We start from the raw sequence: 72,089 nt of genomic DNA on the forward strand, positions 1-72,089 counted from the left end.
TATCAATCTTGGATCTTTTTCAATAATTAAATAAATTCAATTTATTTGATTAGGTAATTCCTAAATATGAATAGTAAATTAATAAATTTAATTTTTTAATTTATCATATTTATATTCTCATATGCAAATAATAAATTTTAGTTATTTAATTATCCCATATTTATCTTTTCAAACTACTAATTTGGAAAAATATGAGGATAATCAATTTTGTTTATTTATTAAATCCCCATATTATCTTTCTTGATTTGATTCTAGATTTCTTTCCGGATTTCTTTCGCTTTTTCTTTGTCTCCTAATAGAAACTTTGCTATGTGTTTGATCCTAGCCATTGATTCTTCCTGTTTTCAAATTAATCCCGTTCATCAATTTAAAATCCTCTTTCCTATAAATTGAGCTCTCATTGCTCATTTTTGACATCCACAGAATAATTATATGTTGTCAAATTAACTTCAAATCTTCGAATCTTCTCGCCGTTGCTTTCAACACATTTGCAATTTGGAGTTTGAGAGCCACATACCATTTGATACGAGAAGAAAGAAGGGGCAGCAAGGCCTTCATCGAATGGAGTAAAATGTATTTGATTTTCTCTAGTTTATTTTATTTCATTTGATGACCTTGTTGTGAATGTCCCTGACTTTACATGGTTTTGTGTATTTTCTTGCTACATTTTTTGTGAACTCGAAGTGAATGAACTCTTACTAATATTTGTTTTTGAGTGATTACAAATCATGCGTCTTCTTGGTGCTTTACAAAATTTCTAACGTGTTTGGCAGATTTGATACTTTGTTTGCAGATTTATTTAAAGGTTTTGACGTGTTGTTTGCAGGTTTAATTGAAGGTTGCAGGTTGTCTGAAAATTCAATCCATTTTGCATTCTAAAGGCAAATACTTAGGAATCTATCTGTCAAATACACTTGAATTCACATTTATTTTAATTTGTATTCATTTGTTCGAATCTGAAATCATTTATTTAAATTTGTCAAAACACTTCCAATGCCTTGGCTGTGCATATTGACCAGAGTGGAATTTTAAATAAATCCATTTTAAGCGTATCTTGCAATCATGCATTTCATATCTTTACACATTAATTTACTATCTTTCTTTCTTTATTTTAAGTTTTAGGCTTTTAAACTTTTAGTTCCCACGTATCTCCTCTTTTTAGTCTAGTTTAAAATCTTAAATAGTATGGAGTTTAGATTTTACTTTATTAATTTAGTTTTTTAAGTTTATTTACTAGTTTAGATTTTTTTTAAGTTTGTTAATTAGTTAGATTTTTGTTCATTAGTTTAGACTTTTTTTAGTCTGTTAATTAGTTAGATTTTTGTTTATTTGTTTAGATTTTTTTTTAATTTGTTAATTAGTTTTATTTTTGTTTATTAGTTTAGATTTTAAATTTTGTTATTTAGATTAGATTTTTCTTTTTGTTAATTAGATTAGATTTTGTTATTTATTAACTATAATTAATTTTTGTTAGATTGTTAATTAGATTGGATTTAAATTATTTTATTTTTAAGATTAGATTTTAATTTTTTGTTATATGTTTAGATTTGTGACAGTGTGTTTTGAATTATTTTTTGTGAGCTAATCTTTATGGCTTTGTGTGGTTGTGCAGGTTCCCTCGTGAGGCATTCATCTATTCTCGATCGTCAAAGACATACTCTTGAAACTATTAATGTGTTTGTTGCAGGACGCTGCCAAAGAATGTCATCAAAACTGAGTGTTTGTGTTTTTTAGAATAGTTGCACACTTTATTTTCTAAAGGTCAATGAATACCATGTTTGTCTTGTCCTATTTCATTTTGCTTGTGCTTTTTACCCTTAGAAGTGGGCCTGCCTCCCGATTTGCTTGGCACTTCGCATAGGCATTGGTGAGAGGGAATGACCCAAAGTGGTGACAGGTTGAGGCCAAGCTCTTCCAAACCACTCTAAATAATTGTATTTGCAACAAAAGTTGTAAGCAATGGGTGCTCAAATGACATAGAAACGATTAAATTCACCGGATCTATGCCCACCTGAATGGATGCCCTGACTAAAAACCTTTGTGCTTAGAGACCAAAAACCTTCTAGTCATTGGTATAAGAGGTTAGACCTCTGATGTCATCTCACACTTTTACGACTCTTAGTAGAGATACAAAGTTCAACATGGGGAGTTTTCATGGGAACCGATGCTTGACTGCCCCAAAAAAGTGAGTGTCGTGGAGTGGAGCCATTGGGTCAAGCATCTAAGTCTCTGCTTTGAGTAGGCACAGCTGGGAAACCAAGTGAGATCCAATGACTATTGTCCTTGCCAGCCATAGGATTTGTTGTTGAAGGTGAATGATTGTCTTGGGTGAAAGTCAAACAAACATCTTGTCTTTTATGCTTGTAAAAGGTTGAATTAAAAACAATTGTCACAAGTACTCATAAACAACCTTGTTTTCAAAGTTCAAACAACATTCAACAAGTCAAAAAAAAGTTTCAATTGTCCAAACAAAGTTCAAAACCAATTTTTGTCCAAGTATTCATCCATCAATTTGCAAAGATTTTATAAACATGGTTTTTCAAAACATTGGACAACCTAGTTTCAATATTCATGCCACTTAAGACTAGGCTTTGCATGGTCCAAACTTAGATCTTAGGACATATTGTCGCTTTCCTTCATTTTAGTTCATTTCATTGCAAGTATCCTCATTTTGTACTTTAGGTTTAGAATCATTTCCCTCAGTTTTCATTGCATTGCCATACCATATCTAGGTTTTCATTTAGGTTATATTATTTCATTGCATCCTTCTCTTGCATTAGATCATATCATGGCATAGTCTAAACCCTAGGTTTGTCTTAGGTTCACATTGTCATATACTTGCATTCATATCCTTGGCTCATAGATCATTTTGTCATATCATATCACATCTTTTGATCATTTTCATATCATACCATATCCTTAGTTCATATCACATTCTTGGTTCATATCATACCCTAGGTCTTTGTCATTATCATTGCCTTCTTGCATATAGTCTTGAAAATTAGATTTTCCAAACTTCAAAAATCAAAACTTTAGACTAAATCCTAAGTCATTATTGGGGAGGCTTGACCTTGTCCAACATTTGTCCTCTTATCAATATCCTTTTGTCAAATCTAGCTTAGTATCCACATGTATAGGTGAGACATTGTCAAATTTTCCTATTATCATTTGGCCTTTTGTCCTTTTAAGGTCTAGACTTCATTTCAATTTCCCAAGGGTCACATCTTTAGGGTTGCATTTTCAAAGGTTTCTGCAAACCTCAAAAAAAACAAAAACATAGGTTTCATTATCATTACTTAAGACTGCATATCATTTCCAAAAAAAATCCTAAAACAATAAAAACATAGGTTGCATTACCATTACTTAAGACTGCATATCATTTCCAAAAAATTCCTAAAATAACAAAAACATAGGTTGCACTTTTACCCTAAGTTCCATTATAATTTGCTAAGGTTGCATTTAGTTACATCTAATTGTCATTTCAAAATTCAGAAAGACCAAAAAACATTTAGTTGCATTGTCAATCATCTAGGTTTCCTTAGTTACATACATTTTATAGTGACATGTTGGTCAAAAAAGGGTCTAAGTCCAAGAAATCACATGAATCAATGTATCAAGTCATATCCTTTCCAATGGATAACACAAAAAACACGCAAATGCAACAATATCAGACTCAATCACTCGATCCAAATGTGGGTTCATCAAGCAATGCACCACCACAATATGAGATAGTGCAATTGGGACCACCTTCATATTATCAAAGCATATTTGTGTCAATGAAATCAAGATTGAAAGTGTTCCACCAACACTATTAGGGAGTGCACCATTTTATTTCAATCAATTAAACCTGCAACATGACACACAACCTCCAATGTCATATGAGGAACAAAACCTTATACAAGGATTTTGATCAAACCAAGACCTTCAACAAGAAATGGATCCAAATAACCCATCAGATTCCTCGTTAGGTTTTGATGATTCAAATGATGTCGATATGTTTGTTACCAATCCAAAAATGAAAAAGAAAATGAACAAGTTTTTCAATAAAGTGTTTAGATTATTTCATAACAAGTATAGAAGCATGCTTGAAGCTTCTACAACCTCGAACGATCAAAATAATTTACAAACACAACATGAATTTGGTAATCTTTTGAGTTTTGAACCTCATCTAGATGAAACAAATGCACAATAGGAAGTACCAACCACACCACTTGAGAAGAGTGTTACTAAATCCTTCAGTGTGAGTGTTCCACTGAAATCAACCTTTGACAGAATTAATAATCCATTATACGACACTACATCATTTCCACAAGATCAAATGGTGCTAGCGAAATCATTGAAAACCACAACGTATCCAAAGACATCACAAGTTCTTCAAAGTGGATCACAATCACAAATGCAAGAGCATTTTACGTCTGGAATGCCAAACATTATTGGTGTCCAAACCAATCCAATGATATAACAAAGTTATTATGTGCAATCAAGTTCAGTACATGCAACAAATACACATTCACAAATGACACAAAGTTTATCGACAGGACCTGCAATTATGGAAACAAAAATAAAAAATATTGCAACAATTGAAAAATGCACAACAGGCACCATCGAATATGAAAACACATAATCCACAACAATAATATTATACTCAACAACAAACAATGGTGCCTTCTTTTCCTTTACAAGTAAATAAAAACTTGCAACAACAACTATCATTTAAAAAAAATCACAGCAAGTAAATGCAAGTGCTATTCCGCATGTAAAAGTGAAACAACCTAAAGCACATAAGAAAAGCTTTTTGAAATTAATGGGGTTTACATCAGGACAGTAACAAATGGCACAAAATCAACAAATCCTGATTCAAACTCAATAACATCAATATCAACAACAATATGTGCAACAAGGGAAAGAAAGCTATTATATGCCACAACAACAACAACAATAGGCAAATGCACATTACCAACCACAAATGCAATTTCAACAACCCAAAGTGCAGTATCAACCATAGATGCAGATGGAAATTCCATCTCAATGGGCACAACAAAATACTTAGTACCAAAGCATGGCAGTGCATCAACTACACGAGCAATATCAAAATGAATATGTGCTAGAGAAACCAAAGACAATGATTTTCGAATGTCAACAACCATTTGGAAGTACTATATATCAAAAATAATGACATCCAAGGATGAATGATGAACCTCAAAATCCTTCACAATCAAATGTGTTTCTGCAACAAATTGAAAATATGCAATGACAAATATAGGAGTTACAAACCAAAAGTACAAAGAAGTTATATACAAAATGGGACTTATGTCCTAATCTATTTGACAAAAATTTGTACGTCTCCTTTCCCTAAGCACTTTGAAGCACCAAATCTTGAGAAATACAAGGGAAAGGGTGATCCAAAAGATCACATCTGAGATTTCTATGTAGCATGCACTAAGGTGACTTATGATGCAACATATTTGATGTGTCTTTTCCCATGCATTCTCACGAGATAAGCTATGGATTGGTATGCATATTTGCCGAGGAATATAAAATCTTGGAATGAATTGGTCGAGATATTAAGTTGTCATTTTGCATTCAACATCGACAATTAGATAACCATGTCGGATTTATGCAACACAAAAAAAAAACCAGGAGAACCATTGATGACTTTCTTACAAAGATGACAAAAACCAGGAGAACCATTGATGATTTATCCAAAACTTGATACCATAATGGATGTATGAGCTTAAATTGAAAGGTCCTAGTACTATTGCGAAGCTCATAAAAAAAAAATGGACATTGAGGATGATCTTATTGCTAAGAGGTTTATTAAGGTGTGTTAGTCCCAACCGGTGCTGAGAGGGGAGGGGTGAATCAACACTTTACCGGTTTTAACCAATTAAAGATTTTAACTCAAGTTTGTACTAACTTATCATTCATCAATATAAACATTTACTGCAGAAGAATATGCATGTATGAAAAGATATACAGTGACACTAAGATTTATCTCGTGGAAACCCAAATGGGATAAAACCACAGTGTGAGTAGGAACTCACAAAATTTGTACTCTTCTGGAGTACGCCCGCTAAGAAGCCATACCAGTTAGGAGATTACAAAGACACTTGTTAGGTGCCACTCGGTTAAGGGATTTTGTCTAAGGCCTATTAGAGCCTTTACCCTGTTAAAGGTAGCCTTGTTAAAGGTCTTAGGATCATCAATTAAGATGACACCCTGCTAAGGGATTTTTACAATGGGACCTATTAAAGTCCACCCTAATAAGGGATTTTAGTTGCAATGGTTAGAAAGAAACCAAAGGATGATCTGCTGGAGTAGCTACCAATAGCTTGATCAAGTCACATTGAAAAAACAAACTCTATCTGCACCAGTTGTATCTTCTCTGTAAAACATCGATTCCCTGCTTATACATTCAGCTCTGCACTCTGTCGGTTCTCTATCCTTCGACTTTGCACTCTGTCGGTCCTCTGACTTTCGGCTCTGCACTATGCTCTGCTCCCCCTGTGTTCACACTTTCTCACATAACTTTCACATTGACAACCTCATCAAGTATGAATTATGTGAATTTATTACCCTTTTAATCTATCACCAACTTTCCCTCCAAAACATCCTATTCAAAATTATGTTACCGCACCATAAATTACTCTCCACAAATCATTTCGGAAATCTCTATTAAAATAGTTGTTCATGTCGATAAGTCCGCCGATTGACTGGAGAAGACTGCTAGTTTATCTGGATGTTAACTGAATGTTACCAGTCCATCGGTTACAGGCTCTACCGGTGTACCGATCAAAACTACCTAGCCGATTACCTTTTGTATACCGATCTATTCATTGCTTAGCCGGTTGACCTCTTTTATGTCGGTCTACTCACTACTTGCCAGTTGATCTCCTATGTGTCGGTCTACACACTACTTAACCTATTAAACTTTGCATACTGGTCAACTTACTGTCGATAGACTATGAAAATTGGGAGATGATATTGCCAACAATGACAACCATATCATTCACCAATCATATAAAAATGCACCAGACTGCCAACAAACTCCCCCTTTGACATTGGTGGCAAACACTACAAAACTGTTTCGGTTATGGCCCCTGTTTCTGACCCCTATAACTCACACTGTACAAGACTCCAAAATTCCCCCTTTTTCCATCAATGGAAAAGACTATACAAAAGAATTTTTTTTAAAGTAAAGCAAAAAGGTCCTTGAAATTTTCTTGAGCAACTTTTAATGAGGATTCCCATGAAGATTTTACCTATTTCATGGTTGGGAAGTTCCCATGCATAACTGCAATAAAAACCTCCATATCATCAACTCTCTTGCAGTCAAGTTCACTTATGAGGCGATCTGCTTCTTTAATGTTCATTTGCATGAATTCAATAATTGGTGCCAGATAGCATTATAGCTCTAACAAACTAAGACCTCGTTTGTCCTCTTCATCTTTCAACCTTTTTATTTCCTAATTGAGTTGTTTGACCTTGCCAGTGAAAATTGATGTTGAACTGGTGAGAGGATCAAAAGAACTTATCAAATCTTGAATTTATTTTTGAGTCTGATTTCACTTGTCTTCTAGATCTCTAATGAAATCGATAAAATCTGAAGATTTGACCAGTAATTGACTTGCTTCCTGAAGGATATTTTTGACTTCTTCTGTAAGGGTGGAGAGGGCAACTTTTCCAACTGTTATTTGTTCCATTAAATTTTCTCCTCACTTTGATTCATATTGCCTTACTGCAACCTTCTCTAGATCAGTTGCCTCTAAACTGATTGATGTAACAAGAGTACTCAACTGATCAATGATGGGGGCAGTATTGTCAACAACAATGTCAGGAATTAGGTCAGAAAGAATTGTTTTGGCAGAATTAAGAATTCTTGCCTTCTTTTTCCTTGCTCTTAACTTAGCCTTTTCATCTTGCATTTTTCAATTTTTCTAAAACCTTCATCAGCTGCTTGGGAGTCATTTTCTTTATATCAATGACCGATTCTCCCTCTTCTTCCTCCTTTGTTTCATCTTCCTTTTCTACAGTCTCAACTTCTGAACTAGTTGTTGTGATGATTCTTACCTTCTTCTCACTTTTATTTTCTAAATCTAACTTCCTCTTTGCTGAAGGAGTATCCATCATTTCTTTCTTATCCTCTCCTTTCTTCTCTTTCTCTTTTCCTTCCTCTATTTTCTTCTCTTCCTCTTTTCCTTCTTCTGATAGAATAGGATCTTGTGCCAATGAAGTCCTATGAGGTGTATCCTCATAAGGAATGTCTTCAACTACCACTTCATCTTGACTAGAAAGCTTAGTTTGATCAGCTTCCTTCACCGGTGAAGTGTGAACCAGTTTCTCAACATCCTTTGTCATATTGGGAATGTCTGACACAACATTTCCTATAATCTCATTAACTAAGAAGACATCAAAACCTTTAGAAGAGTCTTTTTCCTTACCTTTTTCTTTTTCAAGGACAGATGCACCTTGGTCCCATTTTGTTTCCTTTTCTATTTCTTCTTCAGCTTCCTTTTGTTGATTCATGATCTTCTTTCACAAGGCAACACCTTCTTCGTGCACTGCTTCAACTTCACCTACGACCACTCTCCCAGTTTTGTTTCTTATCTTGAAATGTTGAATACATGCTTCAGCCACTAGTGAAGTTTGATCAAGGTCTAAATCATGTTGCACTTCCATGAGTGCTTTTATTCGATGTTCTTTCTTAACAGACAGAGTTGTTTTCATCTTCCTTCAATTTGATCTTGCAAATCTGATGGGATTATTCCATATAATTCACTAGGTGTCCTACAAAACTTATGCAAGTTCCAGATTAGGCTTCTTCAATTTTCCTTTTACCTTCTTCATTACTAAGGGACTATGTTCTCCCAACACTAGACAAACCTCCAAATTCTTTGATCCCATGGACCAATTCATCAATTGTTGGAGCTTTGTTTCTTCCACTCCTTCTAACCTCTTTAATTTCTACATCTGATTGGGTGTTAGTGATATCACCCCCTTTCTCATCCTTTTTGATCTTTCTATCAACCTTTACTTCATTATTGTTCTTTCTGGAATATGTCATTCCTACCGGTCTTTCTTTACTTGGGGGAGTACCTAAATTCTTTTCTTTTGTATAAGTTGTAGGCTTGGTTTCTACAGTCCCCTTGGGTTTTGTCTTTGTCACTTTCTTCTTTTCACCTGTCAATCCTTCATCTCTATTAGGGTTGACCCCAGATTGTACACTAGCACTGATGGAGGCAGTGGCACTAGATGATTCACCTCCATATTTCTTGTCAAGAGTATCAATCATTCTTCTCACTTTTATTTTCATGATTGGCACCTGAAGTTCCTGTTTTATTTTAGAGCTTGTCTCCTCACAGGTTCCAAATCTCTTTACCTTCGAGCCTACCGGTTTGGATAGTAGCATATTGACATGAATTTTAACAATATTTGTTGCAACCTCATAGCCCATAGGTGGAACCCAAAAGGTTATGGGTTGAACTGCTTGAATGATGCAACAATCTGTGTCTACAAGAAAACAAATGTTGTCTTTATATTTTTGTACTATTCTGGTTGGAATTATTTCCCTCTTGTGCATCCTAATTTGGAATTCCTTAAAGTATCCCCACATTGTTTCACCAAACTTATCTCCTATATCCCTAATCATTTCACCGATCTGAACCGTGATAGGTTTCTCTTCAGACCATACTACCTTACCCTTATCGGGGAAAAAGTTTTGCACATAGAAAAATATACATACCAAAAGTGAGCCATATTTGAAGGATTGTTTCTTGTCCTTTTTAATTATTTCCATGTTCACCATAAATTAACTTTTAATCATCTCACAAATATCATAGGTTGCATCCTCCTTGATAATTCGATAGCTAGCATGTATGGCACCACTTGGCACACTATTCATCCGACTTGATTGATAAACCTTGTAACCCAACACTGCAGAGGCAAATCTTACTTTAGCATCCTCAATATGGGTGATTTTCATTGCTCTACTATCACATCGGGATTTGGTTAACTGGATGACTTCAGATGATGAAATCGTTTTTAGGGTTAATGCTTCACCGTTTTCACTTAACCCTGTCACTCTTCGAATCACCTCCTTTGTAATCTTGATCGGTGCTTGAGCTTCTAGCCATAAAAATTGATCATGAACTCTGCTCAGTACATACCTAACCCAGTCCTCATGAAACTGATCAAGAAAATCAACAACATTAGCCAAACCCTTGGCCTTCAGAGATAAAAATTATGTCTTCAATTGATCACTAACACAGAACCCTTTAAACTCACTTTGAATGAACTTGTCTCCAAGTTATTCGAGCTTGCAATGAATGTAGGAGCGAATGTCTTCTACCAAAAATACACTAGAGGGAATAGATGATAAGGCACTAGCCATGTAAATCTCATTGGCTTTCATCGGATGCACCTTGAACTCGGGTTGGGGTTCTTTGATAGCTTCAACCAACACAGGAGTCGATATCGGCGCTACCATGATGACCTTCAAACAATCTTTTCTCAGACAAAGTTGAATACCTTCTCCTTAGAGATACCAAACACCACTATCACTCTACTTGAACTTTCCACACAAATATTACTTAGCAAGAATCCAATCGCCTTTGATCGCACAGGAGCTCGATTGATTTCACAAGAAAATAGGATAAATGAAAATGTGTTGACATTTCCTTATTTATCCATTGAGATTTATCAACATTATAATACAATGGTTAGTTTTGAAACTTACAACTTATGGTACACCGATTTGCTTTTACCGATTGTTTGTTACCGATACTGATACACAAACAATTAACTCACAAGGCATTTCTCAAACAAGAACTTTTGTCTAACTTTTATGCATCTCAGCTATGCAGATAGACATAACTTTATATTGGTAAAGGGGATACAAAAATAATCTTACCATATGTGCTCCCCCTGGGCATTAGTATGCCTAGTTAGAAGAGGAACTGTCATCACCGATGGATGACGAATTTATTTCAGATCTCCTTCTTTTCTTTCTTCCTTCTTGATTCATGTTTTTTTCATTTCATTTCTCACTTCTTCAATTGTATTCTTTCCTTTTAGGTCATTTTTCTCTTTCTTCTTGTTAAACCGGTTCTTGTCTTCAGACCGGTTATAGGATCGGTTCTTGCACTCTCTGGTTAAGTGACCAATCTTATGGCAATTGAAACATGCCATACCAATTGTCCTCCATGGTCCTGAATTAATTCTCTGGCCCATTCTTATTCTGCAATTTTATGCAACATGACCAAAATTACCACACATGGAACATGTGGCATTGAACTAATTTCTCCTTTTATTAGGATTGACTAGTTTGAACAGTGATCTTGATACATTTGACTTGAACCTACATTCTTCAGATTTGTGTCCAAACTTATTGCATGTGAAGAAATGTCCATTAAATATTTTTCTATTTGACATACTGCTAGATTGATATCTACACTCATAAGTAGTTTGGCCATACTTATGATAATTATGGTAGTAACCATCAAAGGTGAAAATCTTCTTTTGACTAACCGGTTTATTTCTACAGTCGTTAGTCTTATGACTCAATTTACCGCAATGATTACAAGAGGATTTGGAAAACTTCATACCTTTCACTTCTGAATGGTTTCTTTTATCATCCTTCATTTTTTTGGATTTAGATGATTCTCCAGTTTCCATAGGACCTGTGCTAGGGTAACCAAGACCGATTGTTTCCTTTGTTCTTCTCTGAGCCTTCAGCTGTTTATCTACCTTCTCAGAGATTTCATTGAATTTCCTTGGCTTGTCATTTCTCTCATTTTTAGTTTTCAACTCACTATTGAGTTGTTCAATCTCTTTCATCATCTTCTCCCTTTCTTCCATGTTTTCATGCAGATGCTTATGTATATATTCATTCTCCTAAGTGAGAATTCAGATTTCTTCATCTTTCTCAATCATGATTGCATCATTTTCTCTCAGAGCATCTTCAGCAAGCCTCCTGGCTCTTTCAGCCTTTGACAGATCTTCTTCTGCCTCCCTTTTTCTCTCATCGGCACTTCTGCTGGCTTCCAGTATCTCAGTCATTCTCAAGGCTTGACCTTCATGTTCTCTTTTGAGATGTGTGATTTCTTCAATCAGATTCTTCTTCTTTTCCATGAGTTCTGAGACTACTTCTTCAGTTTCTTTAGATCCACTCTGTTCAAAGAGTTGATCTATGATGTCCTAACTCTCATTTAGCTATTGAGCTAATTCCTTCCTTTTTGCAAGAGATTTTCTTAGTCTCTCTTTTAGCTGAGCAATAATTTCATCTGCTTCATCAATCTACTTCTGATATTGGTACTCTTCCATGATCTTTATCCTCAAGCTATCAAGCTTCACTTGAAAGGAACGAAGCTTTGATACCAATTGTTAGTCCCAATCGGTGTTGAGAGGGGAGGGGTGAATCAACACTTTACCGGTTTTAACCAATTAAAGCTTTTAATTCATGTTTGTACTAAATTATCATTCATCAATATAAACATTTACTGCAGAAGAATATGCATGCATGAAAAGATACAACAATGACACTAAGATTTATCTTGTGGAAACCCAAATGGGAGAAAACCATGGTGTGAGTAGGAACTCACAAAATTTGTACTCTTTTGGAGTACGCCCGATAAGGATCCATCCCTATTAGGAGATTACAAAGACACTTGTTAGGTGCCACTCGGTTAAGGGATTTTGTCTAGGGCCTGTCAGATTCTTTGCCCTGTTAAAGGTAGCCTTATTAAAGGTCTTAGGATCATTAATTAAGATGACACCCTGTTAAGGGATTTTTACAATGGGACTTGTTAAAGTCCACCCTAATAAGGGAGTTTAGTTGCAATGGTTAGAAAGCAATTGAAGGATGATCTGCTAGAGTAGCTACGAATAGCTTGATCAGATCACACTGAAAAAAACAAACTCTATTTGCACCTGTTGTATCTTCTATGTACAACACCGATTTCCTGCTTATACATTTAGCTCTGCACTCTGCCGGTTCTCTATCCTTCAGCTTTGCACTCTGTCGGTCCTCTGACCTTCGGCTCTACACTATGGTCTTCTCCCTCTGTGTTCACAGTTTCTCACATAAATTTCACATTGACAACCTCATCAAGTCTGAATTATGTGAATTTATTACCCTTTTAATATGTCGCCAACTTTCCCTCAAAAACATCCTATTCAAAATTATGTTACTGCGCCATAAATTACTTTCCAAAAATCATTCCTGAAATCTCCATCAAAACAGTCGTTCATGCCGATAAGTCTGCTAGTTGACTGGAGAAGACTTCCGGTTTATTTGGATGTTAACTAAATGTTACCAGTCTGTCGGTTACAGACTCTACCGGTGTATCGATCAAAATCTACCTAGCCGATTACCTTTTGTATACCGATCTGTTCATTGCTTAGCTGGTTGACCTCTTCTGTGCCAGTTTACTCATTGCTTGTCGATTGATGTCCTATGTGCCGGTCTACTCACTTCTTGTCGGTTGATCTCCTATGTGCCGGCCTACTCACTGCTTGTCGGTTGATCTCCCGTGTGTCGGTCTACTTCCTTCTTACCCTGTCTACACACTGCTTAATTGGTTAAACTCTGTATACCGGTCAACTTACTGCCGATAGACTGTGAAAATTTGGGAGATGATGTTGCCAACAATGACAATTATATCATTCACCGGTCATACAAAAATGCACCAGAATGCCAACAAGATGAACAAAGACAACAACAATCTAACCAACTCAGGTGATAGGAATAAGTATGGTCCAAAAATAAGAAGGTCACTAATGATGGTGTAATTGTTGCAAGAACCGTAAGCACTAGTCAACCTACAAAATGCTCGATATGAGAGATCTCAAAGAGAAAACTTAAATAATCCTATCCTCTGAGACTTTAATCACTAGATGCCTATTTATTATAGTGAGTTGCAATGCCCAGGTATGGTTGTACTCACTTGGGTCGTTCTCACAAGGTAATTACTTTTTCCCACTATGACAGGCCCGCTAAAGGTACACAAATCTCAAATTTAAAAAAAGCCTCAAGGGTTTGTATTTCTTATTGTCTGTGCAGACAAGAGCATACTCTCCTACCTCTTAGAATTTTCTTAAAACACAAAAGACAGATTTGTTCATTAACTAGGTGGCAATTTAGGTGCCTAAAAAAATGAATTTAAAGAATACATGATGTTTACTCGAATCTCCTCAGGCAACCTGCAAAGAAAATAAATCAGTAGTCATATTGTCTTTTTCGACAAGCACTTTCTTTGACAAGCATTCTGCAAAAACTGATTAGGCTGTCAAAATTCCTCAGATAGACAGACAACAAGTTAGGGTTAGCGTTAGTATGATCAAAATTCAATGAAGAACCTGAAGAATGCAGCCTGTTTTTAATACAAAAATATAGAATATCATACGACAATTCTCACTGAGTCGTGCGATAATTTGTACGAGACCGTATGATACCTACACTTTGTCATTTAGGCCCATGGGAAAACTCGTACGAAATTTCACAGTAACTGTACAGACCAAAATCCGAAAAATGAATCTGAAAAATAAGAAAAAGTTAGTCTTCAAGGCCAAAAGATGTAGTCTTCTACCCCATGGTGGGCACCAGAAATGTGTGTGTGAAAAGTGGATAAGGATCTGCAAGTTGTAAGACACAACACTTCAATTAAGTTATTACATGTATGGTTAGATAGATATAAGCATGAATATGAAAACCATAAAAAATCGACCAATTGCCTTCTAAAAGATGCGAGTATAGACTTGCTCTCAGATTTGCATAAGCAATACCAATGACTAGACTACACCAAGACGAAGGATTTAATCTATATGAGCATGAGAATAAGCTAAATGGATGCAATATTATGCTAGATGGATGAATATTAAGCTATATGAATTCAAACAATCATAATTGAACTAAATATGCAAAAAGGCTAAACTAAGATGCAATAATCTCAAAAAGCACAATATCTTCAATGACACTAGAGCAAAAACTACATAATAACAATAAATCTCTAGGGTGTTTTGAATGAGAGATGAAGGCTAAATTTATAGAGAATCAAAAGAGAGACCAACGGTCAAGATCGATTAGCAACGAGTGGTTGAGATTCCTCAAGAAAAATCACAATTTAGAATAAATGAAATAATTGAGAGATCAGGTTCAGTTAATCATGAGATACATTCCAATTATAGCATGATTGAAATGCATTCAGATTATAAGTTCGATTTTGCATTGGAGATAAAATTCAATTAATTCCATGCACTTGAGATAAAAATAGGTGATTTCATGTGATATCTTTGATGTATTCAAGAAAAAAGTTTTTTCAATGCAACGGAACTTCTTTTCTCAAAAGCTTTGAGTTCCAATTTTAGAGAATGATTAATAAATCATTTTAATTGCTTTTCTGATTTCAAGTTATCTCAATTTAGAAGAAGAAATAAAATCTCAAGTTTGATTTCTCTTCAATTCAATTCTTTTGTTCTATTTTCAATTTAACTCTTGCTTTGTGGTTAATTCCTCTTTTGTAATAAATTAATTCCTTTTTTTATGATTAAATTGCAAATTTATTAATTAATTAAATATGCTAGGATATTTAATAAATTAAATAGGATAATTGATCAAAATAATTTACTTAGAATGATTTAATTAATATAAAATAATTCATTTGCCACGTGACATTTGATGATTAAAGAATTAATTATTTGAGTGCTCAAGATTGATTTAATTGCCTTTGGTTAGGACCTTGGTGATGTTGTTGAGATTAGGGGCCCATGGTTTAGATGACCATTTTTAAGGTATTACAGAAACCAATCTTCTAAGCAAGCAGGATAGCATCTGATCTCCAAACCAAAACCAACTGACCAAATATGAGTATGAGTATCATGAACAAGCCAATTCCATCAAATGGCCAACAACATCAACACATAATCAATTCCAGCAAATGGCCAACAACATCAACACAGTACCTCAGAGCCTTTCTCGCCACCATCTCATCCGCTATTGTCAAATCTCTAAAAAACACTACAAGCCTCTAAGATCTCTAGTTTTCTCCCCATTTCTCTCTAGCGCATAGCCAAAGTGAAAAGTAAATTTTCAAATTTGCTAATATAGGGCCTTCTAAACCCTTATTTTTCACTATCCTTTCCCCTTTGGGACCATTTTCCTCATCATTTCTTCCTATAAACTCCTTTTTAGGTCTTGTCTTCGCTTGCAGGCTCTGTTTTGCATAGTCTCTCTTCTTGTCAGTTGGGGCACAATTTCTTTTGAGACACCACCTAGTCCTCCATTTCCCATGCACCCTCTTGAGGGGGCATCACTAATTTGTCCTTCATTCATTGCCCCTATGTCATCATCATTTTTCTCTGGGGCATCTTGTTGCTCCTATCTCTTCCAGTTGTCAGTGTCTCACTTTCTTTGCACCAGTGTTATTCTAGCACCACCGCAAAGAGGGGCAAAATGTAAACACTTAAATTTGCCACCATAAAGGGGCAAAATGTAGACACTTAAATTTGATTAATTAATTTAATCCTTGTCTTCAGACATGTAGTGCCACAGTTAAAACACTTCGTTGGTGAAGCGGCCACCAAGGTTCAAATCCTTGGATTTGAACAAGTGAAGTGTGGGGATGAGGTCTCCCATTTGTGGCCTCACTGGTTCATAGCTCCAGGTCAAAAGCGTTTACCCCTTAATGAAAAAAATTTAATTAATTTAATCCTTTGACCTCGTGTATTAATTAAATAATTAAATATTGCATCCCCTTTAAATTAATTAATTAATGTTTCATGTAAACATTTAATTAATTAATCTCCTTTTTCCTTTCTTCTATTAAATAAAATAACTATTTTATTTACTTTTATTTAATTCACATTTCCCCTTTTCCCCCAAATCATTTCATTTGAATTAAATAATTGAAATAATTCGTTTAGTCACTTGTCTCCTAATCTTAACCTCCCATCCAACCCTTCCTCTAGCCTAACTCACCATCCAACCCTCTTCCTCTAACTAACCTTATCCTTCTAACCCTCCCTTGTCACATGTGTGCACATTCCTACTTTCCTAAAAATTAGGAAAAGCAACTAATTTTGGGTGGCTATCTCCCAAAATAGACATGTTTCCTTTGTTATACTTGTCATTCCTTGCATTGACACTTGCCCTTCTAAATGACACTTGTCACCCCTTGAATTGCCACTTGTCCTCAAGTGAGACAAGTGGCACATCCTCAAGAATCTCCCTCCTCCTATCAAATCCTATTTAATCCCCTCATTTCCATTCACAGTGGATCCACTTTCATGCAATCATGTCATTTTGACTACTCACATCCACTCACTTGGAATCCATGTTTTAGCCTAATTTGCATATTCCACCATCATAAAGCATCTTGGAGCACCCTTGGAAGCATAGATTGAGCACACATCAAATCAAAGGACAAGCAAATCAAGAAAACTTAAGAGTTTGCAATTTCACTGTTTATCATTTGCTTTCTTGATTTCCTTTTTAGTGTCCTTATCTTGAGTGTTTGGTTAAATTTGTGTATGCTTAGGTTGTTATATGTTGATTTTAATCTTGTTTATTTGTGCTCACATTTTTACTCACACACTTTCAAACCAATTTCTAATATAATTTTATATTGAGTTGAAATTTTCCAAACCAAAGGCCATGGAGACTCAATTTTCTTTAAACATGTAGTTGCTTATTCAAAAGGACACTTAAACCCATGTTCAATATGTTTGGAATCTGGAGACTTATCCTATGGATGAGACAAAATAGATAGCCTAGTGAAATGACACCATTAATCTCACTAACCATTTCCTCTACATTTATGGATGTTGGCTTTACCCATTTCCACTAAGCCACTATTACAAAACCACCACCTTAGAGCTTAGTCAAGCCAATGCTACCTTGGAAGCTCAAAATATCAAATTAGAAGCTCAATTTAAAGTGATTGTGCTCTATCACTAGAAACAAGTTGTAGATGACCTTGTCACTCAGGGTTCATAAATCAAAGCTCCACTTCATCTGCTCAATATTTGAGACAAGGCCTCCAAAGAATTTTTATAGGCTCTATGATTTTACCATAAATCTTGAGCCATTAAGAAAATAAAGGAGGAGAAATAATTATTTATTGGGATTCTAGATATCCTTTAAGCATTTTTTTGCTAATATGAGCAATTTTTAATTCCTCAAGAATATACTCCAACTTGAAACACTGATCTATAAATGCTCAAAGATAGTTCCTTATGAAGTTTCCACATATTATCCCATTCCTTTCCATCAACTTCTCACCAAGGAAAATTCAAGTGAGGTAGTATCAAGTCACAAGACATCCTCAACAATATCATTGATGTTTGGGAAGGGATGGAACGAACCTAATATTATTAAGAACCTCTAATGTTCATAAAAATTAACTTCAGTAGGGTGTACAACCACATTGAATGACATTTTATTCTTACCATGCTTTAAGCACTTAGATTTGAACCTCATTTTATTCATGTGACATTCTCCAATGCCTAAGCTTGCATCACCATTAATAGTCAACAATCCAAGCCTTTTGAGATCTTTTAATCTACTTTCCAAGGAATATCTTTCGCTTTCAAAATTTATGTTCTTAATACTAGAAAGTTTTGGTTATTTTTTGGCCTATGCAATCTTTCAGAAGATGGTTAAATGTATTTCCTTTCAAAATTCATCAACTTAGCTAGTTAGTGGGCATCTTTCTAATGATTCTTTTCTCACTCTTCTTGAGGACAATAATAGTATTTAATAAACTTTTCTCTACCTTGAAATATTCTACCAAGCCTTTAGCTCAAGTATTCAAAGACAAAAGACCCAATGCTACATATAGTCTTTTTTACACAAATTTGGCTAGTTAATCTCTTTTAGTTGGAAATGGACTAATCGTGAGAAATTATTATAATGTATAAGCATCATATTTTCCTTTTTAAGCCTTATCTACTAAATTGTGACAAGATTTTAATGCCAAAATTGGAAAAGTTAACATATTAAGTCACTAAGCCCCTCTTTGGATGAGAATTTCTACTGACGTGTTTTAATTATTTCGACTTTACTCTTAATTATTTTTATTAATTTTGTTTGAACTCAATCTACTGAAATTTGAACACACCTTTCTACCATCCATAAATATATTATACACCTCATTCAATAAAAAAAATAAAAAAGAAATAAGAGCAAAAATAATTCACGAGCGCAAAGAGGGAGAGGTGCTGGTAAAGAAGGGTGGTGGCAGGGTCCACATCATGTGAATAGAAAAGAGGGAGAGGTCCACATCATGTGAATAGAAAAGACGAGGACCAAATCAAATCAGATTTTCATTCATCAAATCAAATGTGGAGAGTGGAGTCGCAGCTGGGAATGAGTACACATATTTTATTCAAACTAGTGATGGTGCATAATAGTTTCAAATTATGGCAGAAAAACAAGGGGAAATGGGGTAGATTCATGCGTTTAGTTTTTTCAAAAGTTTTCACAAATCTTCCAATTTTTAGCCGATAGGATTAGTTGGTAGGAGTTTTGTTTCATATGTTTGTCTTCATGTTAGAATGTAATTGTTCTTTTAATTTTTTAAATTGGAGGGTAGATTTTGAATTTATGAATTTTTTTATTGAATTTAAATAATATATTTTAAGTTCTGATTTGTTTAGATGGTTTATTTGAAATTATACTGATTGTTTTAATAATACAAAATCTATATTGTGATTTTAGATAAGCCAATTAAGCAAGTCAAAGTTTGAAGTGTGTTGTTTAAGCTTGTTCTATTTTACCATCCCAACAAACAATCTTCAAAAAGAAAGTGTAGAAATATATGCAGTATAGAAGAAGAAGAAGGCAATTTTAATGTCCACGAGGCTAAGGATAGCCTATGGGACAACCTACCTAATCAAACCAACTTCTGCAAATCAATTCTTTTCCTATTCAAGTTGATGATGAGTGCCCCCAACTTCTCAATGTACTTCTTGCTGAATAAATCATATCACAAGCTTATCCCTATTGTCCTTGAAGGCATCACACTCTAAAATTAAATTCTTTTGAATTTCCACTTTTCTAGAGGAGCAAAAAGTGCATACCGTTTCTTCCCAAACCTCTATTGGCCTTTTGTAATGGTTGGTGTCATAATGGAGCTGATGAGAGTTAGTTCTAAGATAAGCAATAAGAATCTTAGCTCTCCATGAGATATTGGCCCCTATGTAAACTTTTTGAAGTTGATCACACATGGGATTGAACTCATTATGGTTAAGAGATTAACAAACTTATCCCTACTATCCTTGAAGGCATGACACTCTAAAATAAAATTCTTTTTAGTTTCCACTTTTCCTAGAGGAGCAAAAAGTGCATACTCTCTCTCCCCAAGCCTCCATTGGCCTTTTCCAATGTCTAGTCTCATAATGGAGCTAATGAGAGTTAGTTCTAAGATGAGCAATACAAATTTTAGCTCTCCACGAAATATTGGCCCCTATGTAAGCTTTTTGAAGTTGATCGCACATGGGATTGAACTCACTGATATAACATTTTTTCTTTCTTCCTAGCTTGATATCCCAAATTCTCTTGTAGAATTTATCCATAATGAAAGCCTTTATTTCTTTGTCATTTGTGGGGTACACATTCAAATAAATATTCCATTTACTCATCCTTTTGATGTTTTGTTGCATCCAAGTCTTCTTTCATAATATGTCATTGACGACAATCTTAGGCCATCTACCTTCTTCCATTTGTTTGGTTCTTTTTAGATAGCTTATGAGACACACCATAGCTCAATTGCTTCAATAAAGGCAACTCTTGTTTCACTTAACATGATATCATAGGGAATTGTACTTTTTAATTTTGAACTTGTTTGTGATCAACTTTTTTTTAATTCTCTCAATTTGCTTCCATTGTGAGACTAAGGTACAACTAGCCCATAATTCACACCCATAGAGAACAATCACCAGCACTGCAAGCCTAAAAAGAGTATGGATGGTTTTCCACTCTCATAGCTTTGCCTCTTTACATCTATTTTGAAGAACATAAAATGCTTTCCAACCTCCTAAAGTTCTTTTCGTCCTGCAACCTTCCCAACTTAGATTTTTGTTGAAGTCAATTCCAAGATATTTGTAATCTATAACTTCTTCAAGATGATGCCTTCAAAGTAAAAATTATGCTAATTTTATTTTCTTCTATTAGAGAAAACCATGACTTTTTTCTTGCTAATATTAATTTGTATCCCCACCATGCTACCTAAACTCTCAAGGGCAAATAAATGCTCTTGCAAACTAAGGGAAGCTTTAGCAATCAAAATCATATCATTCGCATAAAGAAGTAGCCTTATCAGAAACTCTCCCGACTAAATACCCTTGCTATTTTGCATGTTTACCCACTCTTCAAGCTTGTCAATATATATGTCATAAAAGGTAGGAGATGGAGGTCACCCTTGTTTGACCCAATATCACTCCTAAAACTTTTTGAAATGTTGATTGAAGTTCTGATTTTGATTTTAACCTCCTTATAAATCCTATGGACAACTACTCTAAGATGCATATTAATCCACAAGTTCTTCCATTCTATGTCAAAGCTTATCCCTAAGGAATGTGTCAAAAACCTTTTTGAAATTAACAAAGCAACAAAATATTTCTTCCTTTTTCTCCCAAACATGTTCAATGATGTGTCTCAAAGTAATACCATGATCAATTGTGGATTGCTTAGGTCTAAAACAAACTTGTCCTTTTGCATGCTTATGTTTTTATTTTGCCCATTTTCTAATTCTATTTTCCATCATGTTGTCAAATAATTTTACAAACAAAGAAATAATCATTACCATCATGTAATTGGAGGGGTTACTGACATTGCCATTTTTTAAAAGAGGTATGGCTAGACTAGTTGTCCAATATTTAGGGAACCTTTGTTGGATGATGTTGTTGAAAATTTTCATAATGTGTGGTGCAAGGGTTCTCATGCCCCACTTGAGATACTCTACTTGAAGCTCAACCAACTCTTTTGCTTTGCCAACACCCAACTTCTTAATACCAATATCAATCTCTTGCACGGTGAAAATATTTGTACTAATGTTGACCAAGGGTGGGGTTTCCACCTCAAAAAATTTCTCATAAAGTTGTCTTGCATAATCAAACCATTGAGAGCAATGATATTATTTACAAATTATTTCTTTCTTGGTTGAAGTTCTTTCCAAAATGACTTGGGATTATTTTTGCCAAGAAAAAATAGCTCTTCCCGCCTTGTGATCATAAAATCAACTTTTTTCTTCTTTAAAATCTGTTTTTAAGCTTTAATGTTTATCTATTTTTTATTTGAATCTCTTAAAAAATTTCTAGCCATTTTGCATTCTCATCAAACCATGCATTAACTAGGAAGCAATTTGTCTCATATTTTCTATTTTTTAAGCTCTTTTACACTTTGCAAGAGAGTCATGGATCAGATTTGTTAACTTGTGACTATTGAGACCATGTAATAGAATTTTCACCTATTTAGAAAGCTTCCCAAGAGTTACCTTGAAGGTGCTACCATATTATTGAGTCAAAAGAATTCTACTCTTTGAATGTGGTTGCTGAGAGCATTGAGTTTTTGCCATATGCCACTTCTTTTATGCCCATAAAAAACAAGTAAATTAGACTATGATCTGATTTTAGATCTCATAGATGCTCACCGATCACAACTTCCTCAATTTATCACATAAGTTATATGGGAAAATTGCATAATCAACCATGCTTGACGCATTGTAAGTGTTGCAAGTGAAACTACCTGACTTTACCCATCTAATCAAATCGTTGCAAATGATTAAATCGAAAGTGACATAGAGTATGCAATTCCTCCCCAAATTGGCAACCTTTGGTGTCCTTTGAAACTCTCTCCCACTAATGCTTTCTCTCTTTTGTGAGCCAAATATGATTACAATCTTCTTTACAACAAAGTATTCTAACTTGTTCACTTGTGGTTCTAGCATTGAAATCCTCCACAAGGAGAACATCACCACTCTGAGAAAACACATCAATATCCTTTTCGAAGGCTATAAAGGTTTCTTTGTGGTCTAGACCATACTTTTTAATAAGTTTTGGAGACTTGTGGAGTGGAATACCATGTTGCAATCCTAATAAGAGTACTATTTTTTGAACCATAAAAATTACTTAATAAAGTCTTCTCTTTCAAGATAAATGAAACAAACTTCTTTTTCATTCACTAATTTCATTATAACCCCATGACCTTTGTCATTTTCTACTCTCTTGTTCCACACTACCATCTTCAAATACCGTTCAAACAAGGGAGTATTACATCCTTCATATTCATGTGCCTCTATGAGACAAATAACATCTCTTCCTTCTACAATAAGCCCTAACCCAGGCCCACATCTCCAAGGATAACCTCTACAGTTCCAACAAAATAAATTAAGAAAACTTGGGTAGAACTTGATTGCTATTTGTTTTGGCGTGCAAGACTCAAAGTTGTGTTTTCATCCCTATGTGGCCATATGGACCTTGTTGCATTGTTTCCAATTATATAATTTGCTGCAACTTCTTTGTTTCTCACTTGTTGCTTTGTCTTAAGATGGTGACCAAAATAAGCAATAACAACTTTGCCCTTGAACAACCATGCCCATTTACACTCGTCTCTAGCTCCTCTAATATTTGCCACTTCAACTCGTCCCTCCTCTTGTTGCCTAAGATTTTAATCTTCATCTAAGTAAAAAAAGAGAACCCCTAAAGAGCTATTTATTTCTTTATAAATTTTGCTTATCACAAACACTTGACATGATAACTTTTATGGGCCTATTTTTCTCATCACATAACTTACCAACCCTCTATGCTTGGTAGATTTGACCCTACCAAAGAAACATGTCCCTTAAGAAGTCTCTTGCAAGAACAAGAGTGTATTCATTTTTCCCATAATCCTTCACTGCTTTGATAAGTACATTTGTTTCTCTATCTTGCCTTTCCTTGAACTCTCTACCTTGCATTTTATCAATCTAAGTATTTGCTTCCTCCTCCATGCTTGTAGAATTCTTCCTGATTTTGGCCCAAGTTTTGGTAACTTTTGAGATACTTCTTTTATCTTCTTCATTTTCTATCTCTCCAAGCAAGCTTGGTTAGTGAAGTGATTTCTCCTCAACATGAAATGCTTTAGCATTATTTTCATCTTTATTTACTATTGCTGAATCTTTTAAAAAATTTCATTCGTCATTTATACTTAGCCACTCAAACGTCCCAATTGTAAGTGCTTCTTGCAATAATGACACTTGTTCTTTTAAAACTTTATTATTATATATGTAGTTACCCAGCTATTGAAGGAAGACATAATAATATACCTCAGTGCTTACACGTCAGTTACTGAATGAGGTGGCATTATGTATGATTATTTTTTAATGAATATTTTTAATTTAAACATTTTTCAATATCAATTCAAAAATTCATTTTTAATTGTAATAATAAATTTAAGATATTTACTTTTTTGTAAATTTTAAAATAGGTTTTTTATGCTTTCCTCCAAAGTTTTGAGGTGGGAAATAAAATTTGCTATGTTCATGGCTTCCAGAATAGTCCTCCACGGCCCTCTTCAAAATATTTTCCCACAGGGTGTCAACCGAATCAATCTCTCAACCATGTTCATCATTCCATGTTCGAAGGTGGAAAAAGCGATTATTCAAATCCTTGGTGTAGAATGGTTGGAAGCAAATCAAATCAGTCCTTCGTCGTGGGTGATCTCCAGGCTTGCTTCATTTATTTTGGATCTCTCATGGTTAGTAGAGTATACGAGATTTCTTGTTGGCTCTGTTGTCCAACCTAGTTTCTTCACTTGGGAGAAACTAAACTTCCAAATTGCAAACTATAATCTTTTGGTGGGGGACCCGTGGGTTGGTGGTTTATTTGATAGAGAGGAGATTTTGTAGGAGTCTTTAGCTAAGGCAGTCTACATTTCCTTTATGAGTGGTTTTGTTTATGACTCCTCTGCCCCTTTTTTGCCACTAGCTGAAACATCATGTGGAGATTTTGGAGGAAGATATAGTTTCCCAAGTATACAACATGTTTCATGGGATCAGAGTTATTTTCAAACATGCTGCCATAGATCTGCATGGCTATGCAAGCTCCTTCCCCATTCTGATGGATATTGAATTTTCAGCAGGCTCTTCAAATGGGAAGTAGCGGCAATACCTGTCTTCCAATTTTGAAAATTTCGCATCAATTTCTTACCCCTGCAGTATAATTATGTGGAATTTCCCTAGGGTCTCGAGTTGGTATGGACATCTCAGCCATAGCCCATATTCGTTATTATGTGGTATTATTATAGCCCCTCAAGCATCTTACGCGCTCCAAGTCCAGAATTGTTGGCTCCCCATTTTGGTATAGTGGAGATTTTTGTCTTCCTGAGCCCATTTAGCCCCTTCCAACAGTGTGGTCATGGTTTCTTTTGGGTCTCTACCAGACAATTTTGTTCAGGTTGGGATTTTGTGTTCGGGCCCGCAACCTTCAGACCTCTCTGAGATGGGTCTCTGTTCATTTTCTCCTTGGGGTCTTTGTCTCTCCTATGTGCTCGAATCCACGGTCTCTCCCCTGAATACTCCAGGAACGTTTGAATCTTCTCGACTGTTGCAGATGGGGTCCATTTTCCTAGGATGGCCTCCCCCTCTCTTTTTTGGAAGTTTTTCGGGCTCTTCAGTCCACATTGACAGTCCAATCATTAATCGATTGGTTTTTGAGGTCCTCATTATATCTCTCCTTCGAGAATGCTTGGATTGGGCCTATTGTAGTTTGTATTAGGCTTATTTCAATTTTTAGTTTAGATTGCTCTTTTATTTTCTTTAATATTTCGAGCCATAACTGGAGGTTTTCTTACTGGCTCTTTCCTCCGGTTTGCTCTTTGAACCAGTTTTTGTAATCTCTATTATTTATATATTAATATATTATGGTGGCTCGCCACCTTTACCCCAAAAAAAAAAAATAGGTTTATTATTGTTTTATAATATTAATCAAAAAGTAAATTTTAAAATTTGGTTTTGTGTGTAAGCTTTAAATATAATCATTGTTATTTCTCATTTTAGAATTCTCTTTCTTAAAATTTATACATTGATACAAATTTATAAGTACATAGATATTAAAAAAGATTGTTGTTAGACTCTACCTTGCAAGTAATATAATCATATTTTTACTTTTTTTTTAATATAAACTTTATTTTTACTTTTTGTTGATATACCGCAATCTTGTGTGCATATGCGAATATTAGAATTTTGTATTGTTTAAATGTTGCCTATGCACCATTTAATAATTTCATACTTTTATATTGGGCTTGCACTTGGCTTCTATCTACATAGTATATGTATTTATGCTTATTTGTTTTTTGGTTGGAAGCTAGCACTATCAAAACAATCAAATTCGGTAGTTGAAAAGTAACTTGTTAAAAACTTTACAATGCATATTGGATTGGTTAACAACAAAATTTGATTTTTAAGATTTGTTGTCATTATGACATTGATTATTAGATTTTAATTCTGATTTTTCTTTAATTGCATAGCTTGTTGCACAATCATCACCATGTAAAAATCTCTTAGCAATCTTCTCATCTTTACTCTACTTTTACACACCACATACTAAATAATTCTTATTATTCTTTGACTTTGTCACCATACCATTTTTGCACCATCTATTTTTTTTTTTTCTAACCATCAATATTATCTCAAATTTGATAATAACAATTTATGCATCTAAACTTATTAACATTCACAACTTTACTTCCAAACATCATTTAATTTGTCTATTATGATTCTAAGAATAATATGACTTTGTTGCAAGATAAACTGTATGACCCAAACAAAAAAATAAAAATATTTTTATAATTTTCTCTGAGCAATCAATATTAGATCATAATTATATGACTCGCTGGACGTGTAGTAAAATGTGGGATTATTTAATGATGAAATTTCATGCAAACCTGGATTACTTTTCCTATTTGATTGCAAATTACTTATGGAAGGACTGCTCATTACTTACTTAGTTTTATTATAAAAAAATGATTTTTTATTTATCAAAATCACTCAAAGAGTGCAAGGAAAGACCATACTTTTTTATTTATAAAAATCACTCAAAAAGTGCAAGGAATTACGTTGGTTTGTTTTCATTTTTCAATTTTTTTCCTAAGTTGAAGGTGAGCTTACTTTTTAGAAAATTTTGTTGACAGTGTGGCGAGGATAGAGTCTCTTGCTAGAAAATTTAAAGGGGATTTTTTTGGAATTATTTTGGATTTATTTTTGTAAAAATAAAATAAAAGTTAAGTTGAAGAAAATTCAAAAATAGTATAAAATAATGAATTATGGGTATTTCAAATACAATAGAATCAATAATTTGTAAAATAGATAGAATCTTTTAATGATAGATAATTTGAATACTGATATTTTACTTGGATTATTTTAGAAAGATAGACTTGAACTTAATCTATTGAATAATTGTTTGTCTACATTTTGATGACTTGGGGATGAATCCTACCAACAATCCATATGATCACCCGATTGTTGCAAGAAATGAAGCTTATACAAGAATAATTCCTATTGCAGTAGTGAATCCTTATCAAAGAAGATGGACAATAAAGGCTAGAGTTACTACAAAGGTTCAACTTTGTCATTTCAACAACACAAAAGGAGATGGAAAAGTTTCTAGTTTGGACTGGTTGATTCTAATGCTTGTGAAAAAAGAGTAACAGGTTTTAATGTTGTTGCAAAAAAATTCTATGATCCAATAGACACTAAGAGTGTTTATAATCTCAAAAGAGAGACTCAAACTCAACCATTTAAATAATGATTGGGAAATTTTCTTGGAAAGTAATTCAACAATTGAGTTATTTTTGGAGGAGGATGGCACGATATCGAAACAACACTTCAATTTTAGACCAGTAAGTGAAGTTGATGACATGCAAAGCAATCCTATAGTTGATATCATTGGTGTTGTTTTATCAATCGATCCATAAAACACAACCTTCAAAGAAAATTCCACACAAACTCAAAAAGAAACTCTTCAAATGAAAGGTGTGTTAGGTTATAGGGTGAAGTTCGCAATGTTTGGTGGTTTCTATATTAAGGAAGGTCAACAACTCCAAGAAATGTGCAATCTAGAAACTTTTCCCATTCTTGATGTAAAAGATGGATGAATTAGTGATTTTGGTGGAAAATATATGGGAAATATCATCATAACCCAACTTTTTATGAATTTGTATCTTTCAAAGTCAATTGGTTTGATAGAGAAGGGAATAATCTCTTTTCTCATTCTATTACAAAGGAAATCTCATCTATTAGACAAGCTAAAATGTTGAAAACTATCACACAAATTAAGGATGAGGGACTTGGTAAATCTAATAAAACTTTTTGAATTGTGATCAAAGCCACCTTTTATTTCATAAAGGTGGACAATTTTTGTTACACAATTTGCCCCTTGAGATTTCAAGATAGGCAATGCAAAAAGAAGGTGAACAATATGGAAATTACAATTGGTATTGTGAGATATGTGATAGCAGTTTCCCTATATGTTATTATAGACATATGCTTCAATGCAAAGTGCAAGACCATACTACTTTCACTTGGATTAATGCTTTTAAAGAAGTAAGAAAGAAAATTATGGGTGTTGTGAAAAGGGAATTAAACATATTGAAGCATGGATAACAAGATGATGTCAAGTTTTGAGATATTATGCAAAAAGTCCTTTCCGATATACACATATTTAAATTTCAAGTGAAAGAAGATACTTATAATGATGAATAGAGGCTCAAGTTGTAGTACCCCTACTCGTTTGAACTCATTGAACTCGTATTTTATTTTGGTTGTTTTCAATGGATACATTATCATGTTTTATTATTCAAACTTATAAGACATTATTTCATGCTTTATCTGAATATGGAATGCATAATTTATTTGCACTATTTTTGTACTTGTGATTTATGGCATTGTATGGTTTATTGCAATGTACTGACACTTTACCTTATTTATTCAATATATGTTGTGTATCTGCGAGTGTATTGGATGCAAGGGGATGATTTTCCTTCACTCGTTTCGGTGAGACAAGGAATGTCGCGATTGTCCTTCATCGGTGTGTATGCAGTGTTTTCAATATTATATAGACGCATGTGTGGTTCAGTGATGCAGGATATTGCAGGTACAAGTACCGGGTAGGTACGAGGTATCGTCTCCACCTAGCTTCACAGGTCTGAGCGTGCCTTATATTTTTCGATGGAAGTGGAGGAGATAGTAGTTGACCCTATGTTTTTCAGTTACACTCGGGTGAGTGTCGTCAATTAGTCGTCTCGTTAGTTTGTTCAGCCTTCGTATTTTGTTGTTTGATCTTTTATGAGTATTTGCTTGAGGTTTGCTTAGTTTGTGTGTTAATGGTTTTAATTACTGCATGTTATGTTTTATTTGTCTGTGAAGGGTGAAAAATTGTTGATAATGTGAATTAAATAGTGACACTAGGATTTAACGTCCTTCGTGGAGAAGTAGGTGAATTATCGAAACTATGTTTGATGTTTGGTTTTCAAATTATACTATAGTTATACGTATTTTATATGTAGATTCGGACTCGAACATATATATATATATATATATATATATACGTGTAGGTAATTAGGAGTTATGTTCAATTATGTTGATTATCTTAATAGGATTATTTGGAAGTTGAATAAATTAGAGTTTATAATATAACGTACCATATATATATAGAGAGAATGATTGATTTTTAATTAATCATTTTGCTATATTGATCCAAGTTAAATATATTTGGTAGTTAAATAACTATGAAATCAATCGTATACATATATATAATATATATAAACAATTATCGTGAAATATGATTACTTCACGAATTTTGTATATGTCTACGTAATCATTTGAGAATATATATATATATATATATACACATATTATATACTTGTATGAATCGATCATATACAAATATATAAATATGTAATTATGATATATAAAAACATATATATTTTTTTTAAATGATAAATATTACTTTAATGAAAAACCGAAATATATATTTAATTTGTTAAATAATGATTAATGTTTAAAAATATATATTAGTGAAAGGATCATTAACTATATATTAAAAATATATAATAAAAAAATGGAAATTAAAATAAATTAAAAAATATATAATATAATAATAATAGCAAGGTGGCGGGTTAAGTTTAGAGAGTTTTAAATCAAATAACTAGGGGGGCTGATAGTAATATCGACCACCCCCTTAATAAAAGGGAGGGGTCAGTATTACCACCGACCATCCTCCTCCCTTTTTCTTTTACATAGCCCATGTTAACATGCAAATACGGTGGAGGCACCGATTAACATGAAACCTTTCTCATTAAGGTATGTGCTGGAAGGAGTTAATGTAGGGGTAGGAAGTAATGTAGGGAGTAACTTGGAAAATAATGTGGTTTACCAACCCACGTATACTCACCAACATATTTATCAACATGCATAGTAAGAAGTAGTTTAAGTTAACCTTGCATGTTTTTAGGAAGTTATTTTTAGTAAAGTTGACTTAGTCTTGGAGTTAAAAGCCACATGGATAATCTATAAATATGGACTTAATCACATTAGTGGTGTGGTTTCATGAAATGGATAGTGAATAACTTTACATGGTGAACACATAGGTGTTCATATACGATTATGACTGTTATGATGCAATTAGATCTTGAGTGGTGTCACTTAGAATCAATCCACCTCTAGTAGACATAGCCCGAAAGTAGGAAAGAGGGTAGATGACAACCCTATATATAGACCATTGAGTTGGAAGAGAAGGGGAGGTGAGATGCAACGAAGGATTAGAGAATTCATTTTGCATCCAAGGAAGGATGGTAGACTCAAGAGGAAAGAGTAGAATAGGGGAAAGAATAGAATAGAGGAAAGAGTAGAATAGGGGAAATAATAGAATAGAGGAGAAGAATAGAATAGGTTAGAGAGATAGTGAGGATACTTTTGAAGTATCAAAGAGAGTTAGTTTTGAGATAAAGTTGGGAGTATATTGGAGATAGGTTCGCAAGCAAAGCGCGTTACTATTTGGGGAAGGGCGTCGAGGTCTTGGAAACCGGTCAAGATTACAAGAGGTCAGAAATTTCTTTAGTTTTGGCTTATTATTTATGAAAGTTTTTGTTATAAGTTATGATTATGATCTTGCTTATACTATGGTTATGGAAAGGTATCATTAGTCATTTGGGATAGTTAAATGAAAAATCATAGGGTTTTAGATGTAATTAAGTTCTTAGCTATAGTAGTGGAATTTTGTTTAAATGATTAGAATATTGTAGTTTAAGAACATATTGCACACTTTTTATTATATGAAAGAAATTTATGCTTGCGTTCATAACCTAGGTATTAAGACTTATTAGTCGCTTCTCTAGGAGAGTTTGGGGAGTAATGGTTTACTGTTGAAACATTAGGTTTATGACTTATTAAATAGTGTATTAATATAGTTAAAATTCTTATTTTCTGGAAGTCTTTATTTGCAAGTTGTTTATGCATTGAGTGTTTTAAGGAAAGATTGTCTGTGTTAGGATCATGTGTAAATGGTGTTTTCTGTCAAGTTTAAATTCCAATTCTTGTTGCATTATCATTGTGTCCTATGTTTCCTTTGTCAGGTGTTGAGGTATAACTTTATGGATGTGAGCTATTGTGTGTTTTGTCCAAATGGTCAATCTTTGGTTAGTAAATCGTGTATCCTTCACCTGTGGTTTGTCAGGATTAGGTATGGTTGTCTGTTTCACCATAGAGTTCTCATAGAGAGAGACTTTTCCTATAGTGTCCTATGAGAGAGAGTGGCTTTCGAGCGAGGGCCATGCCTGAAGTGGATGATAGGATAACCCGTCAAAAGTCAGATAAAAAGTGATAACCTAATAATTCATTTGGGATGGGTGAGATAAACATTAATTAAGATAATTTGCCTCGTTCATAGGTGTAGCGCTTGTACAGGGCTCATAATGTTACAAGAAGGCCTGGAATGGCAAAATTACCACCTTGTCTTCATGAAAGGATTGGTAGGGTCCGCATGAGACTTAATTGGAGCCGGAAGCCGGGAGAGGTTACCAGGACAGAGAGCCGGGACCTAGGAGGCTGTACCATAGTATCCATCATAAGCTATGCGATGACACTCTCTCCTTAGAGTCACTAGTGTATGTGAGTTGAGTCACATGAATGTTTGCGGAGTCATGTATTTCTTTCGTACTTGTCTTACTTTACTGCTTAAGGGTTTTCTACTATCTCCTAGCACAGTGGGGTAGTTCCATTTCGGGATCACATGGTCGAGTGGTAGCGCCACTTCCCATCGGATGTTCTGGAATGTATCTTCAGGTGAGGAAGGGCTTCGTTGATATTCTTGGTTCATGGTTCATGTACCAGCTCTTGTTTGTGATCATTGTTCAATTGAAAACTTTTGGTCATTGCATCAAACTTTTATGTAACCTTCATATTGTAACATTGTAATTCATGGTATTTTTGTAAACATGTATTTTCGAATATTGTAAAACAGAGAAACATTGGAATGCATGTTATTTTAGTTACTTAATTATTTTGTATATATTTGTAGATAGGAATCTGGAAATCATCAAAGCAAATCAATATTTTCCTAGTTCAATCACGAAAACTCAAATGCAGTGATAACAATCCTAATAACACTCAATAAAGACATGAAAACAAGACATCAATTCAAACGCAAACCATTGCAAACTTGAATGTCTCCTTCATGTGGTTCCGTTGTCCTTCTTTCTCCTTCAAATAGCTTTTGTTTGTGGATCTCACCTTCAAGTGCGTAAACCTAATGTGAAAGCAAGATTGACAAGTAGCGCAAGAATACTAGAAGTGTGATTGATTCGACCAAGGATCAGGGACCTTGATTGAAGAAATTCATCCAATTTATAGACAAATTGGAGAAAAGATCAGATTAGCATGAAAGTGATTCGAATGGAAATTCAAATCAAGAATAGCAAAATTATGACATGTGTATGACAAATTTCTATGCAAGGATTTATGACAATTTATGACAGTTTATGACAAATTGCTATGCAAGGATTTATGACAAGAATTTGAAATAGAAATAGACATTTAGGAATTTAGGAGAAATTAGAAAATTAGGTTAGAAATAATAACTTGGAAATTAGGAAATTGATGCAAATTAGGTAAATTAATTAATAATTTTTCATTCATTAATTAATTTACAAAGAGGGAGGAATTAATTAGCCAATTAAATAAACATTTAATTGTGACAAGAAGACTTAGGATAAATAAATAAATCATTTATCCTAAAGAGAAAATGGAGAGAAAATGACAAACAAGGTTAAATGAATAAATCATGAAAGCCTAGAAGATAAATTAGAAATGCAAGGACGACAATTAGGTCTTGATGTAAGATTGATTTGATGTCGATTCGATCATGATTTTGAATTGATAAATGATTTGATTGATAAATGTGCCAAGGAACAATGACAAATTGATCCAAATTGACACGATTGAGAAGGACGACGATTGATGACAAATTGATCGCAAAATGACAAGATTGAAAATGACAATGATTGATGACAAATCAATCGCAAAATGACGAGATTGAAAATGACAACGATCAATGACAAATTGATCGCAAAATGATAAGATTGAAAATGACAACAATCGATGACAAATCGATCACAAGTCGACAAGATTGAAAAGAGGACAATGATCGATGACAAATCAATCACAAAATGACAAGATTGATAAGAGGACAAAACCCTAATTAGGATTGACGATGTCCAAAATGATGACAAATGAGCACGCACATTGATGCGATAGGATAAGATTGACCAAAATCATGACTGAAGATTGTTATCAACAAGACCAAATTTGAAAGCGAGACAACTGAAGAATGCAAAAGAAGGACTCGATGCTCACAAATGATAAAGACCAAGTGCGTGACATAGGAGAAATTTTAATGCAATGCAAAAACCCTAAAATAAGGCAATGCGCAAATGTTAAAGCACGATTTCGCAAGCGTTGACCATTTTTAGACGTCTACATTTTGCCCCTCTTTGAGACAATGCGATATTAAGCGTTGTTTCAAAGAACAATAATGAAAATGCCCTAGAAACTGACAATGACATATGCATGCCCCCTCGAGGAATTGGCCGGAAACATCCAGAAAAGAGGCCAATTGATCGATAAGAATGATAGAACATGACAGGAGCAAACAGACTGAAAATCGGAGATCGGATATACGAATGACAAGCAATTGAAGGTGCAAAAGACCGTGACCAACATGAGATGGAGAGAGTTCACGTCCATCTATGCACTGACAAAGATCTATAAATGAGACAAAGAGAGTGAAAATTTCTCATTTGCACTAGCTCAAGAAGAGGATTTGTTGCTCTGGAAATGGACACTTGCAGAGAGATGGTGAACATTCCAATGGCAGATCACCTCGAAGAATGTGTATACACCTATAGATGATCAGACGATGCGGGAGCAGTGGTATGTATCTCAAAAACCCATATTGTCAATTTTATGAATTTTGATCGCTTGCGGGACATTGCGAGGCCCACAGGGAATGCAGAAACTGACTTTTGCACCTGTGTGAGCGCATCCTGCACTTGTGTAGGGTAACCTGCACTTGTGTAGGGTACACAGGCGCAGGTTGTTGCTACACAGGTGTATGACTTAGCACACAGGCACAGTTGTGCATGGGGAACCCTAATTTGGCCAAAAACAACATGCAAATGATCCGAAAAGAGGGGATAAGAATAGGATAGGTCAAAATAGATGAAAAACACCCTAATTTGGACATGAAACAAGGAAATGCAGCCCATAGGAGCAAACCCTAAAACTGACAAAATGTGCCCCAATTGTGATGCAGAGTCGACAGTATCCATTGATCATGCGGGAGAACTGACCTGACTGCTTCATGTTACGACATAGACTCAGGAGCACGGATAGAGATACATTAGCAGGACTTGGAATATACTATATCACATTCATGCCCGAGATTAGGGCAAACACAGGACTACTCACTGCACTGGCAGAGCGATGGCATTCAGAGACCTCCTCATTCCATCTGGCAACTAGAGAGGTGACTGTGACACTAGAGGATGTATGGCGTATCCTCCGCATTCCGATTCATGGAGAGATGATAGAGTATGACCTAGTGATAGGGAGAGATGCTTTGTGCAGATTATTTGAGTGTGATGCAGATGATTTGGATATCGTAGAGAGGGAGATTGGCTGGGAGACAATGGCATCAGAGTATGATCGGCGATATGTGGTGATAGCATGTCTATTAGCAGGAGACAGACGAGGACATGGATTCCCTATTGGATGGGGAAGAGTGCTAGAGCGGATGGCGATAGAGGGGACGGTGTACGCATGGGGACCATGTGTACTAGCTATGCTATATTTTCAGCTGCATCAGATAGCATATCAGGGAGTTCAGACCTTGAGCTGTGGAGTCACACTATTACAGGTATGGGCATTTGAGCACATAGCCATATGTCGACTGATTGCAGAGAGACAGCTATTACCACACCAACCATATGTGTACTGCTATGGGGGAGCACTGAGACAGGGTCCTTTTGGATACATATTATATTGGCGACATGAGCTAGATAGATTGAGAGAGTTCACATGGAGGCCATATCTTGATTGCCTTGGATGGTCAGATGATAGTGATGAGCTATCGTATTGTAGAAAAGAGAGGTACCTGATTGGGCGACCAGTGAATCACCAGAGAGTGATTGAGATGTACCTGCCGGAGAGAGTCAGACGACAGTTTGGAGAGAGGTAGGATATACCTAGAGGGATTGCACACTTTGCCTGATCTCACAGAGAGACGAGTCAGTGGGGGAGGATGATTCAGCCACACATAGCATATGCTGACTTCACATAGCTACAACAGAGACAGTGGGATTGGAGATCAGATGTGGTGGACGCCGGGATGACAAAGGAGTATGAGCGATGGTTTGCACGACGATGGCCAGTGCCATTGATAGATCCTGATATTCCAGTACCTAGGAGACAGGAGGACTTCCCACTCGCAGGAGAGGAGGAGGGAGATGATGAGGATGAGGAGGATGAGGGTGGTGATAAGAATGAGGGTGGTGATGAGGATGGAGATGATGAGGATGAAGACTATGAGCCAGATTCAGCCGATCAGGAATCATTGCAGGATATACCCATAGAGCCGGAGACAGCTAGGATAGAGGAGATGGAGATGTGCAGGGCTACCATAGCGAGTCAACATGATCACATTGCGACACTAGAGAGATAGAATGCTATCTTGAGGATAGAGCATGATCAGTTCAGAGCAGAGATAGCCAGACTTACAGCGCCTTGAGATACAACAATAGCCCAGGCACAACGAGAAGAACATAGAGTCACTAAGTATATTGGGTTGATTAGGGATGCCAGTGCATGTGAGATGGCACAGATGTTGGTAGAGACCGAAGAGGAGATATGCCATTGGAGGACACTATATGAGAGTGCAGTTCCACCAGAGCAGAGAGTAGCATCATATCAGGCACGATCGAGGACAGAGAGCAGGGCATGCTCTCGGAGGTCAGTGAGCAGCATGGGGGTGAGTGGACCTATGAGACCACCACAGCCAGGACCTTGGATAGGAGGGACATCATCCTTGAGACATGGCAGGGATGAGGAGGATAGAGGGAGCACCCAGTGACAGAGGCACGTGCTCCTTATGAGAGACAATTGACATTATGTAGTCAGCCTGCAGGCCATACTTAGGACAGATAGTCCAATTTTGTACTCCGCTATTATTTTGATATATGATATGATATGCATCGATATGATGGGATGCAATGTGTTATGACTTATGGTTATTTTCCATGTATGGATGACTTATGCACTATTGATGTATTATTGTGGAACATGTATGGATATATTTTTTTATGTGTTTTTGATGCATTTATAATATGAAATGGATAAAATGCTTGATGTGATGTTTGATATAATGCAAATGTACTAATTGAATGGATGCAGGATGCAGCATATGTGTGTGGAGATCGGAGAACGAGATTGAACTGACTATCCGAACTGATGGAAGAAATGTTAGTAAGAAGAAATGAAATAGAGGACAATTAGAGACGAAGAAAAACTTGCTTTCAGTAATGCATTTTATAGGTGAGAACCTTTATTTTAATGTAGCAAAATGGATGCGTAGCATCATGGCATTGAAGGCCAGAGCTGAAATGCAACCCTTTTTGCAAAAAGATAGACACATCATAGACAAACAACAATCACAACAAAAAAGAAAGGGACCATGAACCATCCCGGTCACTCTAAATCACTCAGTGACATCATTGAGCAACATAAGAACATGATCGAAGATAAATCAATAAATGATAAGACTCACTAATTCCAACAAGTCAAACAAACATCTTGATCTTCATTGTCAAAAGTTGAAAGTGTTGATAGGACGATCATGCTGTCTGGTTTCAGGACATGAGGTACCCCATCTAAGACAGGACAGAGTCTAGTTTTGAGCATACCACACCTTGTATAAGACTCATGATAATGTGCCAAGGACCAATGATATTGATGCTGATGTTCGATCGAGAAGACAATTGTGATCAGTTTGAATGTCTGGTTTGATTGAAAAATTTCATCTGTTTATGCATGATTTCATTAAAGCACAGTGTTGTGATTAATTGTTGTTGGATGCATGCTCAACGATCTGTCTATGCACAAAGGGGATATTTTGTGTTTTGCTTGTCGAGTGTTTACAATTTTTTTTTTTTTGTTCATTCTTTTCAAGACATTTTTCAATTTATTTGGATTATTTCATTTAAGGAAGTTATACTTTGATGGATCCTAGGACTTTATTTGACTTTTTAGGGATTTATTTCAGGACATTTTTTGATTTTTTTGGATTTTTTTCAGGACATTATTTGATTTTTATGATTTTTTCAGGACATTATTTGATTTTTATGATTTTTTTCAGGACATTATATGATTTTTTTGGATTTTTTCAGGACATTATATGATTTTTTTGGATTTTTGAATGTTTTCAGGATTTTTTTTTCAATTTTTTATGATTTTGCCCGCAGTGTCTAGCAAGGCAAGGAATATGACAGGTGAATAAATAGACTTGCTGAAATGATGGTGGATAGAGGGAAGACAAAGGCCTTTTATTATGGAGACAATACGGATGCAATTTTCAAGGTCTATTGCGTGATGGGACAAGAGACTAGATATGACAATGTAAAGCAGTGACATGGCATGATGGACATGTCAAGAGGTTTTTGAAACCATGTTTAAATTTTGCATCCTTATGTCAGATCAAGACCAAGGAATGAAAAAGAGTGTATGGATAGTGATAAGATATGAATAGGATAAGCAAGACCAAGAATGGATAAGGGACATGGACTGAAGGTTGGGATAGGATACGGGATAGTGGCAGAAAGTTGCAATAAGACAGGGAATATGGATGAAAAGTTATAATAAGCAAATGGATAAATGACCAAAAGCTATGATGGACTAAAAGCTGCAAACAAGATGCGTGATGCTCATGAAGATCCTCAGCCTTGTCAAGATCAAAGGTGGAAAGGGAAAATGGACATGAGGGACAATAGGATAATGGAGGAGTATGACATGGTATGATAGGATAATGAAGGGCAATAGGATATGAAGGAGGAAACCTGCCCCCAAGTGTGGTGTGCAAGAAGTTCATAGACTATGCATGATGCCTGTTTGCCAGGTTTTCATCACGGTACTTGCCCAAGGCGCCTGTTTGCCAGGTTTTCACTAGTGGACGAATTATTTTTGCTTTACTTTTTTTTCTTTTTTCTTTTTTTCTTTTTTTCACTTTTTTTTGTATTTTGACTTTTTCAATAGAAGATGGACACATGATAGGGGATGGAAGAAGGACTCAAACATCTTTTTGCTTGGATAGTAGCCTTGAAAAAAAAAAATTAAAAAAAATGGACCATGACCTTTAAAAAGTATGCTCAAAGACGTTGGTAGGACAAGGACATGGAAAAAGAGGTGAAACTAAGGCAAGGATTTATGTAAAGGATTGGATCAAAGGGATTGAAGGATGGAAAATATGCATTGGATAATAGATAGGGTATTTGAAGAACTGTGCTTCACTGGATGGAAATGAAGGCAAGATCAACATTGGCACACACCTTGAGGGGTGATGGACTGACGGAGGAAAGATGTATTTTGGATATTGAGATTTTGACGAAGGAAATGCTATGGATTTTGGGACATAAGGGCCCAAAATAGATGAAGAAGGTGGTGGAGAGATAGAATTGGAAGGTTTGGATGGAGGAATAGCAACTTTGGATGCCAAGTTGGATGTTTCTTTAGGCTTTTGTGCTTCAAGGAGTTGCTTAGGGATCCACATGGTTTTTAATTTTTCATGCTTTTGTGGTTCCTTGGAGTGCATGGCCAACACAAGGGATTTAGGAACCCATATATATTTTGACTTTGCTTTATTTTGCTCAGTGGGCCTCTGTGGCCTTTTGGATATTTCTTTTTCTTTATAGATCATATTGTTCTTTGTTTTGACATGTCGATTATATTGGACATGTTGATCCTTGAATACATGTGGATTGCTAGACTTATGACTTTTAAACTTGGCATCCAAATTACTTGGAGGGGGAAAGGAATGCATGGATCGATATGAATGAAATGGAGTTCTGTTGGATGGATGAAATTTACTCAAGGATGTGTGCCTTTGCTGACCTTGCATAGAGAATGAAGGAGTATAAGGACCTAAGATGGATGGAAAGTATGATGGGGAAGGTGTATGCTTGGATTTTGAAGGGATGTTGGATTTAGCAGGGGTACCAACATCTTGAGGAATTTCACTGAGGCCATGACCCTTAATATTTTATTTAACATGAAGGGATTCTTGCTTATGAAGATCTACTCCTTTGCCTTTATGAATATCTTGACTTGTAGGATACTCTTTTCTTTGGGAAGAAGATGTGAGTCCATTATGAGGTGGCTATGATATGAGAGAAATAATTAGATCTTGAAGTGGATCAGATTTCACCAAAGTGAAAGAACCCATTGTGCATGTCAAGGGTTCATGAACATCTTGCATTGACACGTTAGAATCATGAGGGGGATTAGGATCATGTAGTGGACATAGTTCAATGACAGGCTCTTCAAGAGATGGAATGGGAGAAATAATGGGATCATCAAAAGAAATGCGATCTTGGGGTGTGTATGGAGGATTAAGACAAGGAGGTGGAGGAACAAAAGGATCTTGTGGAGGATTTAAAGGAATAATTTGATCTTGACAAGGAGGAAGATCATTGGAATCCTCTTTAAAGGTGCTTTGCTCTTGACTTTTAATGGGATCATCGGAAAGGATGGGAGGAATATCTTGATCTGTCTTAGGAAGTGGAATGCCAATGGGATTTGAAAGGACATTTTTTTCATGAAATGGAAGGGGATCGTTTGGGATTGGATGGACTGGGATATCTTGATCTTTCTCAGGGAATGGAGTGTCAATAAGGCTTTGGATAAGATGGACAAGAATAGGGGAATCATCGTGAGTGTCTGGAAACATGGGGTCCTGGTCAACAATTGGATGGGATGATAAGGTTTCGAGATCTTGATCTTGATCTATTTTAACACGCGTTTCTTTATGCTCTAAATTATCCTCTTGACATGGGTTTAGACTTTGGATATGCATGGGGGATTCTGACAAGGGATCAATGGTTTGGCATGAAGGAAATGCACTTTGAACATTTGTGATGGATTCTGGCAAGGAATCAATGCTTGAACATGAGGAAGAGGGACTTCAAATGGGGTCCTCTAAAACAGGTAATGGCAATACAGTGCATGGTGGCATTGGGTCTTGTATTTCTGAAACATGACAAGGATGTGCATCATGAATTGGATTATCTTGGCAATCAATTATGGATAGCCCTTGGATAATTTCATCCTTGGGTGTATTGTTTGATGAGGACAATATGGAAGGTTCTTGTGAAACTTCTAGAGGTGTAGGGATAGATGCCACTGGAGAGTCAATTTGCTCGCGAGGAGATGAGGCATTGCTAGACATAAGTGTATTATTTTGATCTTCCTCAAAGAACTCACTTGGTAATTTCCTTAAGATCATTGCAATAAAGCCACCTTTCTTTCGAGGTTTTGACATAGTTGTATCTGGAATTTGAACTTGTTTGGCAAGGAGTTGGTTCTGATCTAATGTCATGTTTTGATATTGGACTTGGTTCAATTGTTCTGACATGTTTGAAACTTGGGTTGGTGTGTGCTGCAACCTTTGTTTTTGAATGTTTGGTTGTGGTTTTTGACATTGATATTCCACCATTGGTTGAACCATTTGTGGACATTGTATAGTTGGTTGGACATATTGTTGAAATTGGACCATTGGTTGTATTGGTTGTATATGTTGAACAATTGGTTGAACCATTGGTTGTATTGGTTGAAAATCTGATTGATAGTAAACACCTTCTTGTTCTTGTTGTGGAGGCACATAATGTTGAAATTGATGTTGTCTCCTTTCTTGAAATTGTTTCATCATCTCTATTTGGGAGAGGAGAGCTGGTATGTCTGATCGTTCAAGAAGAGATCTTACATCAATTGGCTCAATCTTTGGATTTTGACTTGGAAAATTTTGAAACATTTTGGACATTTGTGATCTATTCTTCTCAATGTTTTTCACTCTTTGTTCCAATATCTCCTCTTCTTGAGCTAGTTGCTCCTCTAGTTTTTGTATTTGGACATTTACATCATCATGATAAGTTTGATCCAAGTTCTGAGACATGCAGAGATTGGATTGACATGATTGATTTCTCAATTGTGATGACATGGCTTTGTAAGAAGTTTGAGACCTCATTTCAACAAACATGTCACTATGCAATGCAACTAATGGGATTGACAAATGCAACCTAAAAGGATGACAATGCAACTTAATGTTTTTGTTGTTTTTTCAAGATTTTGACAAACTCATGAATGCAATTCTAAAAATGAGACCCTTAGGAAATTGAAATGATGTCTAGACCTCAAAGGACAAAAGGACCAAGTGACAAAAGGACATAATGACAATGTCTCCCCTATATGCTTGGATACTAAGCTAGGTTTGACCAAATGACATTGATGACAAAAAGACAAAAGTTGGATAAGGTCTAGACTTCCTAACAATGACTTAGGGTTTATCAAAGATTTGGAATTACTCAAGTATGACAAAACCTAGTTTTTGAGACTATATGCAAAGGGACAATTACTATGCAAATGACCCTAATATGATATGATAATGACCTAAGCTTAATGAAGAAACCTAGGGTATGCAAATGCAAATGTATGACAATGTCAACCTAAGGCAAAACCTAAGGTTGAATTATGAAATGGTATTACTCTAATGCAAGAGGACACATGCAAAATGGATGACCCTTATTGATATGCAAAGGAGTATGACCTAGGTGAAACTTAACCTTGGTAGTTGACAATGAATTTGCAAAATGAAAACCTAGGATGAACCTAAATCTAAGTGACATGAATGTTGAGACAAGATTTTGAAAAATGTTTGAAAACCATGTTTGAAGGTGTTTTGAACTTTGTTGAATGAAATACTCTTGTGTTTAACCTTGTTTTGAATCAATTTGTCTTTTTTTTGAAATGAGACACAACTCAACTTTTGACAAGCAAAGAAGACAAGATATTTTAACTTAGACTCAAGACAATCATGCTCATTCACACATTTCTTATGGTAGGTAAGGACAGTAGGTACTTGAGAGGTAGACTCATTATGAGATTCAAGGAGAATACATAGATGCTTGACCCCACGGGCTTCCCTCCATGGCACTCACTTCTCAGGGAAGCCAAGCATCAGTCCCCATGGAAATCTCCCCATGGCGAACTTAGTATCTCTTCCAAGTATTTGAACTCCTCCTTCTCAAGCAACTAGAAGGATTTTTGGCCTCTAAATACAAGGTGTTTAATAAGGATTTCTGTTAAGTGTTACTCTTTGGTGTCACGCAAGCATGATTGAGACACAGGCCCACCAAGATACCAAACAAATGTAGTCACACAAGCATGATTTAGACCATGAGGCCCTACTTAGATGTTGATATGAGAAAGAATCCAAGGGTCATCACTTCCCAAGTAACTACAATTCCCATGTAACCCTTCCTTCAAAGCTTTCGCCCATCAGGTATTTATTTATAGTGAGTTAGAATGCCAAGGTATTATAGCCGTACTCACTTTGGGTCGTTCCCTTCTCATGATTGTCACTTGCTTGCAAAGCAAATGGTTGGGAAGGCAGGCCCTCTAAAGGTAACACACAATCAAAACATGAGAATGATATCGAAGATCTGGATTTCTGATCACCCTAAGAAGGATGAGAGCATACTCTCCTACTCCAATGTCAAACTCAATGATCAAAGCAAACATACATTCATTCCATCCTATTTAGAAATCATACTAGGTGCCTAAATATGAATTACAAACACAAAGTTTAGTTGTAATCCAAGGCAACCTGCAAAACCACCAAGTTAGAAGTTTGATATGTGTGATCTTTGACTATCGAATTTGCATAAAATTCGTTAGTAGTTTCATCTTTGTCTTTGCCATGCGTAATGCCAAGGTGCTGCACAAAGAATCAGTACCATAAAACCAAAAAGTAGAAACATAATGCAAAACAAATCAATTTGCAAGTAAAAACACTGCTTTTTTTACCTCTGTTTCTGGCCTTACACAGGCACAAAATTCTTGACACAGGCGCAGAATGCAGTAACACAGGCACAAAATGATGCAACACAGGTGCAGATCCCTTTGACATAGGCACAGAAGTCTTTGACACAGGCGCATAATGTTTGACACAGGCGCAGATTGCTCCTACACAGGCACAGAAGTGCCCAGAAAGGCCTGCATTACCCTGTTTCTTGGGTTTTTCACCTGCAAATCATCTCAAAGCACTCAAAAGAATTGTTAGGGGCTTAGTTCATGTTGGGTTCACCAATTTATGTAGATAGGAATCTGGAAATCATCAAAGAAAATCAATATTTGCCTAGTTCAATCATGAAAACTCAAATGCAGTGATAACAATCCTAAAAACACTCAATAAAGACATGAAAACAAGACATCAATTCAAACTCAAACCATTGCAAACTTGAATGTCTCCTTCATGTGGCTCCATTGTCCTTCTTTCTCCTTCAAATAGCTTTTGTTTGTGGATCTCACCTTCAAGTGCGTAAACCTAATGTGAAAGCAAGATTGACAAGTAGTGCAAGAATACTAGAAGCGTGATTGATTCGACCAGGGATCAGGGACCTTGATTGAAGAAATTCATCCAATTTATAGACAAATTGGAGAAAAGATCAGATTAGCATGAAAGTGATTCGAATGGAAATTCAAATCAAGAATAGCAAAATTATGACATGTGTATGACAAATTGCTATGCAAGGATTTATGACAATTTATGACAGTTTATGACAAATTGCTATGCAAGGATTTATGACAAGAATTTGAAATAGAAATAGACATTTAGGAATTTAGGAGAAATTAGAAAATTAGGTTAGAAATAATAACTTGGAAATTAGGAAATTGATGCAAATTAGGTAAATTAATTAATAATTTTTCATTCATTAATTAATTTACAAAGAGGGAGGAATTAATTAGCCAATTAAATAAACATTTAATTGTGACAAGAAGACTTAGGATAAATAAATAAATCATTTATCCTAAAGAGAAAATGGAGAGAAAATGACAAACAAGGTTAAATGAATAAATCATGAAAGCCTAGAAGATAAATTAGAAATGCAAGGACGACAATTAGGTCTTGATGTAAGATTGATTTGATGTCGATTCGATCATGATTTTGAATTGATAAATGATTTGATTGATAAATGCACCAAGGAACAATGACAAATTGATCCAAATTGACACAATTGAGAAGGACGACGATCGATGACAAATTGATCGCAAAATGACAAGATTGAAAATGACAACAATTGATGACAAATCAATCGCAAAATGACGAGATTGAAAATGACAACGATCAATAACAAATTGATCGCAAAATGATAAGATTGAAAATGACAACAATCGATGACAAATCGATCGCAAGTCGACAAGATTGAAAAGAGGACAACGATTGATGGCAAATCGATCACAAAATGACAAGATTGATAAGAGGACAAAACCCTAATTAGGATTGACGATGTCCAAAATGATGACAAATGAGCACGCACATTGATGCGATAGGATAAGATTGACCAAAATCATGACTGAAGATTGTTATCGACAAGACCAAATTCGAAAGCGAGACAACTGAAGAATGCAGAAGAGGGACTCGATGCTCACAAATGATAAAGACCAAGTGCATGACATAGGAGAAATGTTAATGCGACGCAAAAACCCTAAAATAAGGCTATGCGCAAATGTTAAAGTACGATTCCGCAAGTGTTGACCATTTTTAGACGTCTACAATATTAAATGATTGCGTTGGAGTACTTTGTATTCTTTCATTGTGGAAATTTTTATCTTAAACATTTAATTTTCCTATAAAGCTGAATAATAGGTTTTTCCATGGTGTTAATATAATTTATGAAGTAATCTTTGTTGGTGACCCTTAGGAAATTCAGAAGTTAGACTTCTGCTATGTTATTAGATGTGCAATGGTTTAATTCAAGCACTTGTTCTTTTTGAAGAAAAAAATATTTCACCCTTAGTTGCATAGATTGTGATGTTTTTCCTTAGGGTTTTTGGCGGGACATTGCATTTGGTATCAGAGCCTAAGTTTCAACACTAGGTACTCTAGGTTTGTAGTGTGCCTATTCAACTTGACCTTTTTTCTTAGGTCTTAATGTTTGTGTTTCCCTTGTTTATCCTTGTTGTAGGTCTGAACCGTTTTCTCTATACAGTGCTAGGTCATGGCTAAGAAAACTAGGGGAGGTGGCCAGTAGAGTTGGCTATAGGTGTCCATGTTTCCATAGATGCCTTTGTTCCCAGTTGTGAGTTGGACCTAGGAACCATAGTTATTTCAATTGACCTTTGAGTCATTCCTTTGGGTACTTATTGAATTATGTTGGGAGTGGATTGGATATCTTCTCACAGTGCTTGCGCAGACTGTCACAAGAAGACAATGGAGTGTTTAGATGACCTAGGTAAGAAAGTGGAGATTGTTGGAGTTCATAGACCAATATCCTTATGTATGATCTACGCTATGCAACTTAAGCGGTGCATGCGTAGAGGGTGTCATCTTTTTGCAGTTACTCTTGAGGACGTGGATGAGTCAAAGAGTCGAGAAATCGCTCTTGATAGTCACCCTATTCTCTGAGAGTATGTTGATGTATTTTCGTTGGATATTCTTGTTATGCCTCCAAAGCGAGACATAGACTTTCACATAGACTTGGTTCCTAGTGCAGAACCTATTTCAAAAGCTATATTCTTATTTGTTTTAGGCTTCCAGGAGTAAGCCTAGTTTTAGGGGGGAGAATATAGTACCCCTACTCGTTTGAACCCATTGAACTCGTATTTTATTTTGGTTGTTTTCAATGTATACATTACCATGTTTTATTATTCAGACTTATAAGACATTATTTCATGCTTTATCTGAATATGAAATGCATAATTTATTTGCACTATTTCTATACTTGTGATTTATGGCACTGTATGGTTTATTGCAATGTACTGACACTTTACCTTATTTATGCAATATATGTTATGTATCTGCGAGTGTATTGGATGCAAGGGGATGATTTTCCTTCACTCATTTCGGTGAGATAGGGAACGTCACGATTCTCCTTCATCGGTGTGTATGCAGTGTTTTCTATATTATATAGACGCATGTGTGGTTTGGTGATGCAGGATATTGCAGGTACAAGTACCGGGTAGGTACGGGGTATCATCTCCACTTGGCTTCACAGGTTTGAGCATGCCTTATATTTTCCGATGGAAGTGGAGGAGATAGTAGTTGACCCTATGTTTTTCAGTTACACTCGGGTGAGTGTCCTCAGTTAGTTGTCTCGTTAGTTTGTTCGGCCTTCATATATTGTTGTTTGATCTTTTATGAGTATTTTCTCAGTTTGTGTGTTAACGGTTTTAATTACTGCATGTTATGTTTTATTTGTCTATGAAGGGTGAAAAATTGTTGATAATGTGAATTAAATAGTGAAGCTAGGATTTAACGTCCTTCATGGAGAAGTAGCTGAATTATCGAAACTATGTTCGATGTTTGGTTATCAAATTATACTATAGTTATACGTATTTTATATGTAGATTCGGACTCGAACATATATATATATATATATATATATATATATATATATATATATATATATATATATACGTGTAGGTAATTAGGAGTCATGTTCAATTATGTTGATTATCTTAATAGGATTATTTGGAAGTTGAATAAATTAGAGTTTATAATATAACGTACCATATATATATATAGAATGATTGATTTTTTATTAATCATTTTGTTATATTGATGCAAGTTAAATATATTGGGTAGTTAAATAACTATGAAATCGATCGTATACAAATATATATAATATATATAAACAATTATCGTGAAATATGATTACTTCATGAATTTTGTATATGTCTATGTAATCATTTGAGTATATATATATATATGAATCGACCATATAATTGTATGAATCGATCATATACAAATATATAAATATGTAATTATGATATATAAAAGCATTTTTTTTTTTAAAAATGATAAATATTACTTTAATGAAAAACCAAAATATATATTTAATTTGTTAAATAATGATTAATGTTTAAAAATATATATTAGTGAAAGGGTCATTAACTATATATTAAAAATATATAATAAAAAAATGGAAATTAAAATAAATTAAAAAAAAATATAATATAATAATAATAGCAAGGTGGCAGGTTAAGTTTAAAGAGTTTTAAATCAAATGACTAGGGTGGCCGATAGTAATATCGACCACCCCCTTAATAAAAGGGAGGGGTCGGTATTACCACCAACCACCCTCCTCCCTTTTTCTTTTACATAGCCCACGTTAACATGCAAATACGGTGGAGGCACCGATTAACATGCAACCTTGCTCATTAAGGTATGTGGTGGAAGGAGTTAATGTAGGGGTAGGAAGTAATGTAGGGAGTAACTTGGAAAATAATGTGGTTTACCAACCCACGTATACTCACCAACATATTTATCAACATGCATAGTAAGAAGTAGTTTAAGTTAACCTTGCATGTTTTTAGGAAGTTATTTTTAGTAAAGTCGACTTAGTCTTGGAGTTAAAAGCCACATGGATAATCTATAAATATGGACTTAATCACATTAGTGGTGTGGTGTCATGGAATGGATAGTGAATAACTTTACATGGTGAACACATAGGTGTTCATATACGATTAGGACTATTATGATGCAATTAGATCTTGAGTGGTGTCACTTAGAATCAATCCACCTCTAGTAGACATAGCCTGAAAGTAGGAAAGAGGGTAGATGACAACCCTATATATAGACCATTGAGTTGGAAGAGAAGGGGAGGTGAGATGCAATGAAGGATTAGATAATTCATTTTGCCTCTAAGGAAGGATGGTAGACTCGAGAGGAAAGAGTAGAATAGGGGAAAGAATAGAATAGAGGAAAGAGTAGAATAGGGGAAAGAATAGAATAGAGGAGAAGAATAGAATAGGTTAGAGAGATAGTGAGGATACTTTTGAAGTATCAAAGAGAGTTAGTTTTGAGATAAAGTTGGGAGTATATTGGAGATAGGTCCGCAAGCAAAGCACGTTAATATTTGGCGGAAGGGCGTCGAGGTCTTGGAAACCGGTCAAGATTACAAGAGGTCAAAAATTTCTTTAGTTTTGGCTTATTATTTACGGAGGTTTTTGTTATAAGTTATAATTATGATCTTGCTTATACTATGGTTATGGAAAGGTATCATTAGTCATTTGGGATAGTTAAATGAAAAATCATAGGGTTTTAGATGTAATTCAGTTCTTAGCTATAGTAGTGGAATTTTGTTTAAATGATAGAATATTGCAGTTTAAGAACATATTGCACACTTTTTATTATATGAAAGAAATTTATGCTTGCGTTCATAACCTAGGTATTAAGACTTATTAGTTGCTTCTCTAGGAGAGTTTGGGGAGTAATGGCTTACTGTTGAAACATTAGGTTTATGACTTATTAAATAGTGTATTAATATAGTTGTAATTCTTATTTTCTGGAAGTCTTTATTTGCAAGTTGTTTATGCATTGAGTTTTTTAAGGAAAGATTGTCTGTGTTAGGATCATGTGTAAATGGTGTTTTCTGTCAAGTTTAAATTCCAGTTCTTGTTGCATTATCATTGTGTTCTATGTTTCCTTGGTCAGGTGTCGAGGTATAACTTTATGGATGTGAGCCATTGTGTGGTTTGTCCAAATGGTCAACCTTTGGTTAGTAATTCGTGTATCCTTCACCTGTGGTTTGTCAAGATTAGGTATGGTTGTTTGTTTTGCCATAGAGTTCTCGTAGAGAGAGACTTTTCCTATAGTGTCCTATGAGAGAGAGTGGCTTTCGAGTGGGGGTCGTGCCCGAAGTGGATGACAAGATAACCCATCAAAAGTCGAATAAAAAGTGATAACCTAATAATTGATTTGGGATGGGTGAGATAAACATTAATTAAGATAATTTACCTCATTCATAGGTGTAGTGCTTGTACAGGGCTCATAATGTTACGAGAAGGCCTGGAATGGTAAACTTACCACCTTGTCTTCATGAAAGGATTGGTAGGGTCTGCATGAGACTTAATTGGAGCCGAAAGCCGAGAGAGGTTACCAGGATAGAGAGCCAGGACCTAGGAGGCTGTACCATGGTATCCATCATAAGCTATGCGATGACACTCTCTCCTTAGAGTCACTAGTGTATGTGAGTTGAGTCACATGAATGTTTACAGAGTCATGTATTTCTTTCATACTTGTCTTACTTTACTTGCTTGAGGGTTTTCTACTATCTCCTAGCATGGTGGGGTGGTTCCATTTCAGGATCACATGGTCGGGTGGTAGTGGCACTTCCCATCGGATGTTTTGGAATGTATCTTCAGGCGAGGAGGGGCTTCACTGGTGTTCTTGGTTCATTGTTCATTTACTAGCTCTTGTTCGTGATCATTGTTCAGTTGAAACCTTTTGGTCATTGCATCAAACTTTTATGTAACCTTCATATTGTAACATTGTAATTCATGGTATTTTTGTAAACATGTATTTTTTAATATTGTAAAATAGAGAAACATTGGAATGCATGTTATTTCAGTTACTTAATTATTTTGTATATATTAAATGATTGCGTTGGAGTACTTTGAATTCTTTCATTGTGGAAATTTTTATCTTAAACATTTAATTTTCCTATAAAGCTGAACAATAGGTTTTTCTGTGGTGTTAATATAATTTACGAAGTAATCTTCGTTGGTGACCCTTAGGAAATTCAAAAGTTAGACTTCCGCTGTGTTATTAGATGTGCAATGGTTTAATTCAAGAACTTGTTCTTTTTAAAGAAAAAAATATTTCACCCTTAGTTGCATAGATTGTGATGTTTTTCCTATGGGTTTCTGGCAGGGCATTACACAAGTGCACTATCGTAAGAACAATAAAATTGATTATTGATTTAAAAGCAAAGTTTTATAAGATTTAATTGTTAACTTATAGGTTTTATTACATTCAATTTCTTTCATGTATATCTTTCTTGTTGAAAAGGTTTTCAAACATTTCAAATAAACTCATTGGATATGTCTATTATCATTGTTTAGAATTCTGGGTGTTTTTCTCTTTTCAATCCTTTTAATTTTGGGCTTTCATGGCTTCATTCTGCCTCTGAAGGGTTTTTTGTCCAAGGGTTTGGGGTTTTTGCAAATTCACCTTTTCCATCTTGTCAGCCCTGCGTTCTTTTTTCTTGTTACCTTTTTCCACTTAAGTGGAAGGATTTGTCCATCATGCGAAGAGGGGCCCTTTTTAGGTTTTATCCTAGGTGGTTATGATTTTTCTTTATTTTTTGCCTTTTCCTAAGTCTTTTATGTTCCTTGTCGGGTCTCTTAATCATCGTGCAAGTTCCTGGTTATCCTGTGGAAATCGCTGACCCGCTGGCTGAAGTTTTGTGAAGTTTAAAGCCCATGACCCCGCGACTGATGGTGGGACCTACCTTTTGAGGATGTTTCTACAGGTGCTAAAGTGACCGCAAGTTCAGAGGAGATCTATGGCAGTCGCTGACCCGCTGATTGAAGTTGATCAAAGTTTAAAGCCCGCGACCCAATGACTGATGATGTGGTAAGTCTAGGTGGCGGTCCAGCACGCGGATACCAATGAGGTGGTAAACAAATGGCATAGCAGGTGGAAGTGCTTACGAGGCTGTTCTCTTGAAAGTGAAAATGATCCAGTTACCCAAAATACACATGGTTGTCAGAAGGTGGAAACTGGTGTACTTGCGAGCAAATCAATGGATGACAGGTGGATACACTTGGCAGGAGCTTGCGGGCTAAGTGATCTAAGGTAAAGGGACGACTTTGATAGTAAAAGGAATTAAAGGCCGGACAGGTTTGGAGGAGATCTACGGTTGTCGATGACCCGCTGGTTGAAGCTGTGCAATGTTTAAAGCCCACGACCCAGTGACAAACCATTTGTGGTCACGGTGAGATAAAAGTTCAAGGGCAGGCGGTTACAACAAATGATATAGATCGAGCAATTAAGAGAAGATCCAATGGTTATCGTTGACCCACTGGTTGAAGTTGTGCAATGTTTAAAGCCCACGACCCAGCGACAACCCGCCAGCGGCCGGCCCAGAAAGTAGTTAACAGATGGCAGTTAGTGCTCGATGGTAAAGGTAAAGTTACCCAAGGAAGGTAAAGGTCAGACAAGTTCGGAAGAGATATACGGTGGTCGCTGAGTCGTAAGGTGAAGTTGTGTGAAGTTTAAGGTCCACGACCCAATGACAAAGGAAACAGTTTTTAAAAGCAATTGATTATCCATTCGTGCCAAATTTTGAATTTATGAAATTGATTGCTGAAGCGTGCCTCTTAATTAGCCTTAGTCAAGTCCTCAGTTACTGCAATAAACCTCTCGTAAGGCCAAGTTTATCCTATTTGCATTCAAAATTATCGAACAGGAACCAGAGCGCAAGGCGAATTTTCTCAAATCACGGGTAAGTTTCTTAAAGATCCTACTCAAAAATTGTCAATTGTTTGGCATGATAGGTTTTTTGAGTTTCCAAAGGGGCTAGAGGGTTGATTAATTAAAGAAATAAATATTCATTAAAATGGCTCCAAAGAGAGAATTCAGAGGGAAGCTCAATTTCCAAGAAAGAGCCATTTACGATGACTTCCTGGAGCAATTGACTCAGTCGACCAATAGTGCAACTAAGATCAAAGAACTTGTTCCCCAATCTCCTCGCCTAAGGGTTAGTGATGGTCTGTATGACAAAGGAAATTGGTTAAGGGATTCATAGATAGGAATGACAAAGTAAGGAATCTTTAGGGTTGCTTTTGGTCAAAGGCATTCTCTCGCACCGAAAAATAGTTTGTGGGAGCTAGATGTAGGAAAATTGATAGTGCCTGGGGTTTTTATGGATGTGGACCTTTTGACCCAAATTGCAGCTAATTATGACCCTGTGGCCAAAGTAATTAGGAATATGAATGGAGGGGTTCTGATTGAAATAAATGATGATGAGTTTAGAAAGGTTTTTAGACTCAGTGAAGTCTCCAATTATTTAGAGCCTATAAATTTTGAGACATTGGCTAAGGTTTATGAGACTCAAAGGGATCATGTTTGAAGTGGTCCCTTGAAGGAGTTCTTTGTAAAGATAGGAGGTTTAACAGTGGTAGGCCCAAGCACCATGGAGCCCTTCTTCCTGAACCTTTTCACTTTGAGGGCTAAGTGAATGTACTGGTCTCTTTGCCATATTTTTGGAGAAGACGCAGAAACAACCATGCCCACACATTACATGCTTATGTTGGCACAAATCCTTAACCCATCCTTGGCCATAACATTTGACTTTTCTCCTTACCTCACTGATGCTATTCATGAGGTTTTAATAGGAATTATAAATGCCAAAGTATTTAAGGCTTTTGGATGGTATTCCCTCCTTATGCACATGTTCGTATTCAAGGGTCCAGACTTCTTTGCCAAGGAGATGGATTTATTAAAAGAGAAGGATGGAGAAGAGATTGCAGTTCAATTATGGAGCACTATCCTATCTTGGGATAGAGATGATGCTAGCTACCTGAAATTTGATAGATGTTTCACATTCAAGGTTAGGATCCTGATATGTTCTGAAAAGCCTAAAATTCCCAAATCCCTTCTCGAGTTCCTCAGGCCAAAAGAATTTGCTGAGGACATCAAAATTGTGTATAACTGGGGTGCTATTTACTTATACCCTTTTTCTATTGTTTTCAAAGTTTATGGGTTCAGAGGAGCTCCATATCTGGTCCCTTACCAAGTCCCCTTGAAGATTGGAATTGCAGAGGTGTTAATATAATTAGGAAGTCTGTAGGAAGTAGAGTTGACAAACAAAGGCAGGGGATCTATTTTCCCAGCTGTAACCTTGACTCACCAATTTGTGATTACCAAGAGAGGATGGGTACATTTTGACAAGTTCCTTAAACCATTCTGGTTTTCTACTGCAGTAGTAAGATTTGCTAACCCAGAAGGGTTTTTCAATGATATGTTCAGAAAAAGAGTCAGATGTGGAGTGAGAGCTCACCAATTCCACTTTCCTGAAGATTTGATCAGGAATGAATTCAACTTAGATGAACAGGAACTAAGAAAAGAAAAGTGGATTGCATTCAGGAAGGCCATTGACTTCATCCACCAGTTTGACAGTAGTTATGATCCTTTGGCTAGTTTTACCCCTTTTGAGGAGAAGGTCAAATTTTTGATAATCCATTTTGAGGATTTAATGCAAGTTTTAAAGGAAAAGAGGGAAATTATTTTGAAAAATGGCCCTGAGAAGGTTAAACTCATTTTAGCTAAGCCTGCATTTGCAAAGGCAGTGCCCTCGAGAGCATATGTAATACACAAGAGATCAACATACAATATGTTGATTCCGACAAGAGATGAGCCCTCCTCATCAAAAGGAAAAAGGCATGTAATAGATGTGGTAGAGATCCAAGATTCACCCAAGAGGCAAAGAGTAGGAAAGGAGATACAAACATGTGAAGCTTTATATTCTCCATCCCAATCCCTAATTCATGTGGGAGATGAACATGTAGCAGAAGAGCAACTATTGCAATTAGGAAGTCTTGGGAAAATTGTCCTCACTTATGAGGAGTTGCGAGAAGGAATGTCTAAGGAGCCAACAAGTGCCCAAATGGACCTAACTATAGGGGAGTTTACAGGCAAAGAAATGGACCCTGTTATAAAATAGGCAAGTGAGGAGTTTTTGGTCGATAACAGTTTTGTCAAAACAAGATCTTTCATGTAGTTTGTTTGGAGAACGAACATAGAAAACTTCAAGAAAAGATGTGAGAAGAGAAAAATGGAGTATCCAGATAAGGATACATTTGCAGTTGAAGAAGAGGTTAAGAAAGAAATCATGACTAAATTTGAAGCCATTACCCCTGAGCAGGGGAGAGAAATGATAGCAAAGGCTCGAGCGTTAATTCTCCCTGAGTGGGATATAGATGACACATTAATCCTTGATGTTGTCAGAAAGGAGACAAAGCCCTTTGAAGGGGTGACCTTCAGCAAGGATCATGCTGCATTGGTCATGTGGTCATTAAAAAGGGAAGAAAACAGGAAAAGAAAAGGCCCCTCAGAGTCCAGATACTTAGGGGGAATGATTGTGAAAAGAGTGAAGGACACCGGGCTAGTGGAAGCAGCCAGTACAACTTTGGAGTCTGCAAAGTTCAACATGGCAGTAGTTGAGAGAGAAGCAAAAGAGAAGGTTGGCATCCATGTGAAGATGGAAGTGATTTTAAAAGCATACAATGAGGCTAAGGTGGAATTAGCCCACAAGGATAAAATAATTACAAAGTTAAAAGGTCAGATTGAAGGGCCACAACAGAAAGGTGAGTCATCCACTTTGATGATTTCTGCCACCCTAGCAACATCTCCACCCACTATCTCAATAATTGAGTTTCCCCCTTCTCCTGGGATGTTTGGTTTTCAATCATCTGAGACTCTTCTGGATGAAATAGAAAAATTGAAGCAAGCTCAAGCTGTCTTTGCAAGCAAATATGAAGAGAAGATTAGAGGTACAATTTTGAAGTTTGCTGACACAATACAGGCTTCTATTGTTTATATATATATATGAAAAGAGTTTTAAGCATGTTGACGGATCTAAAAGAACACAAGGCTACTCTAGAGCCAATTTTAAATAAATGGATGGCAAGGGAAGAAGATTTGGAACTTATGTGCTCATCCTATGAAGAGGCAGAGGCTGATGCCAATTTTAAATCCACATGTGAGTTGGTTAAAGGTATGTCCAGGTTAGTAGAAGGAAGAGTTGGTTTAGAGAGAAAGGCCAACCTGTATAGAAAAGAATATGTTAACCAGAAGTTTGAAATATTTCCTGGAGGTTTTGTTAGTTAAATTCAGTTGAAAGATGAAAACATATGGCTTGATGAGCTAGGACATAAATTGTCTCAACAGATAAAGGAAGTCATCAATTCAGATGACACATCTTTGTTTATTCGAACAATTGAAGAAATTGAAAAGATGAAGTCACACTATGGTTTTTTGGAGGCAGAAGTCAAGTAGTTAAGAAGCACCTAGAAAAGATTAAATAAATTGAAGAAGAAAATTATTAGCTACTCTTGGCCCAATGATGATATTTTTCAGGGATGGAAAGATAAATATATGGTGCAAGAAGCAGAGGATCAAGAATAATCAACTAATGTTGTAGTGTTGTAACAACCTTCAGGAAGTTAGGGATGAAGGTTATTTGTAAGCTCTTTCAAGAGGGAATTATAGTTGTAACAAACTATTCCTAGGAAAGTCTGAAGCTTGTTTGCATCCATATCATTATAAATGGATACCAGGACTATTGAAAAAATCATCACAAGAATTTGTAAATAAACTCTGCCGAAATATATCTAAGGTTTTCTGGTTCTTTCAGAAATCACCTTGAGTTATGTAAGATTTCAAAATGAATATTAATATATAGATCAAAGCATTCTGAGCCTAGATCTCTATTGTCTTCTTGTGTGCATTCATTGATTTACTGGTTTCTTTTAAATAATCTAGGGTTGTTTGATTGAATAGGGTTTGCAAGGCAATCTTACAGACATGTTTTAGGTTTTTCTCTCAAGGAGGGGAATTAAATATACGTGAAACCTTTCTGTTAGTAAATCAATTATTTTCTTCTTGAATTTGATGACTGGGTCTAGCATAAAGAAAAGACTTATATATATATATATATATATGTCACACATATATTAGGTTGATAAAGCCGAACCAATGAGATGTATGTGAATGTTCAGATTTGGAATTCTTGTTTAGTTTGGATGACTCTGTAGCCTGAAATAGGCACTGATATCATTTATGGAGTTTTTCTATCTTCCTTGGGGTCAAGACTGAAAATGAACACATGTTTTTCTCTTTAGTTTCAGTATTGTTGAGGTGATGAGGTTCACAGGTTTCTAACACCGGTTTACTATGGATCTTATATTATAATTGTGAAAGTATTCACAAGAGGTATACCCACCTAAGCCTAGGATAGGCTTAAAGTGTAGAAGGTTTCATATAAACCTTGTTATATGTTATTCTAGATTTTCATTTTCTTATCATTCTCTCCACATGCAATAGAGGCTTTAAATTTTCTTACAGAGGGGATAGGGGAATCAGAATTTGAGAACAACAGAAGTAGCGACTTTGCTGGGGAGAGTCATAGTGTGGATCTATGCTACAGATTGGTGCTTATATTAATTGAAAATTGGTTCGAAATTGTGTGTATTTGGTCCTTGTAGTTGGTTGTTTTATCTCTGATCTTTGTTATTTTCTCTCTAAAGATTTTCTTGTTCTACTGTCTTCTGTGAGTGATTTGCCAAGCTTAATTCCTTATTTTCCCATAGTTTTGGGTGGCGACTCTAACATAAAATAATCAGTGCTCTTGAATAAGCATAATTCATCTTAAGGAAAACAATTATAATGCAAAGAGGGAAGAACACCAAATCATACATGAGGAGAAATCCTCAAGAGACGTTGCAAAGGGGACTGTTTGAGCTGGCCGGAAAAGGCCAGAAAAGATCAGTTGCACATGAGCCATCTAATGTTGTCTGGATACAGAAAAGCAGTACGGGTAAGTCATCTAAAAGACCCATATATGCAAATTCAAATTCTTCTTCCCGTGAATCTGAGCAAGATATTTTGGGTTTTCATTCTAGTTTGTTTGGTAATAATGAAGATGTCCAAGTTTTGAATCAAAGGATTTCTCATGTTAGTTTGTCTGGGAAGGATAGAAATAGTTCTAATGTTAAGATAGATTTTATACCAAGAACTGTAGATGGGAATATTAGTCTTATTGATATTGATCAAGTCAATATGTCAGATTCTGAAGAGATTTTCCCTGACGAAGATGAAGTATCCCAAGAAATTGAGGTGCTTAATAGAAGAGTTCATCAATTGATCTCTCTAAGGACACAAAAAGAAACAAATAAGGAGAAGGAAGTTAAGGCTAAATTGATTGAGAGAGATAGGATTTTAAGGCAGATTGTCGATCTTGAATTGTTCACCCAAGAGAAAACCAAGAGTGAGGAGGAAGGTCCAGTTATCAGAGAAAATCTGACTGTCAAGATCAACCCTGCACACAAATTTGTTTTACAACCTAATAGGGAGGTCCTTAGTGATCTACTACCTGCTAGAACTAATATTGACAAAGGAAAACAAAAGTGCATGGAAACTGGGTCTGGATCTAAAACTACAAAAGAAATCTCTCATTGGTTGTCTGCACATGAGATAGAGATAGAAAGGATGAGGAAAGAAAAGGAAGATCTGCAAAGGGTATTAGAGAGAGCTGAGTTAGAAGCAGCCAATCAAGAGCTTAAAAGAAAAATTAATTATCTAAAGGCTCCTCCCATAATCTTTCCTTCAACTAACCCAAATAAGCTTTTACCTCAGCATCCCTCACACCCTCTAGTCAAAATTCAGTCAACCCTACCTGTGAGTATTGGTCTAGTTAGTGTAGTCCTTGCTACCAGTAAAAGTAACCAAGTCCCTCTAACACATGGTCTTAATATGAGAATGAACATGGGTAGTAATCCTATTGGTAACCAGTTCCAGAGAAGACCCATTAATTTGGAGTTGTACAAATAACTTTTCTTTGAGGGAATCCCAGGGTACCCAAACCATGTTCCTACTGAATTGAAGGATAGGCTTCACAAATTTGCTAATAATAATGCTATAAGTGAAGAAGAGCACTTAAAATCTTTTGGTGATCTGGTAAATGATTATGAGATTGTAGATGAAGATGTCATCATGAAATTATTTGTACAGTCTTTGGTGGATGATGCAAGGGATTGGTACAGGGGTCTGCTCGTAAATAGCATTGGTTGTTGGGAGGAGTTTAAGAATTGCTTCCAAGAGCAATATGGTGATAAAATGAATGTGAGCTTTAGGCTCAACAAGTTCAACAATATCAGGAAGTCTGATAATGAGATTGTCATAGACTTCAATGTGAGGTTTCAGAAAGCAATGCATAGGCTCTACCAAGTGATGAGATTAGATGATAATATGTGTCTGAACACTTACTATAATGCTTTTGATTCTAAAATGGCTTACATACCGAGGGATAAAAACCCACATAGTCTAAGAGATGCTTTCAGAATTTCCATAAATGTAGAAAGTAATAGGAAAGCATTTGGAAAGGTGGGAAGGAGGACTGATGGTAGGCTGTGGCAAGAATCAAAATAGCAGCCTAATAAAGTTGCCAAGGAAGAAGACAAAATAGAAAAATTAATGACTAATGTGAAAGATCTTACTGCTAAGGTAAGTAAGAATGACAAACCTCATTACAATTGGCAAGATAGACCTCCTAGACTACATGATATGACATACAACACCACTTGGAAGGATGTTAAACCTGTCCAAGATAAGCCCAAGAACACACATAACCAAGATACACATGATCCCTTGAAAGGAGGGAATGTGCACAATATGGAAAATTCTCCCTAGTGTACAGCTTGTGATGGACCACATTCTCCCCATCAGTGTGTTGTGGCTCAAGCTCTGGATGAATCCATGAGAAAGGAAGGTGAGCCTCATATTAGCATGTTTTACACTATTGTTGAAAGTGATAATGAGTCTTCACAAAGTGAATCTAGTGGATATGATGCACTAAGTTATAATGAATGTTACCAAGTGCAACTAAAAATTGATTGGCATCCTACTTTAAATGTGGTAACCATTGAAGATGAAGAAGTTCATCTCAGAAGACCTGGTGATGAAGAGGTAAAAAATCTCACTAAGGCTGCCATAGCCAAAGCCAAGCACAATTACAATCTGAGAAGTAGTAAAAGGGATGGAGATTAGGGTGAACCTGGTTCCATGTTCATGAAAGAAGTATCTCAGAAAAGGACAACAAGCAATAGTACTCTGCCTCAAGATGGTCATGCAAAAGGTGATCAATCCAAAGATGTGACAAAGAGTGCAGATAACAACACTATTGGAAATTTACAAGGGACTGCTACAGCTAAAAGGGCAAGCCAACCAAAAACAAAAAAGGCTAAAATTAATATGGAGTCAATTATCAGTTCCACTTTTGATATGACTCAGGCTTTGACCCAAATGAAGGTTACAGTCCCATTGGTAGAATTGTTGAAAATAAAGGAACATAGAGAAGATGCTCTCTCTTTATTTTCTAATATATTAGATAATAGTGCAACTTTACCTGTAGACACCATGAAGGATGAAAAGGATCATGAGCTTTAGACTCCTAAAATATATGTCGGAACAACAATTACTCAAGAACCTTCCTAGGTAGATCCGTTTTATGTGACCTTATTAGTCAATAATAGGCTAATCAAGAATTGTGTGATAGACTCTGGTGCTGCTGCAAATGTGATGCCATATGGTGTCATGAAAGAATTGGGATTATCAGTAAGTATTGTGTATGGGAAATGTTATGCTATGGACAATAGGGAAGTACCTGTGGTAGGTACAATGAAGGATTTGGAGGTAAAGATAGAAACATTTCCTGAAGCAACCTATAAAATGGATGTCATAGTAACTGTCACAGAACCCCATTATGGCATGCTATTATCCAGACAATGAGTTTTAGCAGTTGGAGGAAACATGTAATTAGATCTTTCATATGCAACAATCCCAGTAAATGGAAGCCAGGTTAAGTTATATAGAGAACCACGTGCTCCTAAGGTAATTGAGAAGATAGACCCTGATATGTTGAATTGTATGGTTGATGTCGATCTTGACAATTTCAGAGTACAACCAATTCAAGCTCAATTGACAAATACTGATCCCATTATCAATGAATTGGAATCTCAAAAAGAAGGCTTGTGGCATATGTACTTTGATGGAGCTTGCTCGAAGGAAGGGTCTAGAGTAGGAGTGATTTTTGTGTCTCCATCAAGTATAACTTTCAAGTATTCTTTTCTATTGGCTTTCAAATGTACAAACAACATAGCTGAATACGAGGCCTTGTTATTGGGACTGGAGATTACTAAGAAGAATGACATTTAATTGTTAAAAGTATTTGGGGATTCAGAGTTGGTGGTCTCTCACATAAGGTCTAAATATGCATCCAAAAATGATCATTTGAAAAGATATAAACATGCTATTTGGGATGTAATTGAGCATTTTTTCTGTGTTTTCTATTAACTGGATAGAAAGATCAAAGAACATCATGGCTGATTTTTTAGCTAATGTTGTGTTAAATAATGATAATGTAACATTAACCGGTGTGTCTACAATTGAGATAAAAGCTAGTCCTTCCATTCCTGATAATGTATATAATTGGCAAGTGTTTACAGATGATGAAGATATTCTTAGATTCATACAGTGCATTGATGATTATGATGGACAAAAAATTGATTGCAATGTATTAGTAGAAGTAGTAGAAGATAGAGAAGCGGTGTTTGGAAATGACATGGTCCAGTTGGAAACCAATGAAATCCCCAAAGGATTGGTAGAATTGGAAGGTATGCTCAGTCACAATGATAGTCATTTGCATCAACAATCAACCACTAAATTAGAAGAATTGGAGGAAGTGAACTTAGGGACAAAATCATCCCCTAAGTTGGTGTATATTGGGAAGAACTTGGCTCCTCACATTAAGGCCAACCTCATTAAACTATTGAGAAAGTATAAACATGTTTTTGCTTGGTCTTATGAGGACCTGAAGGCATACAAACAAGATCTATTTCAACATGAAGTCCCTTTGCATCCAGATGCTAAGCCTTTTTGACAAAAGAAAAGACCTATCAACCCCCTTTTGGAGACCAAAATGCAACAAAAATTAACCAAGTTGAGGGAAGGGGGAATCATTAAGCCTATAAGACATTCATCATGGGTGTCTAATTTAGTCCCAGTTAGAAAGAAGAATGGGGACATAAGGCTTTGTGTTGATTTCAGAAAGTTGAATGTTGCTTCTTTGAAAGACAACTATTCTTCCCCGAATATGGAGGAAATGTTGCAAAGAGTAACTGGGTGTGATTTGTTGTCCATGATGGATGGGTTCTCATGATACAATCAATTATTAGTGAAAGAGTCTAAACAGTTCAAGACTGCTTTTACTACCCCTTGGGGGACGTATGTATATGTGAGAATGCCATTTGGTTTAAAAAATGTTGGAGCTACTTTTCAGAGAGCAATGGATGTAGCTTTCAAGAAATACAATTCTGTCCCCCAAAATCTTTTCAAAATCTAATTTCATGCTTTGATCAACATCTAAGAAATCAATCGACTTCCATCTAGCTAGCTTAAGGGGTCCACTAGTCACAATTTCAAAATAATCTGCTATAAAAACACCCCAAAGGGAGGAAAGAATAGTGATCAGAGGAGACCAATCCCTAATATTTACCAAAGGTGTGTGTCCATTCCATACTTCATCCCAGAATCTGACCTTTCTACCATTATGAACAATCCATGAGAGATGAGGCAAAATAATTGATCTACATTTACAAAGGAAATTCCAAATCGCAGAACTCGAAGGCAAATTTGAGACTTTAAAAATGTACTCTCTGATAGTTCTGATACTTAATATAAGTACAAATCCAATAGCTAACAAGATGAGAGGGGGGGGGGTGAATCATACAAACTTAATCATCCATAAAAACATCAGATTCAACCTCGGTATCATATATATCAGTCATATAACCAAAACTATCAAACATGCAAACTCAAAAGCATATGAACAATATAAACCTCATAACACCAGATTTAACGTGGAAACCCAAATAGGGAAAAACCACTGCGGGATTTCGGACCCACTAAGAAATATACTCTTCTAGAGTATGCTCGATTAAAAGCAAATCCTGTTAAAGATTACAAACACATTGCTAGATGTGACCCAGTTAAGGGATTTCCCTCAGATCTGTTAGGATCTTCACTTTGTTAGAAGTGACCTTGTCATAGGATTTCAAACACTCAATCAGAATGTCACCTTGCTAGAGGATTTACATATAAGACCGTTAGGTCCACTCAGTTAAGAGATTTTCTGTCACTTTCACAAAATAACAGTAATAAAATCTATCTACAACTTCACATCTAAAATGCTAAAGCATATTCTTATTTGTTCAATACAATTTAGACATAGAACTAATCTTGTCTATCTGTTGGGCTTCTATACTCTATTATTCTAACAGGTCTTCAAGCTTCTGTTCTCGGTAATCACTATGTAGCATCCCTATGCATACACTTGCCCACATACATTGTTTATCAATAGTTTCCTATTTATAAACAATTGGGTAACCACTTAATCTCCTTGATCACATTTCCCATGATCAATCATAGCCATTAGATCTTCAATCTTGTCCAGGTTCAATGCATCTTTCGATCTGAAAACATTTTACCCCGCCTTGGAACTTGCATAATAGTCTTGGAACTTGTGCCAGGGTATTGCGGTTCAATCTGCGCTATAGATCTTCATGCCGACTTTCCATTGCCTTAGATTCGTTAACAAACTTCTTCCATGGCTTACCAATCATTGATCCGCTCCAGCTCATCAGCTTCTTTCATTAAATACCACATGCAAACATTTAATGCATTTTGTTATAGCTCGGTTACAACTCGGTAACAACTCAGTGAATACTAAACTTCACTCGGTAGACATTCCACCTTCATTAACTGATAGCGATAACCTTAGGGTTTACTGACTAGGTTCCTTAGGGTTTATCGACTAGGTTCTTTTCCTGATAACATAGTATAGTATTAACCTTTACATTTTACAACATATGTATGATGTTAAAACAATCTAAAACATCATGATCTCATCATTGTCTGACTCGGTAGTAGTTGCCCATTGAATACCTTATTCATCCCTTTATTCATCATATTCTTTCCTGTGTCTTTTACCGACTTCTTTATAATCTTCATATCATACTTCTCAAGATATGGCAACATCATACTGAATTAGAAAATCAATTTCTTGACTTCAATGACAAAATAATAATATCAAGATAGTAAAACATCTTTAATCAGTTATATCCATAATCATCAACAACCTTCTCAATATCCTTATTGAAATGCCAACAATATTTCATTGTCTGGTATAATGCAATATTGCCAACACTCTCTCGGTCCATTATTCAAATATTTGGAAAACATAATCTGTGCCCATAAGGAGCTAGGATTGTCATATAATTTCCAAACCAACTTAGCACCTAAGGCTAAATTCTGATTCTCTAGACTCTGAATTCCTATTCCCCCAAGTTCCTTAGGTAAACATACCTTATCCCATGCAACTAAAGGGAGTTTCTCCTTGCCATCTTTATTATTATTCCAAAGAAAATCTCTGAGAGTATCCAGTAAACTAACAATGGCTAGTTTTGGAGACTTCAAAACAGACATGAGATATAAGGGAACAACATTCAAAATAGACTTGATGAGAAGAATTTTACTCGCCAAAGTTAACCATCTATGATTCCATGAGAGAATTATTTTAGAAATGACCGAAATAATCTTATCCCAAAAACCAATCTTATCCTATTTAACAAAGAAAGGAATCCCAAGGTAAGTACATGGAAGATTTCTAGTCTCAAATCCCCAAAAGGATTGCAACCTATGCTGAACCATAGCATATTTGCACCATCTATTTTTTTCTTTTATTTTCTAACTATCAATATCATCTCAAATTCGACATATGAATCCATAACAATTTATGCATCTAAACTTATTAGCATATGAAGCAGATGGTGGTTCATGCTGAAGAACTCATGAGAAACATTTAGTTGTCCTTGTGTTGTCTTTGTGTTGTCTTTGTGCTTTCCTTTGGCTGTCTAGTTGCTCCCTTTGTCTTGTGTTCCCTTTTTGTTTTGATTGGGAACTGTTCTATGGGTGATCAGGCACTATAGTTTTATGTCTCTTGAATGCTTTGTCTTTCTCCTGCCATTTAACAAGGTTCCGGGTTCCTTTCAAAAACCTGTTTTTAATTAATCAAAACATTCACAATTTTACTTCCAAACATCAATTAATTTTTCCATTATGATTCTAAGAATTATATGACTTTGTTGCAAGATAAATTGTATGACCTAAACAAAAAAATAAAAAAAATTCTATAATTTTCTTTAAGCAATTAATATTAGATCATAATTATATGACTGATTGGACATGTGGTAAAATGTGGGATTACTTAATGATGAGACTATGAATGATGAAATTTCATGTAAACCTGGATTACTTTTCCTATTTGATTGCAAATTACTTATGGGAGGACTGCTCATTACTTAGTTTTATTATAAAAAATATCATTTTTTAACTGTCAAAATCACTCAGAGAGTGCAATGAAAGACCATACTTCTTGCTTTCATATATTACATAGACTCACATACAATTGTACCTCTAAATTCGAAGGAGCCTTTAGATTCTTTATTTATGAAATACAAATCACCAATACTTTATACAAAGAACCTAAGTACCACATAAGCTTAAAAAAAAGTGAGGTTTTACAGAATTCTTTGCCAATAATTTGAGTCATTTTCAACTTTACGTCATGGGTCATGTTGTGTCATTTTACTTTTGCTAAAATGGGGATTTAATTTATTTTTGTCTTTACGTTGGTTTGTTTTCATTTTTCAATTTTTTTTTATAAGTTCAAGGTGGGCTTCTTTTTAGAAAACTTTGTTGACACTATGGTAGAGTCTTGTTAGAAAATTTGGAGGAGGATTTTTTTGGAATTTTGAAATTTATAAGTGTTTTGTGAAATATTGGGATTTTGAAGGATTTATGAAGATCAAACTTCTAGTCTTATGTCTTAATATCCCAACCATCCCCACATTTTCTCTCTTATGTGGTGTAATGTGCCTAATGTGTGTGTTTTGTAGAATTGCATAGTTTTCTTAGGCTTCTACCATTTTTTATCCAAGTTTAAAATTCTAGTATTTTGGACCTTTTTTTGTAAAAATAAAATAAATGTTAATTTGATGGCAAATTCGAAAATAGTATAAAATAATGATTTATGGGTATTTCAAATACAATAGATTTAATAATTTGCAAAATAGATAGAATCTTTTTATCATTGGTAGACAATCTGAATACTAATTTACTTGCATTATTTTAGAATGATAGACTTCAACTTAATCTATTGAATAATTGTTTGTCTACATTATGATGACTTGGGGATGAATCCTACCAACAATCCATATGATCACCCAATTGTTGCAAGAAATGAAGCTTATACAAGAATAATTCCTATTATAGTATTGAATTCTTACCAAAGAAGATGGACAATAAAGGCTAGAACAAAATGATTCTAAGAGGATTAGAATCATAAATCAACATCCAAAACAAAACGGGCTACAAGGATAGGCATAAAAAGCAACAACTAAAGAGACAACAAAAGCCCAGTCAGGCACAAAATGACAACATAAAGGCCAAACCTAGACATAGAAAGAACCAGCAACAAAAAGCAACCCAATTACATTAGGCTTCTAAGAGTCTTAGCAACCTCAGCCTCTAGGGCATTCATGGTATCAACAACAACCTGCTTAGCATTAAAGGGAATTGGACTGAGGCTGAGAAGAATTCGGCCATGGACTATATCAAGAAAACAGGGGAAGGGGTTGACCAGCTGAAGAAAAAACTGGAGGTACACATCATCCGGGTTGAAGATGGCTACAAAAAAATCCAGGACACCCTCAAGACCGTTATGGTTAGTAGTCATAAAATTGTTAAAGAGTCTGCAATGGTTATGAATACCATGGTGAAAAGTTTGGACCAACTAGATCAGGTTGTTGTTGTTATTGGTGAGGAAGCTGAGGCGACTCAAAGTGGTGAAGGACCCTGCAAAAGGACTTGAGGGAACATGAAGAAAAAGGTGGCCTTTCAAAACTTGGATCATAATGCTATGCAGGCTGTTGTTGATACCATGAATTCCCTAGAGGCTGAGGTCGATGAGACCCTCAGAAGCCTAATGTAATTGGGTTGTTTTCTGTTGTTGGTTCTTTCTATGTCTAGGTTTGGTCTTTCTGCTATTTTTTGTGCTCGATTGAGCTTTTGTTATCTCTTTGGCTGCTGCTTTTTATGCATATCCTTGCAGCCTATTTTGTTTTGGATGTTGCTTTCTAATTCTAATCCTCTTAGAATCATTTTGTAAAGGGTTTTGGGGCCCCTTCAAAACCTGTTTTTTCCTTAATCCAAAACAACACAAAAGGAGATGGAAAAGTTTCTAGTTTAAACTAGTTGATTCTAATGCTGGTGAAATACGGGTAACACGTTTTAATGTTGTTGCAGAATAATTATATGATCCAATAAACACTAAGAGTGTTTATAATCTCAAAAGGGAGACTTAAACCTATGCAAAAGAATTTCAACCATTTAAAGAATGATTGGGAACTTCTCTTGGAAAGTAATTCAACAATTGAGTTATGTTTGGAGGAGGATAGCATGATATCAAAACAACACTTCAATTTTAGACCAATAAGTGAAGTTGAGGACATGCAAAGCAATCCTATAGTTGATATCATTGGTGTTGTTTTATCAATCGATCCATCAAACACAACCTTCAAAAAAAATTCCACACAAACTCAAAAAAGAACTCTTCAAATGAAAGGCGTGCTAGGTTATATGGTGAAGTTCGCAATATTTGGTGGTTTCTACAATAAGGAAGGTCAACAACTCCAAGATATGTGCAATCTAGAAAATTTTTCCCATACTTGATGTAAAAGATGGATGAGTTAGTGGTTTTGATGGAAAATCTATGGGAATAATCACCATAACCTAACTTTTTTATGAATTTGTATCTTTCAAAGTTATGTGGTTTGATATAGAAGAGAATAATCTCACTTCTGATTCTATTACAAAGGAAATCTCATCTATTAGACAAGCTAAAATGTTGAAAAGTATCACCCAAATTAAGAATGGGGGACTTGGTAAATCTAATAAAACCTTTTGGATTGTGATCAATTATTTCTTTCATAAAGGTGGATAATTTTTGTTTATCAACTTGCCCCTTGAGATTTGAAGGTAGTCAATGAAAAAAGTGTTGGGTATATTTGTCGTTGTACCAAAAGGTTGACCTATCAATGCCCACTACAACCATAGACACATAGAATCCACGGGAGGTGATCAAACCATGTCGCAAACCCACCACTTGTGCTGCACACCTTTTAAGAATCCCCCCTCAGCGCAAGCGGAGTTTGAACCCGTGACCCAACTTTGATACCATTTTTTGTGTACAATTGTCATTGCACCAAAAGGTTAACCTATCAATGCCCACTACAACCACCAGACACATAGAATCCACAAGAGGCAATTAAACCATGTCGCAAACCCACTGCTTGTGTTGCATAGAGACCAAGGGTGCACACCTTGCAACAAAAATAAGGTGAACAATAATGGAAATGGCAATTGGTATTGTGAAATATGTGATAGCAGTTTCCCTAAATGTGATTATAGATATATGCTTCAATGCAAAGTGCAAGACCATACTACTTTCACTTGAATTAATGCTTTTAAAGAAGTAGGAAAGGTAATTATGGGTGTTATGAAAAAGGAATTAAACATATTGAAGCATGGACAACAAGATGATGTCAAGTTTTGAGATATTATACAATTTAAGTCCTTTCTGATATATACATATTTAAATTTCAAGTGAAAGAAGATAATGATGAATAGAGGCTCAAGTGCACTATCGTAAGAACAAAAAAAATGACTATTCATTTAAAAGTAGAGTTCTATCATATTTAATTGCTAAGTTATAGGTTTTATTACTTTCAATTTCTTTCATGTGCATCTTTCTTTTTGAAAAGATTTTCAAATAATTCAAATAAACTCATTAGATATGTCTAAGTTTTCTAATATGATTTCTTATTACAATTTCTATTTTTTCTTTATTCATACTCTTCTTAGTTGTTTTTTAATGGTAGATCTAGTAGTTTATTCATATTTATTCATATTAAATATTTTAAAATTTGATATATCTCTACATATTTTACATATAATTTTTAAAATATGGGTATGCTATTTTATAGACTACAAATCACCAATATAGAGGGTAACATTAAATTTATACTAAGAACCTAAGTACCAAATAACCTAAAAAAGTGAGGTTCTACAAAATATTTGCCAACAATGTGAGTCACTTTCAATTTTTACCAAAGTTTCTTTTGTTAAAATGATATAATATATGAAATAAGTGAGGATGATGATTGCTAGAAAGATGGGTCATGTTGTTTCTTGTACATGTCTCATTTTACTTTTGGTAAAATGTGGACTACTTTTGTTTATGTCTTTAGGCTGGTTTTTTTTTTTGATAAGTCACAACTGAAGCGGTATTTTTTAGCTTTTCTTTGGAGATAAGAACCAATCGAGTAGACTCAAACCCAAGACCTCCCATGTAGGAGGTTCACAGCTAATCATTGTGTTGTGGGGTCAGCCCCGGTTGGTTTGTCTATTTTCATGTTTTCTTTTCCTCTTTTTTTGGTTTCAAGTTGAAGGTGGGCTTACATTTTAGAAGAAAAAAATGAAAGTATGGTGAGGATAGAGTCTCTTGCTAGAAAGTTTAGACGAGGACCCATTTTGGAATTTTGAAGACTATAAGTGTTTTATGGAATTTTAGGATTTTAAAGAAATTTTGTAGATCAAGCTTCTAGTCTTGATGCATTAATGTCCCAACCATCCCCACATTTTCCCTCATTTGTGGCATAAAGTGTCTAATGTATGTGTGTTGCAAGATTCCATAGATGTTTTAGACTTCTACCATTTTCTATCTAGGTTTAAAATTATAGTATTTTGGACCTTTTTCATAAAAGTGGTTAAGAAGAAATGTGAAGGTTTTGTGGAGAACATTGTTATGACTTTACTTTCAGGTTTGTCACCTTGTCTTCGAGTCATTCATTCAAGCTTCCCATCTATTTTATCCTATATTTATGTCACCCCAAGTGAACTAGATGAGCTATAAAATGTGCATTTTCCTTCATTTTCACATTTTTCTCTCATTTGTCATTTAATATTTGCAATCTAGGGCATCATATGCAACATCAAACTCTATTCAAACATGATAAAAAACCTTAGCTTTTGTATTTCTCATACCTTCACCATTCCACAAATTGAAGCAAGAAATTTTAGCAAGAAATTTTCAATCTCTAGGCCTTTGAAGACTTTAAAGAAAGCTAAGGCACACTAAGATTCAATTGTTTCAACCTTAAACATTGGTGGAAACAAAACTAGTAGGTTAACCTTTCTTCCTATGTGATTGTAACACATTAAAATTTGAATTATGTGATGTCCTCTTGTATCTTGGAACTTTATAATGAAGTGTTAACCCTAAGGTACATGTGTTGTGGTTGTGAAGTAGGGTACCTGCAACTGCAACACAAACACTCAATAGATCATTACAATCATGGTTATCAAATTGAAATCAAATGAAGATAAACCATGACAAAGTGACCTATCGCCTCCTAAGACATGCGAGTGTGGATTTGCTCTCAGATCTAGATGAGCAATCCTAGTGACTTGACTACACCAAGATGGAGGATTTAAAATGATATGATGTGTAAGCTAGATAAATGCATGATTAAAGAAGATTGTCCCAAGAAGCTAATTATACTAATGGTATGCATGATTATGCTAAATGATAGATACAGTTAACATAGATGAGATATTGATTATATTATATGAGTAAGCAATTATACTAGAAGATGATCAAATTAAGCTAGATCTAAGATGCAGTTGCCTATAATAACAATGCTTAAATGATATGCAAGAATGGATATGCCTATAATAACAATTCTTGAAATGGGATGAGATGGGATCCTCTGTGCTCCAAAATGGGGGATATTTATAGGATTTCCAAGGCCAGGGTTAAGGTGGCAGGAATCAATGGTCAAGATTGAGTCTAAAGATATCAAGGGTCAAATTGGAGGAGGTTGGAGAAGAGGTTGGTGGGAGGGACACTTGTCATCTCTATGGTGACAAGTACCAAGGAATCTTGCTCACACGAGGGCAAGTGTCCAAGGGAGGAGACATGTGGCATAAGTGCCATGTGTCTCAAGGGGAGAATATCCAACCCATAGGAGGTTAGGATGGGGTTAGCTAAACCCAAGATTAGGTGGAATGGGTTAGGTTAGAGGGTGGTTAGGTTAGGTGGTTAGAAGTTAGGAGGCATGTGGGGAATTTGAATTTAAAAATTCAAATAATAGGAAAAGGCTAATTAAATTTCAACAACTCATAAATTGATTTGTTTTAATTAATTAGGAGATTAGAAGAATGAATCAAATGGGGAAGGATTAATTAATTCAGATTAATTAATCAAAGGGGACTATTGAAATGAAATTTTTAATTAAATCCTTAGATTTATTAATAAGCAGGTGAATGGGGAATTTAATCAAATTGCTAATGAATTCAATTAAATTGGGAAGGGGGATTAATTAAATATTTATCTTCAGACCATTTTTAGGTGTATACAACATGAATGGGATTTTTGGTGTTAAACCCTTACTATAGTTTATAAAAAATTGCATGTATTCAACTAAAAATTTAAATGTTGTAAAACTAGGAAGAATTAACAAAAAATTCCAAAATAAATGATACCCTAGCTAGGAAAATTAGTTAAGTATGGGAATATCTCAACCATTATTAGGCAAGTGTATCTAAATAAGGGGATCAAAAAGTGGCCACAACCACTTTTTGGTCCATCTAGGGCATAACATAAGCATGTTATAATGTGCCTGTATTATAACATGTTTGTGTTATAATTCAAGTGCATTATTACATGCACACATTATGCCTATCGTAAAAAGAATGCATAGCTTATTCTATATTTCCTTCTATACCTCTATTTGTCTCTCTCTCTTCTGCTTCCTATATACCTCTCTATCTCTTCCTATATCAATTTTGCATAGTCATTATTTTATTTTACAGAGCAATTTTTTTAAAATTACCTTTGAGGTTGCTTCCCTCAAAACCCAACCAAAGGGGCTCTAAATATTGTCACTATCTCCTTGGACACCCTGAAAATAAAGGTGGGAGGAGGGGAGAAGCCACCCAACACTCATTGTCAATAACAGAGATCCAATAGCAATTGAAACAAACCCCTAAATTAGGAAGATAATTAGGTTATATTACCAACACTACCTCCCTATCTCTCTATCTTTGTCTTTCCATCTACCTCTCTATATTTGTTTATCTATTTCTCTCCTCCATATAGCTTCCACTTTTCATCTCTATCTCTAAATACCTCTCCCTCTCTCTATCCATCCCCCTGTCTCATTTTCCCTCTTCTTAGACCTTTATATCTTATATTTATTTTCCTCTTTGTATCTCCACATTCCCCCCCTCTCTTTATCTCTATATTTATTTTCCTCTCTATATCTCCATATTCTCCCCCTCTCTCTATCTCCCCCTTTATTTTCTTCTCTATCTTTTCTAAATTATCTCTCTATACAAACACACACACATTGCTTATTTTTTTGTGCTTATGTTGAATAGATTTTGTCAGTGATGTCAAAAAGGGAGTTGTCTCAAAGAGAGATTGTTGGATTCATCTCGTTTACCTCTACTATATCTAGATGGTTGGAGAATTGTGTTATTGTCATTATCATCTCAAATAATTT

This window comes from Cryptomeria japonica, chromosome 8 (genome assembly GCF_030272615.1).
Source record: "Cryptomeria japonica chromosome 8, Sugi_1.0, whole genome shotgun sequence".
Taxonomy (NCBI): Eukaryota; Viridiplantae; Streptophyta; class Pinopsida; order Cupressales; family Cupressaceae; genus Cryptomeria; species Cryptomeria japonica.